This window comes from Mytilus trossulus, chromosome 9, assembly GCF_036588685.1.
Source record: "Mytilus trossulus isolate FHL-02 chromosome 9, PNRI_Mtr1.1.1.hap1, whole genome shotgun sequence".
Classification (NCBI taxonomy): Eukaryota; Metazoa; Mollusca; class Bivalvia; order Mytilida; family Mytilidae; genus Mytilus; species Mytilus trossulus.
In genome coordinates, this window is record NC_086381.1 from 36,816,384 (window position 1) to 36,888,472 (window position 72,089).

The 72,089-nt window shown below is 31.8% G+C and overlaps 4 protein-coding genes across 7 annotated transcripts in view; 2 read left to right on the plus strand and 2 right to left on the minus strand.

Annotated features, from left to right (window-relative positions):
• Positions 1-576: 576 nt before the first annotated feature.
• On the minus strand, positions 577-24,648 carry LOC134685657 (leucine-rich repeat protein SHOC-2-like). The gene is made up of 18 exons (XM_063545611.1): positions 24,299-24,648; positions 23,476-23,776; positions 20,105-20,242; positions 19,668-19,736; positions 19,189-19,218; positions 17,704-17,889; positions 15,894-15,989; positions 13,983-14,103; positions 13,075-13,183; positions 12,398-12,491; positions 10,884-10,988; positions 10,504-10,618; positions 8,310-8,434; positions 7,636-7,723; positions 6,271-6,340; positions 3,306-3,373; positions 2,695-2,864; positions 577-1,004 (listed from the first exon to the last, which is right to left on the minus strand). Exons 2-18 carry the CDS (start codon positions 23,719-23,721, stop codon positions 966-968), a joined length of 1,869 nt encoding a protein of 622 aa, XP_063401681.1. The 5' UTR covers positions 23,722-23,776; positions 24,299-24,648; the 3' UTR covers positions 577-965.
• On the plus strand, positions 21,132-40,675 carry LOC134685658 (large ribosomal subunit protein eL32-like). Of its 3 annotated transcripts, none has more exons than XM_063545612.1 (4): positions 21,132-21,213; positions 36,754-36,854; positions 38,479-38,631; positions 40,494-40,675. In XM_063545612.1, the coding sequence occupies exons 1-4, from the start codon at positions 21,147-21,149 to the stop codon at positions 40,650-40,652; spliced, it is 480 nt and encodes a 159-aa protein (XP_063401682.1). In that variant the 5' UTR covers positions 21,132-21,146; the 3' UTR covers positions 40,653-40,675. The 3 variants fall into 3 exon arrangements, with proteins under 3 accessions (XP_063401682.1, XP_063401684.1, XP_063401683.1); XM_063545614.1 differs by lacking the exon at positions 21,132-21,213 and adding an exon at positions 30,394-30,488; XM_063545613.1 differs by lacking the exon at positions 21,132-21,213 and adding an exon at positions 30,691-30,714.
• Positions 40,676-45,067: 4,392 nt separating this feature from the next.
• LOC134685659 (leucine--tRNA ligase, cytoplasmic-like) lies at positions 45,068-69,640 on the minus strand. The gene is made up of 29 exons (XM_063545615.1): positions 69,515-69,640; positions 66,111-66,254; positions 65,523-65,610; positions 65,018-65,098; positions 64,007-64,135; positions 63,317-63,478; positions 62,615-62,727; positions 62,319-62,382; positions 61,441-61,508; positions 60,592-60,817; positions 60,005-60,092; positions 59,410-59,486; positions 58,694-58,747; positions 57,676-57,816; positions 57,309-57,386; positions 56,399-56,484; positions 55,884-56,032; positions 55,029-55,167; positions 54,525-54,740; positions 53,642-53,699; positions 52,882-52,945; positions 52,174-52,357; positions 51,568-51,658; positions 49,721-50,101; positions 48,879-48,986; positions 48,285-48,389; positions 47,723-47,818; positions 46,446-46,581; positions 45,068-45,351 (listed from the first exon to the last, which is right to left on the minus strand). The coding sequence occupies exons 2-29, from the start codon at positions 66,251-66,253 to the stop codon at positions 45,152-45,154; spliced, it is 3,525 nt and encodes a 1,174-aa protein (XP_063401685.1). The 5' UTR covers position 66,254; positions 69,515-69,640; the 3' UTR covers positions 45,068-45,151.
• Positions 69,641-69,824: 184 nt separating this feature from the next.
• The window catches only part of LOC134685660 (nudC domain-containing protein 2-like), an 11,558-nt gene continuing 9,293 nt past the window's right edge, over positions 69,825-72,089 (plus strand). Inside the window, exons 1-2 of one of the 2 annotated variants that reach the window (XM_063545618.1) lie at positions 69,825-70,063; positions 71,969-72,017. In XM_063545618.1, the coding sequence (XP_063401688.1) occupies positions 69,878-70,063; positions 71,969-72,017 (235 nt within the window). In that variant the 5' untranslated portion in view covers positions 69,825-69,877. Of the gene's footprint in view, positions 70,064-71,968; positions 72,018-72,089 lie in introns of those variants that run through there. The other variant, XM_063545616.1, reaches the window with a different exon arrangement.

The window sequence follows — 72,089 nt, forward strand, 5'->3', positions numbered from 1 at the left end:
AAAAAGTAAAAACAACAAAACAAAATAAACAACAATATGGCAACATTTCATGATAAAAAGCACCAAATAAGTAAAATAAATGAACAAACTTTTAAATCAGGCAACATATTCATCTATAAATATATAAAGGGATTCTGTTCATCAAAGAACTTTTAAGATTTAAGCACATTGTTCTTGCTATGTTCTATGTAAATCAAATTTCTAATAAGCCAGCTTCTCTTCAATATAGTTGTATTATAGCAAACAAAAATCACTGTCACATCCATTTTTGAAATTCTCTATTAAAGCAATATTTATGAACAGCTTTATATGGCATTTTTCCATTTTAAAATGTTTCGCTAGATCTGATCCTTTTAAAAACAAAATGGACAATAAGCTCTCTCATCAGCCATCATGGATCACTGCTAGAATGGAAGCAGGAAAGGCAAACTGTAATAAAACTTAGTGAGTGCCCAAAAAACGAACAAGTCGACACAGGGGTGATTTGCTTTAACCCTTTTTTTTTCAATTTTTGTAAAAATTCAAAGACTTCATCCGAGTTCAAGTCAATGCAAGTGATGTGGATGAAAGCAAAAATATGTCACCTTACAGTCTAACACAATGTGCGTAAAAACAATGTATCATGCTGTAACCTTAATAATTCCAAAAACATCTATTTCATTAGAACAAGCCCTATACATATTATAACTGAAAATCGAAGGTCTTGACACAGATAATACTGTCATTAACATATGTATTTAAAACCCAGAAAACAGGTCTAAACTACCATTCATAAACTTAGTACAATATTATTGTATAGCCACACACCACAAGCCTCTATTTTTCAAAATATCTTTGAAAACTATATAATTTTGCACCATCAAGTTTTGAGATGGTCCCTATTTTCATCACAGTTTTTATATATAAAAACAAAACATGTACGATGTATCCCTCAGAGCACCACATGACCTTGTTGATCACTGACGTTACATCTGACAGCTGTATGGACTCTGAATACGCAAGTACTGAAAAAGATAAAGAGCTAGTTTTTAATATCATTTCAATTTGTTAAAATTTATCACAATATAAAATGATCATTCAGTTATAAAATTGAGAATGAAAATTGGGAATGTGTCAAAGAGACAACAACACGAACCAAGAAAAGACAACAGCAGAAGGTCACCAACAGGTCTTCAATGTAGCGAGAAATTCCTGCACCTGGAGACGTCCTTCAGCTGGCCCTTTAACAAATATATACTAGTTCAGTGATAATGAACGCCTTATTAAACTCCAAATTGTACACAAGAAACTAAAATTTAAAAATAACATTTATAGTTCATTTTCTTCAGACAATACATAGTATTTATTTTTCAGGCTAAAAATTATTATTGCTTCCCCATTTCATTTCATTAAGGTAAAATTCTGATAAATTAACAACAGTCGTTGAAACTGATGGAAGCTATATGATGTAGAACAGTCATTACTATCATCACTGTGATTTCGCTAGTTTTCCTTGGATAGCATGGGCTTGAATGCAAAATTTGACAAAACAATAAAATCAAATATAAACAATTTAAATACAATTTTTCCTCAACCTCAAATTCATATCATTGAAAATAAATTAATTTATAGTATTAATGATTTATATACATGACAAGAGGAAGCATACATGTTATTTGTGAAGAGTAAATCAATTTTTAATTATATTTGTTTTCCTGAGCAATAGTTGCTGCAATTTTTTAGCAATTTCCTAAGGTATTCAAGACAGTTTAGAAAATTAAACCTCAACCTGAAATGATAGTTGTGTAATTACTTTTAAATATTTTGTTCTTTTTTCTAGAAAGTTACAACTATTTAAAACCTTAAGTGGTAAGAATACAGCAAGAATACCAACAATGTCTCACCTGCTTCATTGATTGTAATGGAATTTATCTTGAAGCTCTTTTAACAGATATAACATAAACTGAACATAATCCATCGCTATTTTACTAAATTGTTGTTTGATCTTACTGACTGATTATTTCTTTGCTTAGCACAGTAGAGTGATATGACAAGCTATTGCTAGAAACTAAAGGCACAAGTGTCATTGTCAATGAAAATAACAACATCGCCATAGGTAAAATTGCAATAAACTGATTATCATTGGTCATCTCAACTCAATTGTTGTTCTGACTTTCGCCTCCATCTCAAGTGAGAAAATCAATCTCGTTGAGATGATCAACAATATTCTATAATTATGTGATAGGGTTATCATTGATATATATATGAGAGTGAGGTCATAATCAGATGAACACTGTCAGAAATACATGTAGTCCTTACTTGTGAAATCTTACTTACCTGAATGACCAGTGAGGGACCTTTTGCCACTATTTCTGGTGAAATCTAACTTACCTGTAGGACCAGTGAGGGACCTTTTGTCACTATTTCTGGTGAAATCTGACTTACCTGTAGGACCAGTGAGGGACCTTTTGCCATTATTTCTGGTGAAATCTGACTGACCTGAATGACCGGTGAGGGGCCTTTTGCCACTATTTCTGGTGAAATATGACTTACCTGTAGGACCAGTGAGGGACCTTTTGCCACTATTTCTGGTGAAATCTGACTTACCTAAATGACCAGTGAGGGACCTTTTGCCACTATTTCTGGTGAAATCTGACTTACCTGTAGGACCAGTGAGGGACCTTTTGCCTCTTTTTCTGGTGAAATCTGACTTACCTGTATGACCAGTGAGGGACCTTTTGCCACTATTTCTGGTGGAATCTGACTTAATGGACAATTCTCTATACTCATTATCTGTAGATTTCCACATAACACCAACTCGAATGGTAAACTGTGAAGATCTGGGTTGTCATTAATGTACAGTGATTCTAAGTTCTCTAATGACCCTAGAAATCAAAGATAATAAATATAAGGCTAAAAATAATCATTTCAGGTAATTGATTGAAGTTTGGAAGTTGGAAAAATAATTTGAGAAGTTTGCTTCACTAATAATCACTAGCTTTTTATCAAACATATCGCTTATTTTTAAGTAATACTTATTTTCCAGGTCCTATCTTTCTTCTAATGAATTCAGCAATTGACAAGTTTTAAAATATTGTAATTGATTATCTTGTGACAAAAACTTCTCAATTTTGCACTTGATAAATATACTGAACATTCTTTTTCTTATTTGATAGACTAAGATTAGTTATTTTGATTGTTTTACAAATATGAAAGTATTTTCTCTTTATTGTGATACATTTGGGGGAAATCAAACTTTGTAGAAATGAATCATTATGACAGAAGTTAACTTTAACCAATTCAAGCACCAACAGAATGTTACCTACCTATTTCTGCAGGAAGAGAAGTGAGATTATTTTCTCCAGCACCAAGGTACTCTAACTTGGACAGGCATCTAAAATAGGAAAATTCAAAGTAAGTTATCAATAAACCAGTGATGTTCGTACAGCATTAATCTATCAAAATCCAGCTAAATATGTAATGATTGTGTCCAAAAGACTGGACATGTTTAAAGGTCACCTCTGCTTAATAGATATATCTGGATGCATCTCTTAAAAAAGTATACATCTTTTCGCAATAAGTCTACTTACAAGTAGTAACTTCTTGCATAAAGTTCAAGGTATGGCCTTTCAACAGCATGTAGATAAATGTGCATGTGTAATGCTGTTTAGACAAAAACCTTATCAGACAAACTATTAATTAATAATAATTATAATTAGTTTTTGCTGAAATGACACTGCATCAGATCACATCAACAAAATTTCATAAATGAATTACAGTAAATTCAAAAATTTTACCCATGATGACGTTGTAAGTTCCAATGACAACAACAGGTGCGCCCTTAGATTCTAGCAATAACTTTTCAAATCACTCCAGAAAGGAAACTATCAGTCAGTTAGATCAAAGGAAAATTTTGTAAAATGGCGATAACGACTGATATAGATCACGAGACTACAGGTTTGTAGCCCACAACATTTTTTTTCAGATATCTTTCTTATATTAGGCCACGTTTTTTTAATTTGTTGGTTTACGGATATTCTCAAAGAAAAAGTCGCGTCGGTCGGTCGGGGAAAAAAATCAAAAAAATCAGAAAAGTCTTGAGAGATTTTGCAAAATAAATATATATTTCACCTTTCTAATAATATGTTTGTTATGCTATTTTGTCATAATTTCTTACATTTTAGTTGAAATATTATTGCTCAGCTGTCATAACATCGCACGATATTGTCTAATAATTTTCCGTAAAAAAGGGGGGGTGCACGGACAAAGACGAAATTAAATCGTCATTTCACAACCAAGCATAACAGATTCGTGTAGCTCTTAATCAATTTCTGAAAACTGGTTAAATAATGATCTTCAAACTTAAAGAGAAAAATGTAAAAACGTCGTACGAAAATAGGTTTCAAAACACGTGTCAAAAGCGTAATAGACTCGTCCACTGGAAAAACGAGAATATATCGGATTAATCTGTTGTCATGCATTCCCAGGGTTTTTTTTCCAATTGGGATTTTTTTATTTTATCTATGAAACAAAAAAAAAATCAAAAGATTTGTTAATGTTCAGTACTTTCAAGGATTTGTATAGTTAGATACAAATCATTGGTACTTTTAACTTTATGTCTTGAACTTCCTCCTGTCCACCTTTGGACAAGTATATTTCTACGAAATGATGCACAGTGATTTTGCTAGCGCTCGTCACTTTCATATTTTACGAAAAGGTTTTTGAAATGACGAAAATATTTCATATCAATTTCGTCACTTAAATTTGGAAAGTGTAAAAATATTTACACATCAAATTACTTGAATTCTACCTGTCTTTATGTTTCTGACAAGTTTATGACCCTCAGGTAATTAACGTTTACCAAAGGTGTTAAAAGTTGTGATGACAAGTAATCCGCCTATCGCCAATCAGACGGGTCACTTATCCCTCAAGTATTATTATAAAACCTCATAAAAGAAAATCATAATAATCTATTTAAGTTAAATCAGTCAGTCAGCATTTCATTTTTATCATTTCTCACAATTCTGTCGAATTTTCGTCATTTGAACAAAATTGGTAATCTTCCCGGACATTTCAACTTTATTTTAATTTCAATATTTCCCTTAAGATCATAATTTTCAGTTTGCTTGTCGTAGTTTCGTCATTTTAACGTATTTTCATCATACTTTATATAAATATTCATCAAAAACTTTCGACAACTTTGATTAAAAAGAATGAACTTTATTCAAAACGTAAATATTTTCACTTGCAAACAGGTGCTTCCTGTTCTATGTATTGCCAATGCATAAAAGTTCGTAGATGAATCCGGTTTTATTCTGAAATTATTATTCAATTGTCACTTCCCGTTTTCATTTCATTTTGTTAAAAATCGAAAGTAAATGTGATCTACAATCTACAGTCATTAGAATCGTCACATTAAGTATAGATGCAGATCCTTCTATCCAATATTAAAGAAATTGATTCCAAATAGATATTAAAACGTGTTTTCAAGGATATAAATGATTGTGAAGGGAAAAAGTCGTAACAAGTTCATTTGTGCAGTGGTTTGAAAAATAGAGGCACCCAACTTTTGTTGATCAGGGGTGTGCCATGAAAATAACTGAAGTGAAGTTGTGAACCATATTACCAGATCCCTGTTCTTATCTTCATATCTTAGCATCACATAAGTCAATTCATTCAATATTGACAATAACTGCCTACATAAGCAATCCAAAAGTCTTCAAAGATCCTAGACTAGTCCTTGAAGGACTTGGACATATATGTATAACTAGTTTGATAAACATCCTAGACCCCTCGCTTTTTTTTTTAAAATAAGGCTAATTTTTATCACGCGCAAAAGTGATTAAAGCTCTCAAAATCCTAGCTGAAACCCTGTGATGCATCTTACGAACTGATGACAAATAAGAGAAACGAACTTGTTAGGTTATTGGTTTCAAAGACAGGTTTCCTTCTGCAAAATTATTTGCGCAAACACCATTTCAAGGTCAGTTATTGTCTATTTTTAGAAATGTAAACTGGAAGTTGTATTTTTTTCACATCAGAAAGTATAATCAATTCTGTTGCCGATTAATGCATTTTATTTCATAAAAAAAGTATTTAAATGTTTTTCAGTGGTAATGCATTTGTTAGAGTAGGTGGGAATAAAAAAACATGAAAAGTTAATTTTATTTTTATTCTGGAAATCGGCAAAATGGGGTCGGTGGATCCGTAAACCAACAAATTAAAAAAACCTGGCCTTATACCCTGTTTGGTAGAAATTTTCTAAGAGGGAAACAAGAACAAATTACTTACCCAATAGCTCTGGGTAAGCTTGTCAGTTGATTTGACTGAACAACTAATCTTGTCAATTCTTGTAACTGACCTAAAAAGTTATATCAAGATTCATTAAGTTACATTACAAAACAATAAAATAAAAAAGCATGACATTACAAGTGAAAAATCCTTTTTATCTACAATTAAAAAAAGATAGAGAGTCTTATAACAACAACACTTTAGGGACTGCTGCAGAAATTTATCGTCATTCACCGTCATCAGGATAAAAACAATACATAAAATCATGCTGAAGTACAAAATCGGGTTGTTAAAATTTTAACGTCACAATCTGATGTACAGTAGTCGTTGTTTATTTATGTAATTTATATGTGTTTCTCTTTTTTTATATAGATTAGACCGCTGGTTTTCCCGTTTGAATGGTTTTACACTAGTAATTTTGGGGCCCTTTATAGCTTGTTGTTCGGTGTGAGCCAAGGCTCTGTGTTGAAGGCCGTACATTGACCTATAATGGTTTACTTTTTTAAATTTTTATTTGGATGGAGAGTTGTCTCATTGGTACTCACACCACATCTTCCTATATCTATATGAAGGTTATTTCTATTAGTAAAAACTTTATTGACAAGATTTTTCTCACTATTGCAAAAAATTGAAATTGCATTTTAGTATAAAATGACAAATTGCAAATAATAAAAAATGTAAGAAATGGTTGCTTGCATTTATTATTATTGCAATTTTGTAATTTTAGACTAAAATGCAATTATATTTTTTGCAATATTGAGAAAAATCCTGTTTAATTCATATTAATTATTTCAAAATGAGTTTAAACTATTGCAATTATAATTCTGTCGCATATATCACAGTAATTAAAACATGGCAATAATTGCTGAATTTACAGTATCCTCTTTTTGTCCTGAATAATGTATATTGAACCTTGATTCAAAGATTATCTCTCTCATAAAATTAAAAACACTTTACTGTAGAATTAATTTTCAAGGTAACTCTATTATTCTGGCATTCTGCAGAGCAAAACAGAATATATTGTCTGAGTTTTTTGCAAGATTTATAGAGTTTGAAGGTTTGGAGATTTATTTTTTTGGTCAGCATCAGTCACTTTTCTGAAACATTGTTTATGCACATTTTTGCTCTGCATATTGTAATGTGTGCTGCGTTCATTTCCTTGTTCAAGTAACTTTGCATCATGTTGGTCGCTGGTGTGTGCACGTTTAAACATACCATAAAATTATCATTAAGGAAATCAAGAGAAATTTCTTTCTTTTGGGTCATTTATATATATAGTGTTCTAATTTGTTTTTTTCTCTTTTAAGTAACCCAATTAGAAGTGATTTTCCCACAAATTAATAGTAAAGTTTTGTACATCCTCACCTATTTCTTGAGGTAGTGATTCTAGCTTATTCTCTTCTAAATCAAGAACCCTCAATCTTTTCAAGTTGCCTATACTTGGAGGTAATCTCTGAAAAAAAATAAACAATCAATTTCATATTTTTGTAATTTGTTTTAAATTATGTTGAGTGAGTTATCATTATTTCTGTTCAAAATATTTACCTACTTTCAAAGCCATTTAACTTTTAAAAGAACACATGCAAATTATACTTGTCCACACTTTTTCAATATGCCTGTTATACTTGTCCACACTTTTTCAATATGCCTGTAACTATTGAGCTGAATTTCGGTTACTACATGTTTAATGGTGAGTTACAAATCAAGTGCTGTTCTGTTTCAGATTATCATCTGTGTTGCTGCTAACCTCAACAGCGACACATACACAGCTTATTCTTCCAAGACATCTAAAGACAAAGATTTTTCCTGTATTCAAGATGCTCATTTTTTTTTTTTCTTTGTAGTGCTTTGTAAACAGTACAAAATTGGGATTTTTTTGTCTATGGTGCTGTCTTGTATAAAAAAATGTTTTTTATTGACGCTTCTTAATCACTTGACTGCTCACACACATGAAATGTTTACCCTATGAAATATGTTTATATTTAATTGAAAAATATCATATTTTTCTATAAAATTTACAAAATATCATGAAAACTTACCCTTAATAAATTATTACTAAGAATGAGGACTTCAAGTTTCTCTAGATTCTGAATGTCATCAGGAACTCTTGTCAGCTGATTTGTTCCTAAATTCAGTTCTACCATATTTACCCAAGTACCGATATCTGCAAAATAAAGTTCACATCAATTTTAAAGAGTAACATAAGATCTATTTACAATTATGGTGACTTGAATAACACCGATATCACTCAGATTACAATTCTACCTTGACAGGTAAGTTTGTATTTAGCCTATAAAATGCTTATTTAGCCTTGAGAATTGAAAGGTCAGTTTATCCCATTCATACAATAGAAGTTTACCTGTAGGGGTCAGAATGGGGTTTACAGAATAGAGAATACATGTAATAGCAACAACAAAAAATAGAGAATAGAGAAAATGAACAACAAAATAAAGAATAGAGAATAATGTGGTGCAAAGTATAAAGAATAATTGTGCAAAATAGCTTAAAAAGGTAACTGTAATGCAATACTGATAATATAACCGTCAATGTATAGAATTGATAAATAATCTTGTAACAGAAAGAATAAATAGTAAAATCATTTTCATGAGAATTTTACAGAATGAGAGTTATTTTTAAGGCTATTAAAAGAAAAATGCCCTAAAATTTTAAAAAATATAGATATTAATAAAAACCCATGCAGGTCCTCATGTCATTTACATTGTCAAAATATAGGACACATCATTGTTATTCCAAGACTTAACTAGATACTAGTCAAACTGGTTTGGTATAACTGAGTGCTTCATGCCCTGGATGTCTATTTCACAGTGACCTTATGTGTTTGAGTTAAGAGTACATCATACTGTCATATTTATTGATTTCTGTTGGGACATGACCTTCATTGTAAACATGCAAAACAGTGACTTGAGATTTCAAATTTATAGTATAAATCAATAAAATCTTTAAAAGTTTATTCTAATTTCTATATTATGAACTGATATTAGTATAATAAAAAAATATTTGGAATTTTATATCCTGGTTGATGTTTCTTTTTGGGAATAAGACATTTTCTTCATTCTTGTTCACATTATGATTATTCTAACCTTCAATGCACAAAAAATTCAGCTCTCATTTAAAATAATTTGCAACTAAATAATAATCTGTCAGATTTGGTGTAAGCAAAATACAAGGCATTGTAAAAGATAACCTGCAAGCAAAGTCTATTTCTATAAAGTCGAGCAGTCAGTTTTTTTTTATCTGAAAAAATCCACCATGTAAAGAAATATGCAATTAAAAGCCCTAAAACAACTCTAAATTTCAATTTTAACATATTTTGAACAATAAAATCAAGATGCACAAAGTTTAAGTATTGGTCAGAATATAGGGTTCTTTTGTACTTTAACAATATCACAATAACAATAAAGTGACCTTAATTTTGGACAAGGTAAATGGCAAGTAGCCAAATTTATTGTATGAATGGGAAACTGACCTTTCAATTCTCAAGGCTAAATAAGTATTTTACAAGCTAAATACAAACTTGCCTGTCAAGGTAGAATTGTAATCCGAGTTATATCGGTGTTATTCAAGTCACCATAATTATTTTAATTATTTCCAATATGATATGAAAATATGACAGATGTGGATTAATAGGGTTTTGCATTAGTTGATTTTATAGGGATGACTGGAATGGGCCATCTCATTCTATTATTATCATTATGATGTGCCTGATTTAGGAGATGGGGGAATTATGCTTTCCTGTCTGTCAGTATCAGGTAAAAATTTAGGTTTAAGGTAATTTACCATAAATATGTAAATTGCAGTAATTAAAACTCAACACAAAAAAATATTTTCATAGTGTTGTGGACCTTTTAAAATAAATTCAAAGTTGAGAGATTCACCCATGATGGCTTAGTTCATTCAGCATGGAAACATGATCAAGTTAGTAGGGTATGGTGACCTCGGGACAATTTTTTGGGTTAACAGTACTCAAATTTAATATGATATTTGCATTGTAAATTTGAAAACACTTTTGGGCATTAGAAGCAGTTTCTCCAATACAAATTTAACCACAACTTGTTTTGACAAACATACCAATCAACACATATATATTTTCTGAACAAAAATATAAATTATCATATTTTCTGACTGAAAAAAATCTTTTACAAATCTATTTTCAGTCATACAATATCCTCCACTCAATGTGTAATTTCCCTTTGCTATAAATAGAATACTAACCTAATGGCAAGAATGTAAGCTGGTTATCCTTCATGTTGAGCTTCGTTAAACTGGCTGCTCGTGAAAATATTCCTAGTGGAATTTTATTTATCTGATTGTGTTCCATGTTTATTGACTGTAACAAAAAAGTTCCTATATTTACATTTTGTTATTTATAAAACAGAAAAAATTATAGTCGATTAAAATACTTGAATATTTTTTTGAAACTTCTTATAGTAGAAAAATTCATACTTTTAATTATTATGCAACTTATCCAGTCCCGTTATAATATCAACATTGCACTACTTTCAATTTTCATCTACACATTTTAATCTTCACATTTTTATAATGATGAAACATGCAAAGATATTCATGTTGTTTAAAATCTTTTTTCTACTTACATAAACAGAACAGAACTGAGCTGGCCCTCCTGAAGGATAAGACTGAAATGCATTTCTTGACAATGTAATGGAATTCAGTCGAGTCAAATTTGACAACAGTCCCTCCTGAGGAAAGAATATACATCAATTAATTCTATAATATGTCAATTAAATACTTGTTACAAAGTTAATGCATAATTTTATGTACAGTATCTCTTGTCAACATATTCATATGCCTCTCATGCTGGAATAGCGCAATACACATTAAAAGACCACTTAAAGCAAATCTTTAATGCTTTAGTAGCTACCATGTTATAAATTAGACCTATGGTTTTACAGTTTGAATTGTTGCATGTTTTGTGATGTAAGGGGCCTGATATAGGTGTCAGACTTTATGGTTTGGCTTCTGATCATTGTTGAAGGCCATATGGTGCCCTTAAGGGCATACGATACAGTTACAGTGAAGGTAATGACGTTGCTAACGTACTTTGTTATTTTCGCGACGTCAAACTGTGAGATATCGGGAAAAGATGCATTTTTCGACTGATTTTTATCATTCAAACTGATTTAATTTGAAAACGAGTTCATGGACCCCTATTTTTCAAAACGGCATTTAGTTTCATTTTGCAGGGAGATTATGTGACCCAAATTTTATAAAACTGTAAATAGAGGATTTTTTTTAATAGTGATAAACATGCAGTAAAAAATTACGTTTTTTTCCTCAATTCATGAACATTTGATAAATATGAGTTATTTCTGAATAAAAAATTGCATATTTTTTAAGATATTTATAAAATACAGAAATGATCAATTATTTAACAAAAAACAATTTGTTTTTTTATCTTTTATAACAAAAAAGTTATGTCTTCCTTCGAAAAAGAAATTACTGCCACAAATCTGAATTTCGAGCAAATATACAAAATTTCGACCTCATTTTACTCAAAAAGTAGCACATGAAGGTATATTTTTTATTACATATTTGATTTAATCAGGTAAAAAATAGCTAGATTCAAATTTTCATGAACTGTAAATACAGAATCAAAACTGTATCGTATGCCCTTAAATTGCTTACATTCAAATCAATATGGTGGACAGTTGTTTCATAGGCAATCATACCACATATCCTTATTTGTACCTTATTGCAAACAAAATATCTATCCTATCCAATATGCAGATTTTTTCCCAGTGGCATTCCAAATTTTCCTTCAGTGTCTCTATATGACCAAAGGCTTATTTGCAGAAACTATCTCTTTGATTTTTCGTTTCTTTGTTATCATTCTGAATATGCATGAAAACTTTGTAGAGGGTTGTTTGAATAAGTAACTTTCAATCATTTTTTTAAAATGACCAAGATAATATCAAGCTATTACAATTTTAAAACAGCATAAGGTGTTAGGATTTATCAAAATGTATATGATATGAGTATATGGGACACTAATACAAAAGTCTCAACAAAATATTTATCAGGATACATTTCATGGGGAAAAATGTTATTCAAAAACAAGAAAATACAAAAAAAAAAAGTTTGTACTCACCGGTAACTGCGAAATTTTATTTCCTTCCAAATTGAATTCATCCATCAGAACACAATTAGCTAAGGACTTTGGAATACTACTTAAATTATTATATCTGAAATGTAAATATGCTTAAGATTTTAATTTCTAAGTCTACCATTTACTGCATGTACATGTATATGGTATCAGCATAGTCTGATGGATAGCCAGTAATGTTCACAATAATTTAAAGAAATAATTCTGTTTTTGTTTTTCTTGTTTTTTATAATCAAGTCTTTTTTGTATTGCTTCTCAGAACTGCAAATATGCATTTTGCAGATGACAAGACCTTTGAAGTAAATGATGTATTTTTTCAAAAACAAACCATCAATGCTAAAAAGTACCATGACTAGAAAAGGGATTCATTACGAATAAAAGTATGATACTATAAATAAAAATAATAACAAAACTTGTGTTTAAATTTGATATGGTAAATGGAAACTGGAAATGTCTCAAAGAAACAAAATCCAGCGAAAAAGTGGAAAACAGTCCAAGGCCAGCAGTGCAATAAACATGCTTGGGACAACTAGTTTGGAACAACGCTAATTGTCTTTAATTTCATAACAGTAGATTTCTGAAATGCCTGTCAAGTTAATATGTACATGTACAATGAATATACATGATATAGACAATGTCAATAAAATACAGTGGCGCCTTACCTTAAACCTAATCTGGATAAATTCTTCATATTTCCTATTGTTTCTGGAATATCAACTAATTCATTGTGTTGGAGATCAAGGGAACTTAGATTTACACAATTACCAATTTCTGAAGAAAAGAAAAAACATTGAAAGGGAACACAGCAATAATGGTAATACACCCAAGCTAAAATTTGTAATAATGCAAATACAATAACTTATTTGTCAGTTGTTGATATTTTTGTATGTTTGAAACTTCAATAGGTTTTCAAACACATTGATGGACAACTAGTATCAAAAAAGATTGTCATCAACTTATCCATAATCTTTTTAAAATGGTACCTAACACTACAGGTAGATAACTCTGTAAAGTCAGCTTAACGTTTCAATTACGTTGTGTTGTAAAAGGAATATTAAGCTTCTCAATGATCAAAATTGGTGTTTGTCAAATTGCTATATAACCAGTGTATTTTTTCTAACAAAATGGTTGGTTCTAATTTTAATTTTTTTTATATTTTTGTTAAAGTGTAAAAGTAAATATTTAGAATTTTGTTTATGAAAATTAAACGAGTCAAATTAATTTTAGTGAAAGTGTTGGGTACCACCTTAATAACTTATAAATGAATAAAACAAAATCTTAGTACATGACACCATTTGAAACATTAGTAAACTTTGAAATCTAGATAAAATAATTTCATATTTGGGAGTAAGCAAATATTTTTTTATGTACAATGTATTCGTATGAACTGATTTGGTTTAGCCTGTATTTAAATCAACAGCAACATGATATGTGATACAACTGTACTGAGCAAATCTGTAATCTCAAATTCAGAAGTGTTACCATTGTCAACTAAACAAAATTTTTAAACTGTGTTTCTATTTTTTGGGAACATATTTAAACTTGTTTGAATATATAATAATTAACTCACCTTCTGGTAGATGTTCTAAGTGATTATGTGAAATGTCAAATGTGACTAAATTGACTAATTTTCCTATTCCTTGCGGAAGCTTTGGTATTTTATTTTCTCGTAAACTTAAAATCTGTAAATTCTGAAAATAAAGTAGCAATGAATTACTTCAACATTTATAAATTAGGATACATCATAATCTTAACACTTTAAAGCTGTTAGACCCCTACTGTGTGGTGGCAATAATATAATGACCTCACCAGGAAATAGTTTTTTGGCCATAATGGCTCTTCATGCAGACAGAGGTTAACCGTATAATATTTTTTTCATATTGATGCATGTGTCATCAACATAATTATGGCTTTTTATTGTCAGGTTTCTCAGTTTCAAGTGCAGTTTGGGCCCAAATACATAATTGGATAAAAAAAAATCTGGAGAAAAGGCTTCTTCACTTCATGGCTGTTTTAAGTTTTGTCATCTGGTGAAAAAAGCATCAATTTTGTAGAATTTTGACTCTACTTCAAGACCAGTTATTTCATTTTTTGTTGTTGCAAATACATCACATTTCTTAATTACAGCTCTTTTCATAATGCTAGCAAGACAAAGATGTGTTTGACTTGCTTGCTTTGTTTCTATAAATGTTTGCTTAAGCATTTTAATTAAGATGAACATCTGCAAACAATATAAATAGGCAGAGTTTAAGCTGTGTTTAGATAAATTTGATTATTTGGTTATATCCAATCAAATTTAAATATAAAGAATACAAGTTTAAATCCGCCGTTTTATATTGTTTTCAGATGTCAACTTAACTGCAATGCTCAAGCAAACTTTGATATAAATAAGGCAAGCAAGTTGTACAAACCTTGTCTTGTTAGCATTATGAACAGTAATGTGTCCATAGTACATGGATGTCCCACACCCACTATCAATTTCTATGTTCAGTACACAGTGAACTTGGGGTCAAAAAATCTAATTGGCATTAAAATTAGAAAGATCATAGGAAACATGCTTATTAAGTTTTAAGTTGATTGGACTTCAACTGCATCAAAAATTACCTTGACCAAAAACTATAACCTGAAGCGGGACAGACAGATGGACAGACCAGAAAACATAATGCCCCTATGCTATCGTAGGTGGGGCATTAAAAGCTGTAAGAACTTATTGTTTGAACTGCTTCAAATAGCCTATTGAACTATTTGTATGTAGCTTTCATTATGAACATCAGCAATTTAAAACACTGTTTTCTTGCTTTGAAATTTGCCTTGCTCAAAAGTTTAGGCTGTATAATATATAAGTATACTTTAAAATAACTTTAGTTGGTATCAATTATCTTGGTTTTAAGGCGAAAACATATATTTATGGATACTGGATTTCTTTCCTTTTTGTTTGCAAGCTGTTATGAAATTTGTATTCAGTATTCATTAGCATTCATGGTTCACTATTACCATGAAATCTACAATAACTAGAATCCCAAAACTTATAATGAATCCATACATATCCCTAGTACATTCATTTTCAATCCCTAATTAATTAGTACTATTTTTTTGTATGTTGTCTGTTCCATGAATAACATGAATAAATTTTGTGTTGGAAAACATCAATGTTTTACCCTCAGGTTAAATCTTAAACAAGAATGTGTCCATAGAACACAGATGCCCCATCCACACTGTCATTTTCTAAGTTCAGTGGACCATAAAACGGGAAAAAATTTGGCATTAGAATTTGAAACATTATATTATAGGGAACATGTGTACTAGGTTTCAAGTTGATTGGACTTCAACTTCATCAAAAACTACCTCGACCAAAAACTTGAAGTGGGACAGATGAACAGACAAATGGATGGACGGACAGGCGCACAGACCAGAAAACATAATGCCCATAAATTGGGCATAATGAGTTATTTTTTTTACTTGTAAAAGCTCCACTACTTACTGTTAAATTCCTAATAGCATCATCTACATGTCGGATTCTGTTGAATCGCAAAAATAATGTTGTTAACGATCGTAATTTGTAAACAACTTCTGGAATCTGAAAAACATAATGTTTTGATATGTGAGACTTCTAAAATATAATTAGATGAACAACTTACACAGGCTAAATTGATAACTAGTTTGAAGTATATCATATAGCAAATTATAGAGTTGCATTCATGACATCTTTGAACAATCAGTTCTGACTGTGACGTAATAATATTTTAAGAAAATATATTGGTAAATGCAAGAAATTAAAAGTCATATATATCGCTGCATGTATTTCATATAAGGTTCAAGTATTAATTAAACATACCTTTTGACATGAAGTTTTGCAAGTCACTTCACATTTTCGGAGAATTGAAACATGCATACTATGTACAATAATATACACTTTTCATATCTATATTATTACCCATAGCTTTTCTTGTTTAAAAAATGTACATGTACATGTATTCAGATTTGCATCTGAACTACTTTTTCAAAATGTCTTATTTCTACATATTCTTTGGATAACTGCATTTGATTGAAATTATTTAAATGATATGAAGTAAATAGTAACCAGAACTTATAATTTTTTGAAGGATAAATGGATTAACCATACTTTCTTTACCAAAAAACTAGCTTAGAAACTGATAGAAAGACATAGCTCACCATGGAGGATTTATGTCATGATTGCAAATAAAATATAAAGAGTTAGTATATCTTAAAATTACACCAGTTGCAACCTATTCAGGTCAGGATCAAACCTTTTTTTTTGCAATTTGTTTTGTGATTACTGTGATTACTCTTTGATCAGCATTTGTTGTCTTTATAATAATTTTGAAGGAGGGGGGGGGGGGGGGGGGGGGGGGTTATGAGTCAAGCCATTTACAACTATTTTTTTCATTTCTTCTTATGATGTAATCTACATGTAACTGTCTGTCTGGGGTTCAGACTAAGGATTTTTGAAGGTGAGTCCAACAGCAAGATGAAGATATTTTATTGCAATATAATTTATCATTTTAGTCCTCATGACCTATTAAAGCAATGAAATGACATTAAATTCACATTTCTTTTAAAATTTTGCTCTAAATGATGATATTTGTGTTTAACTGTGTTCAGTTTACACAAAATATTCCATCTTGAATCAAAATTAGAATTATTCTTGATGCATCTTTGGACTCACCAGTTTTGAAAATGGTGAGTCCGGACAGGTTTTCATGAGTCTAGGACTCATGAACTCGTCTTAGTGAGAATCATGAACTGTAACATTCTCATCAAAGGCTAGGGTAATGTAAATCCACAAAAATGCTTAAAACAGCCATATTCTTAAAATGGCTGTCATAAGTCACCATTTCAGAATCTAATGCATTCTGGGTAATATATTGAAAAGCGTACACCATTACATTGTGATTGGTTTAAAACGTTCTAAACAATTGAAATTCAACCAATGACGTAGAGCAATTCTTATTTCAATGTACGAACAATGAGATTACCCACAGTCCTCTGGTTTGTGAAAAAGGAAGTCATCCACCTGTTCTTTATTGGTTCTTTTAGGTTTCCATCAGTCACATTTATTTTTTGTTTATTGTTTTGTACATAATATATGTGTTTGCTTTTTTTCTTGTTTCTTTTACATTTTGGCATGATGCTGACATTTAAAGGAATGGGTTTTGATCACTTCTTTTCCTTAATCCTTTCATTCTGTGAACAATAAAAAAGACAATACATGTTTATCTGATCATTCAATTCAAATTCTATAATGCTTGGTCTAACAAAATAATTCTTACCTCATTCAGCCTATTGTGTCGGAGATCAAGAACACGGATCAGTTTCAGATTTTCAAGAGTGTCCGGTAAATTTGTCAATGAATTTTCACTTAGTCCTAACTTGGATAAATTTGTTAAATATCCTATTTCTGATGGCAATGTTCCTAATTTGTTACCATACAAATAAAACTCTTGGAGTTGTGTTAACTGAAAAGAAAGGATAAATAAAACATTAAAACATTTATTTATCATGCATGTCATGTAATGCATAATTCAATATTTAACCCTAAAAACTAACTTGTTTTACATGCACACCATGACAAGTATAAAAATCGTGGTTTCTATCCAACGCAATCATAGGTTTGAGCATAGTTTCAATTTAGACTTGTTTATCTTTTTTCGTTTGGGCTTATATCATATTTTTCCTCCGATTTATATGATCCGTTCATCCTATATTGACTCTTAAAATTCAAGAGTCTATCTAAAAGTGATGGTAAATTTTATATGGCCTTCCAAATACCGTTTCAATACCTAAAATCACTGAAGAGACATTTATTGTTGAAATCCAGATTTGGTGTACAAAAAAATATTGACACCTTATGTTTGTGGCATAACATCTTTTATACTGCAATCAGCTAGTTTACTGTACAGATAAAGCTATACGTATAAACGTTAGCTTTATACGTCAATGACCCCAACTGACCTATAAGCCCCGCCTCCTTATTGTATTTCATCAACAACATCACGTCACGACCATGACAACGTAAAGTAACAATGGTCAAACTTTTTTCAATTTAAACTTTTATGTCTTCAAATTGGTTATTTATATATCATGTTTATCAAATGTTATTAATTAAGTTCATTTTCCCTTTATAATTCCTTAATACGCCAATGTCTTACCACCTGGACTACGCTCATAGAGAAATACCCCAAAATGGTACCTCAAGAGGGAAATTCTAATCACTTTTTTTAACAATTTTTGTTACATGTTTTTTTTCATTTTCATTTCTTTTTTTCGATTTCAGTATAAAAACAATATACGTATAGTGTCTTGAAATATGAAATTTATTTGTATGAGGCTTAGAAACGGGAAAATGCGAGGTTCTACCGAGCATTTTCCCGTTTCGTGCCGAATACAAATAAATTTCATATTTCAAGACACTATACGTATATTGTCTAAGTATCAAATTTATATTAAGATCCATTTTGTTTCATCTTGTGATCAATTTTATTTGGCAATCACCAATGGCAGTCCGGCTGAGCAGGGTTAAAGAACATCAGTTGTTTGAGCTGTTAGTCAAATTTATGCATTTTGTTTATAAAATATACTTATTCACTTTTTTGGTCTTTTGGAAAATGTTGTTTGTGCTGTATTTAGACCCTTCTTCAACGAAATTTGTTTTACATGCACACATTTAAAATTGTGGTTTTTATCCAATGCAATCATAGGTGTGAACGTAGTTTTCAATTTAGACTTGTTTATATATACTTAATATATATACTCACCTCTTTTACTAAGCTTGGAATTACTGTAATCTGTAAAAACAATACACAGATAAAGTCAATAAAGTTCCAATTTCTTTGTATCATGACCAAAATTGTATTTTTGGTTATACCATTGTATACATGTACTTTGTTGGTAAAAAAGTGTGGAAAACTTATTTGCCTGAATCACGGACCTGTAGACAGATGGACGGACTGTAGAAGTGCAGACCGAAAGTCCCCTTTATCTCTGCCCATAGGGGACTAAAATATTCATTTTGCATCTTTGTCTATGGACAGTGAAATCCATGGATTTAACTCTTGTAAAATCTAATCAAGACTTTTCACAAATTGGTTATTTTATTGTACATGTAGAAAATTCCGTTAAATACAATTTAATGAAATTTCTGATCATGATTATTTATCCAATTTACAATGATTTACAATGAAACATTATGTATATATTTTTACTACAAAAACATGCATACAGTTTTAATGTTTACCTGTGACTTGCTCAAGTCTAATCTCTTTGCCTCCTCTTCTTTACATTTCTTGAACTCCTTTGCAACATCCTACAAAATAGTTACAGTCGTAATATAATTTATAACCAAGAATATTCAGTCACAAATAGGCAGACAACCCTCAACCCTTGCTTCTCATTATCATAAAAAAAAAAACTCAAGGTGATTCATGGACACAGATTTTAACATATATTGACCATGTTGACGGGTTATCTACTAAACATCCCATCTTGTATTTTTTTCTGTGTACAACTTACTTTAAAAAGATAACTTTTAAAATGGGGCTGCATTTCAGACTGAATACAAATATTTAGGACTTGACAAAAATAAAAGGTAATGTACAAATTGTCCTCCCTGTATGTCCTTCCACTAGGACCAAAACTTTCCAAAATTCATAAAACCTAGGGTTGTATACTTACTAAATCAGCTTTAAGTGTAGCTTTCTTAACAGTAGGCTTAGGATTCTTCTGTCCAGGTGTTTTCACTGTAACCTCTTTCTGTCGAATAGGATCTAGTGAACCGATACTTCCAGAACTTGCCTTTTTATCTTGAGGATGCTGTAAATGCATAAATTTAGAATGCAAATTAAAAGTTTGTTGTTTCTGACAGCAATGCATGCTTGAATCTTTCAAAGCAATCTGCCAAGTTTTCAGTCATAGCACTTGATAACATTTTTATGACTAAAATCATGAAAATAACAAGGGGAAATTAAAATGATTTATATTGCTAATTCATGAACTTGTTTATCGGTTGACCTTTTTCCATATAAGTCATACCAGGAAATATTAAATCTATTTCAGTGAAAGTGCATACAACTCATTGGAGTTGATTCATTGGGAACACATCCTCTTTTCCTGGTAAGCTATACTTTCAAAAATTTATAAATTCTAAGCAAATCCTACAAACAGAAAATTTATTTACTCATATTTTTAACATGAACTGTGATATAATCTGATTTTTGTGGACATTTGTTTTAATTCTTCCTTATCTTATTGTTGGTATATCTCATGTATCTAAATGTTTTTAAGTATATATATAATATTTTTTTATGTTATTAGTACATGTAGTATACATGTATGTATATTGTAAATTCAGAATTATTGTGTTCATTTATTATTGTAATTTTTTAAGAATGGACAAATATAGATATATATCTATGCAAGTTTAATTATTATGATCTAGAAAAATCTGTATAAAAGTCTATATTCCAGTTATTAAAATGCAAGTTTTTATTATTGCAATTCCACTCACATTAATCGCAATAAAAAAAAATTCTCAATTTAATTTACAGTTAATCTCGTTACTAATTTCCATCTGCTATTACTCATGTGTTCTCCTTCAAATGATAAGTACATGTAATATGTGTGATTATGCAATAACTTTGAAAATGCACTTTAATCCATTATTATCTTCACCCATAGGGAATATAGACATTTAAACCATGTAGTAAAAAATAAATAAATGGAGAATGTGTACATGGGATGCCTAGCTTTTATACAACGTTATAAAGGGACATCACTGAAGAATGGTAAGAGTGACCCTACCCAAATTAATACTTGATCTGAGTTTTGGGGTAATAAGCTTATTGTGTATAAGTTTCATAACATTTGGTGAAGGCAAACTTAAGTTAGAGAACAGAAACCAATTTTGGGACACACATACATTATACAGGACAGATGGACTAGGATAAAACTTGATATCCACTTTGCTTCAGCGAGGGCATAAAAACGAAAACATATTGAATAGAAAAAAAAACTTGAGTGAACTTCAACAGACAAATGAAACATATGTACCAAATGAAGATTTAAAACTCAGAAGTTAGAGTGACTGGCAATGTAAGGACAAAAGAACGAGGACGTCAAACAGTCTTCAAAGCATTACAAAGAAAACTACTTTAGACATTCCAATATGAACCCCACCAAACCAGGTATCCACTTGATGTGTTCTAAAAGTGTAAGCAGATAGTGCTCTATATGTGGTATCTTTGGAATCTTGGACCTCAAATTCAAGTATCCAACTAGAGGTAATGCAAGCAAAATTATTTCAAATATTGATACTAGCTTCCCTCCTCAAAAGGCAATTACAAACTTTGTAATTTGCTAAGGGAAACCCAAAAAGTAGTTCAGGTCATACAAGCATTCTGTGAGTATTGTATGGCTATACATGTACATACATATGTAGTTAAATAATAAAAAATATTTAATAAGACATGATAAACATGAACATGTATCTTCTAACTCTTTTCGTCATGTCCGTCTGATTACCGCATCAAATTTATATGTGTGCTCAGTAATCTTTTGCTTCACAATATCTAATTAATTCAATTTAATTAGGCATCACATGCCATTGGCGTATACAAGGGGAGGGGGGGGGGGGATTTCCAGGGGTTGGAACCCCCCCTTATTTTTTGCCCATCAATGCATTTGAATGGGGACATATAGTAAGACCCCCCCTTTTTAAAATGGCTGGATCCGCCCCTGCTATTAACAGTAGCAATTCAGTCTATGTAGTAGGTTTTGTAATTCAATTGCTTTATGTTTACAGCTATCTACTTTGTTAAAACATTGCTTCTAGTTTTATAAAAAAAATAATTAAACCATTCATGCCATTTGGTCATCTGAAAAATTAAGATTCTTACAGCTTGTATCACTTCATGAGAAATAATCTAAACTTCGGCTCTTTTTTTTCGTTTGCACTGAAAAGAGGAACAAAGTATGAAGTGGTTGTGGTGCAATACACCTTATCGCTATTGAGAAATTTGTCTTGCTTGAACTTTAGATGTCATACAACATTCATTTTTTCATTGTGGCGTCAAGATATTTTCTATTAAGACTTCAAAATTTTAAGGGAACTTTAGTGATGTCCAGTAAAGGCGGACAAATACAATAAAGGTATTGAGCACCTTTCCATTTATGGCTAATGAATATGATTCAAATCTGGATAATTGCAAAGGGCTGATCTGTTCACTCATGATCAGGGTTCAATATAAAAGCCTAAAGGTTGTCTGATCAGTTGTTATTTTGACAACCCTACATGTTAGCTGCACTGCACATTCAAATTGGACAACCATTTTTTTTCTTCTGACAGTAAGTCGAAGTATGGAGTTGCTCATAAACACTTAGGCTTGAATCAATGATTATAATTTGGTGTTAATGACCACATAAACTAGTTTATCTATTCTTTGTAGATCATGTATTTTTTCTATCTAATAATATGGATCTACATTGTATTTTTAAGATATTTGACAATCAAAATACTTTAGTGTGATTACAAATATTTAAGTCATGTGCCACATGTAGTACTCCAATCAGATCTCTCTATTTTTTATGGGTAATTTATGAATCATGAATTTGAATGTTCACACACGATCGTATTATTTTTTAGCTTCAGTCAAAAGAGGAAGTCAAGATCATTTGTTGAATACTTAAACATTGGAAAGAAAAATTTAAACTGAATAATTTCTACATCTACAATGTACATCAACAAACATGACAAATGAAAAGAAAATAGCTGAAATTAACTCAAGATAATTTAGGCTTATGAGACCAGAGACAGAAACTTATACCGCTAATTATTCAGAAAATGTTATTATTATCATGATTATGATAAATTTCTAAATGGAATAATAAACAAAAATGTAATTAAACTTTACCTTTCTATTTTAACCCTGACCCTGATGACATGCAGTAAGCATATTTTATGCATAAAAACTTTTGTACAAGTTTTAACAATCTAACAAATGCTAAGGGTACAGAACTAAAAATAATATGTACATCTGGCCTTGTTATACCTTTGATATGTCTCGCTGAATATCCATTTCATCCAACGATGAAGACATGTCATCTAAATCATTGGTATCACTAGCAACACTGACCATTGTAGCTCCAGCATGAGCATATTCCTCATGGTCAAACGATCCTGAACCGGAGCCTGAGGACCCCATTCCAGGGCCTGGAAAAGGCATTGCTGTTTCACCAGTATAATCTGCCAATCTCTCAGCAGCAGCAGAATTTCCTGGTTTACTTTTCCGTGACATGTGCTTCAAGTCATCACAATTTAAGCATTAGTTGAATATTGTCCTGTTAAATGTTCTGTAGAAGTGTTTTGGAAATGAGATATATAATGTTATAATGTACGATTGTATCAATTAATGACCTTGATCATGCAAACTATTTGCAGAATCCAGGAAGTTAGAAAGCGACATTTGTGAAATATTTCAATGCACTTAAAAATCACATGTTTCTCACAGGTTTAGAGTTTCATTTGGAGAGTTCAATGTCAAAATAATGAATATAATCTGTACTAGAAGAAAATTGTTTATCCTCGTTTTTTAAATCCCTTCACTCAGAATTTGTAATTGTACTGTCAATTAAAAATTCTGTAAAAATTATCTGTGATGGTACAGTCATCCGATATAAGTGGGCAAAACTTCAAGGAATGATATCACCATGAGATCATCAACTCTATTGTAATGGCATTTTTTTACGTTTTACTATCATAAACAGTACGAGATACTGATTAAAAATGTCGTATATACTTTGACACGTTCAATTTAAACTAGCATGTGTGCATATATGTAATAATATGTTTACAATGTAACATTTATGACTGACTATTATGTGTAAAATAAAATGACATTGTCATAAAAAGTGTTTTTGTCCACATGATGGTTTCTCACGAAGACATCCATAGATACGAAAACGAGGTTGTGCCCTACTTTCTCTGATGCATTTTTACTTGTCGGATCGGTTCGTCTTGGAATGATGTTTTGTTTTTGCACTCAGATTCAACATTTTGCAGTGCCTCACTAGAATGTTGGAAAATGATGTAATGTTATTCTTCTTGCAACAAATCGAAGGCAACACTTATTGTAATAAAATTTGCTGTCAAGTTTACTTTCGGTTGCAGTCGACATAAATATACTGGGTTCCAGATGCGTGACCGAAATGCGCAACGGTTATTTCGAAAGAGGATGTGACGCATTGTCCGCAAATGTTGGGAGATTTTCAAATAGTGAAATATTGTCAAGTCCCAGATTAAATTTTACACAAATAAAACATCTTCGGTTTGCTCAGAATTGTTGACTGCTGTCTAAAAGTATATCGTATAAAGTATAACTGTTATATGTCGGATAGGTCATAATTAACTATGTCACAAAATGGGACATTTGATAACTAAAATATTTGACACAGTCTGTTGTATAATAGTCTCAGTTTTTGCAGTGAGTTTTGTCCGGGACTACTATACACAGTACTAACTTTATTATTCTAATAGTCCCAGGTTTAACTTTTGTCTAATTTCAGTTTTGCAATGAGTTTTGTCAGTGTCAACACGTATTCTTCAGTAAATATAAACACAAATTTCAGTTGGAATATTTCAAATATAAAATCGCAATAAAACAGATCATCAGTGGTGATTCTCAAATGTGAGCCATCTTAAACATGGGACTATTTTACTAACATTATATATGATTTCCCAGCTTAAATCACCTTAAAAAGTGCAACCATTAAACTTCAAGTGGAATTTTTGTCCGCTGAGTCAGATTTTTCCCCGCGCAATTCCCGAATATCTTTTTTGTTTTTTTGTTTTTCGACGCTGTCAGAGACATGTGTAAAGCAATATTCTTTTCGGGAGAAATATTATCCGGCGGAAAATATATTACAGAAGTTGTTGTTATCTTTATCCGGAGGAAAATATTTAAATATTTCACTATGAAATTATATCATCCATTGCCGTGAAATTATATTGTTTAGTATATAAAAAAAAAACACTTAATCTTCGCAAATACTATGGACTAATAACATAATTAATAGTGTACTTGAATATAAGCTAAATACGAAAATAAATAAATAAATGTATTATAATGGAAAAGAATTTCACTGGTTATAATTGAAAATACTGATATCCTGAAATATTAAAGGGACACCATAATAGCTATCAAATTTATGTTCACCGATATATGACTCTAATTCTCATATTTGTTTTATAACAATGTAAAACATTAATCTAAATTATAAAAAGTATAGAATAAACAGTGTGTTTGTGTCATTTTGGTCTTTTGTGGATAGTTGTCTCATTGGCAATCATACCACAGCTTCTTTTTTATATACAGGACATTGACATGATAATATGCATCTTCGTTTTGTGTGTATTTTAGTCTAGACGCCATCTAGTTAAGTGTCGGGTTGACCTAACGAATACCACAAATGCCCATATAAGCGATAATAAATATAGATATAAATAGATAGCGGAACTCGTGGAATTGGATTCTTCTAGGTCTATTTAATTCCATTTGTAGCCTAAACCTATATGTTAATCGTCATTTTTACCTGTAAATGAATGTTTGTTTTAAGAAATTTACTAAATTATATATATATATGTCTCTGACGCTATCAATCATTTTTTTTATCGTTCCCTATAAAACACTGAGTTGCACCGGGAACACTTAGTTTTGAGGGGAGACACTTATACATTGTATTAAACGTGTGTTATGTGGATTAGCCACTGAAATACAGTTTATGTCACATTTGCTGCATTTTTTTGTAAATCATGAATTCTGCTGTGTTCTGATTCTATCTATCTATAATTAACATCTTTCCAAACTGGTGATACAAGCCAATTATCAATACACATGAATATAAATAGTAATAACCCGATTTCATTGACTCGTATAATATTTGAAAATTACAGTTCATCAGTGAATATTTTGCAGCAACCAGTCCCCGAATTTTATTTTTCAACAACATTATGATTAGAAAAACCTACATATGTATTTGAAATAAAGACTTGATGTCTTTGATTGTTTAAAACAAATGGATAATGATTAAAGACATTTGGCAACTGTATATGTGCTTTCTTTGAAGGAAGATATCTATGCCGAGAAATAACATGATCACAAATGTGGACAGTGGTGCACGCTGAATAACACGCAAAATGTCTTAGTATGAGCTGATAGACATAAACGCAGCAGCTAAATAGAAGATGTGTTCCATCCACACTTATTATTATATCATACAGATGTGTTCTATCCACACTTATTATTATATCATACAGATGTGTTCCATCCACACTTATTATTATATCATACAGATGTGTTCCATCCACACTTATTATTATATCATACAGATGTGTTCCTTCCACACTTATTATTATATCATACAGACGTTGACCAGATCACATGATATTTTGAGGAAAAAACATCAGTATTAATATTACAGAAATTTAAAATTCTATTGCTCTGATACTGAAAAAGATCTTTACAATATTCATGATCAAAGTAACTAAGAGCATGCCAACGTTCATAAGAATACCACATCTTCTTTTTTATATGGTCCTAGATTTGCAAAAGGTTGACGTTTTACATGTAAAAAAGCATAAAACGAAACAACATTCAAATCTTTTCAGGGGCCTCGGTGGCAAGTTACATATAAGTTTGAACAGCTATTTGCTTCCAACAATGTAATTGTATTAGAAAAACTATGTAAATTTATTAAGAACGTCCGAGAGAAGGTCGTTTCTCCAGGTTTGAAATTCTTAGTATTACTTTATACATGTATATGTAATTCACACATGCTATATAAGTTGTATATTGTAATATGTATATGTTCTCTGTAACAATTGTTTTAAGAGAATAAAGTATTCATTCATTCAAATCTTTCCATGGGCCTAGGTGGCCGAGTGGTCTAAGTAGTTATTACTGTAATCCGACTTGACAGACCACACTTATATACCTAATGTTTATGCTAAGGGCTGTTATAACGTGCCTTTTAGTACTTAAAACTTAAAACTTTTGTTTTGACTCATTCATGTAATAACATCTCCGTTAAACAACAACACAAATTCAGTGCACAAACAGATCTAGAGCACAAATAAAGCCGGACCGACAAATCACGCTTTTATTAAGAACAGGGTTGGTTTTGTTTAGATGTTGAAAGCAGGCTACATATAACCGCTACGTAGCTACTACGATATTGAAACCAACCCCTGCTCTTACAGGCCCGTAGCCAGGAATTTCCAAAGGGGGGTTCGTTTGACTCACAAACTCGACTTTAACAGTCACAATTCGAACAGAACATCGACTTTAACAGTGCTTATTTGTTTTCAAGGGGGGGTTCGTCCGAACCCCCCGAACCCCCCCTGGCTACGGGTATGTCTTAATGAAAGCGTGATTAGCGGTTATGTAGCTGCTTTCAATATCTATATGTATGTGTGTGTAGCAGCTAGTTTATAGCTACACATTCGATAGTCAAAATGTACGTAGCACTACGTAGCAGCTACGATACTGAGCGCAGCCCAGTAACATGATTGTATTAGACAATAGCTACGATTTTGACAATAGAAGTTGATTTTTTTTTTAAACAATTCCAAACATTTACAAGAAAAGAATATACTGAAACACATATAGAAAAGCACTTAGTAATTGTAAGTATTCTAAACGAAAAAAATATACAATATATTTGTATGTATCCATTATTTCCATATTGTTCAATAAAGAGAGAATTTTATTTCAGAGAGAAGAGTAAATAATAAATAAATAAATAGATAAATAAAAGCAAAACCAAAAGAAAAGAAAAATCAAAAAATCAAAAAAAATCCCTGAATTTTTGATTTTTCGCAGTAATATTTTTGTCTTACGATATACCATTAAATAAATTCGGCAAAGTTGGTTTTCCATTGTAAATAATTAATACAAACACAAAACGGATATTATCAATGCATGTGTATGCTACTTTAGGCACAAAACACTGAAGAACAAAAAACAATAAACGACATATATCAGTTTATTATATGAAATACATATGGCGGTGTGAAGAAGGCTAAAACAATATACATGTACAAACATAGCATAGGGCAATGCTAAGTTGATTAAGTGTGCATTATTTAGTAATGGAAGCTAGGGTCCCAATAGAGGTTGGCAGTTTGAAAAGGCTTTGTTTTTAAAAAAATACATTTTTTTCTAGTTATACCCGTTCTGACTCTGTTAGAGATCGATCATTTTGCATAGGCTGAGAATTGTATGGTCAGTAATGTTATTCGGGATGATTTTATTTTGCTTTATAAAGCATCAAAGATAGTTAGCTATAAAAAAAACCAATAGGATTACAGAAGTTTTCAATAAGAAGCCGCAATTGCTTAACTTGATCACTGGTGATGCTGATAGCATGATATGGTCGGTCGTATTTGGTCTTTTTATCGTTAATAGACGACTGACTAATTTAGGACAGGGGGGTCGAAGAGATCTCCATCAAAACGGTGTCATTGTGGACATTTTTTGTCAATCGAAGACCAATTCGTGTGCAAGTAGCTTGGTATTCCGGTTTATATCGGAAATGTTGGTATGCTGTCTAATGACGATTTATATAGATTAATGATTAATCTATATACCGATATATATCACCGTGTTGAAGTCCTATAATGGTTTACTTTTACAAATTGTGACTTGGGAGTGAGAGCTATCTCATCAACACTTTTGCCACATCTTCTTTTATCTATCTATATATATATATATTGTCTGATTTCAGTTAGATATCTCTATATAAAACATTCCCAAACTTGTCCTTCCCCCAAACGTGTCTGTACCCCCCTTCCCCCGCCCCCGACGTATTCATTTGCCCACACGTGTCCTCAAAAGCCACATATCTCCCATACATGTCCAATATCACTTCCCCAAACGTGTCCGAAAATTTGATATAAAAAGATTAAAGACGCACACAAAAGACGTAAATGCTGGAGTATTTTGGCACAATTACTGGAAATTTACAAAGGAACAGAGTTTAAAGAAGAAAATCCTAAATTTGTTAGAATTAGTTTGTGCAACCACAGGCACTTGTCTCAAATCCCCCCCCCCCTTTTGTACCTTAATATGACATTAAGGTATATAGGATGTTTTTTAGACAAGTGCCTGTGTGTTCAACGTGTTAATTCATATCCAAATAAGTATACGTGAAATAATTAGTTTGACTTGCAATATATAGATGATCTCTTTCACTGTTGATTGCGTAAAGCCCAGACGAGGCACAACTATTTCAGACATATTCAAGACGACAAAATATTAACAATAAAACATAAGGTAGATCTAAATATCTATTCCCACGGCCTGTTGCGGATTTAACACCCCCATTATGCCAGGATATGGCTTTAAACGTTAACATCCAACAGTTCCAAAAGGATGACCAACTTTGGCAAGGATTTAACTGTGGGTTGGAAGAAGACCTGCTTAATCCTTTTTCCTATTCTCCATTCACACTTTGAGGTAGGACAATAGATGCAATTGTAAATTAAAAGGAATAAGGTAGATAAGATAATTTTTATTAACCAATCATGGTGCCCAAAATTTGAGCTATACAATCAAATGAATGAATATAGGCCAATAGAAGAACAATAACAAAAAGTTATTAAACAAAAACTATATTGGTGGACATGTGGTTACATGAAGGTAAAAAAAATAATTTATCAAAATGAGCATTTGAAAATATGGACAATATTATTAAAGCATTATTAAATTTTCAAGTGCTCCAATGTATTCAGGAGCTAGTCGGTCTACCGGAAAGAAGAGAAAGGTACCAAGATTTTAAAAAAAAACATGGCAAATACGTTCATATTCGTGTTACATACAAAACCGTTCAAATAGTAATTGGTAATACGAAAACTAGTCGAGGAAACTATACATTTATGTATAGTAGTTCCGAATAGTACGTGATTTGTCATGTTTTTTTAGTCTCATATACAGGTTATTAGGCGCACCCCATTTCGAAGACAGAGTTGTCTTTCATACATAGCTTCCTTTTCCGGTAATATCTTAAAGTATGTCTGTTATTGAAATTATTTTAAAATCCAAGCAAATCTGTTATTAAAATACAATGTTTTTACAGAACAAATCATACAATCTAACACTTTGTTCATTAAGATGACTTTTAAAATATTCAAAGCCCTATTTCCGCTACATTTTAATCGTATATATGCACTTAACAAGAAACCCATGGTCAACATTGATATCTAGAATTCTTCTTGTAGTGCTAACATTTAATGTGTCAGTTATTATAATGTTATTGTAGATTTAGTTAAGACTTGAACACTACGGTATAGCAGAAAAAAGATGCACACATTTTTAATATCCTTATGCAAGTTCTGAACCGGAGGACGGACCAGAGGATTACATTTTGCAAGATACTGAGAAATGATGTTTTAATGTAGTATAATTTTTATTAAGCTCCACAATCCGGCTTCCTTCATCAATTAAAACTGGCCGCCACGAAATAGTCGAAATGCAGTGTTTAAAAGTGGCGTTAAACGCGAAAACTCGAAACATGTCGGAAAAAAGCTCTACAGAGCTTATGTTGTATTGTTATATGTATAACCGACTTTAAATAAATCTTTTTATGCTAATATTATTTTATACAAATGTATGTGGCAACCTATGGCTATGATAATATCCGAATGGTGCTAGCCTACATATGATTTGTTTTATGTCAGTTGTGTTATTGGAACAAATTTTAAGCCAACAGTGATGATAAAAAAACACTGATGTATTCTGATGTGTATGTTTTAATTTCTGAAATTGGCTTTCTGTTTTGTTTTACATTTATATAATATTCAGTATGACCCTTGATCAGGTTGGGTATTCGAACAACCATTTAAAGTAATGACCCACTCTTAATAGGGTAATTTCAAGTGATAAAAAAAATTCTTTTATAAAACAGCTGTAAATAGATATAGGAAGATGTGGTGTGAGTGCCAATGAGACAACTCTCCATCCAAATAACAATTTAAAAATTAAACCATTAAAGGTTAAAGTACGGCCTTCAACACGGAGCCTTGGCTCACACCGAACAACAAGCTATAAAAGGGCCCCAAAATTACTAGTGTAAAACCATTCAAACGGGAAATAAATCTTTTTATGCTAACATTATTTTATACAAATGTATGTGGCAACCTATGGCTATGATAATATCCGAATGGTGCTAGCCTACATATGATTTGTTTTATGTCAGTTGTGTTATTGGAACATATTTTAAGCCAACAGTGATGATAAAAAACACTGATGTATTCTGATGTTTATGTTTTAATTTCTGAAATTGGCTTTCTGTTTTGTCTTACATTTATATAATATTCAGTATGACCCTTGATCAGGTTGGGTATTCGAAAAACCATTTAAAGTAATGACCCACTTTTAATAGGGTAATTTCAAGTGATAAAAAAAATTCTTTTATAAAACAGCTGTAAATAGATATAGGAAGATGTGGTGTGAGTGCCAATGAGACAACTCTCCATCCATCCAAATAACAATTTAAAAATTAAGCCATTATAGGTTAAAGTACGGCCTTCGACACAGAGCCTTGGCTCACACCGAACAACAAGCTATAAAGGGCCCCAAAATTACTAGTATAAAACCATTCAAACGGGAAATAAATCTTTTTATGCTTACATTATTTTATACAAATGTATGTGGCAACCTATGGCTATGATAATATCCGAATGGTGCTAGCCTACATATGAATTGTTTTATGTCAGTTGTGTTATTGGAACATATTTTAAGCCAATAGTGATGATAAAAAAACACTGATGTATTCTGATGTTTATGTTTTAATTTCTGAAATTGGCTTTCTGTTTTGTCTTACATTTATATAATATTCAGTATGACCCTTGATCAGGTTGGGTATTCGAACAACCATTTAAAGTAATGACCCACTTTTAATAGGGTAATTTCAAGTGATAAAAAAAATTCTTTTATAAAACAGCTGTAAATAGATATAGGAAGATGTGGTGTGAGTGCCAATGAGACAACTCTCCATCCAAATAACAATTTAAAAATTAAACCATTATAGGTTAAAGAACGGCCTTGAACACGTAGCCTTGGCTCACACCGAACAACAAGCTATAAAGGGCCCCAAAATTACTAGTGTAAAACCATTTAAACGGGAAATAAATCTTTTTATGCTTACATTATTTTATACAAATGTATGTGGCAACCTATGGCTATGATAATATCCGAATGGTGCTAGCCTACATGTGATTTGTTTTATGTCAGTTGTGTTATTGGAACATATTTTAAGCCAACAGTGATGATAAAAAAACACTGATGTATTCTGAAGTGTATGTTTTAATTTCTGAAATTGGCTTTCTGTTTTGTCTTACATTTATATAATATTCAGTATGACCTTTGATCAGGTTCGAACAACCATTTAAAGTAATGACCCACTTTTAATAGGGTAATTTCAAGTGATAAAAAAAATTCTTTTATAAAACAGCTGTAAATAGATATAGGAAGATGTGGTGTGAGTGCCAATGAGACAACTCTCCATCCAAATAACAATTTAAAAATTAAACCATTATAGGTTAAAGAACGGCCTTGAACACGTAGCCTTGGCTCACACCGAACAACAAGCTATAAAGGGCCCCAAAATTACTAGTGTAAAACCATTCAAACGGGAAATAAATCTTTTTATGCTAACATTATTTTATACAAATGTATGTGGCAACCTATGGCTATGATAATATCTGAATGGTGCTAGCCTACATATGATTTGTTTTATGTCAGTTGTGTTATTGGAACATATTTTAAGCCAATAGTGATGATAAAAAAACACTGATGTATTCTGATGTTTATGTTTTAATTTCTGAAATTGGCTTTCTGTTTTGTCTTACATTTATATAATATTCAGTATGACCCTTGATCAGGTTGGGTATTCGAACAACCATTTAAAGTAATGACCCACTTTTAATAGGGTAATTTCAAGTGATAAAAAAAATTCTTTTATAAAACAGCTGTAAATAGATATAGGAAGATGTGGTGAGTGCCAATGAGACAACTCTCCATCCAAATAACAATTTAAAAATTAAACCATTGTAGGTTAAAGTACGGCCTTCAACACGTAGCCTTGGCTCACACCGAACAACAAGCTATAAAGGGCCCCAAAATTACTAGTGTAAAACCATTCAAACGGGAAAACCAACGGTCTAATCTATATAAACAAAACGAGAAACGAGAAACACGTATATATTACATAAACAAACGACAACTAAAGTACATAAGTGCACATATTTACAAAATTGAGTTCCCCCTAAATATTCTCTCTAAAATTTCAGGCAGAAAAAATTGCTTCAGCTTTACGATGTCATATAGGAAGGTGTTGAAGATTTTTTAAGAAGCTTTTCAAGACGAGATAAAATAATTTGAACAAGGGAATAATTTAGGGGGATTGTTGCCAACCAGTTAAAGGGTGTAATTGAGTGGACAGTAGCAAATGTAATTCAGGTCGATGTTTATTTTTTCACTAACAGCTGGATTGAAAGAAAAGTACATTTAACTTTTATGTCTAGTGAAGCCAGGTCTTAAACTTATTCCAGCTGCACAGTTTAGTCTGCACAAAAGTTTTTGATGTTTAAATACAGCCATTTTTGTCAATTTGTTAAGATGAACGATAAACAATGTTCTAGCTCCATTTGGCACCTTACGATAATATCTGCTGGAAGGCGTTACATTTGATTAATTTTAAATGACAGTCACATTTGTGTTATCTGCACATATTTTAAGCCAACAATGATGATAAAAAAACTTTCCCTCACACTGATGTATTCTGATGTGTAAGTTTTATTCTGAAATTGGCCGTTTGACTTCTGACACATTATTAGTTTCAGTGTGCAATTGTTCCAAATGTTGGAATTAATAGGGTGAATAAATTTCATATAACCAAGGGCGAGGCAAATTTTGAAACATTATTTGTTATTGAAAATGAGAGGATCCCCTCTTAGGCCACGGTTTTTTAATTTGTTGGTTTACGGATTTTCCCCATAAAAAAGTCGGGTCGGTTGGGAAAAAAAAATATAAAAAATATCTTTCAAGACAGAAAAATATGCAAAATAGATATATATTTCACCTTTCTTACAATATGTTTAATATGCTATTTTGTTATCATTTCTTAACTTAAAGTTCGATGAAATATTATTGCTCAGTTGTCACAAACATTGTTTGACATTGTTTAATAATTTCCCGTTAAAAAGGGGAGTTGCACGGACAAAGACGAAATTGAATCGTCATTTCACAAACAAGAAAAACACATTCGCGTAACTCTTAATCAATTCCAGAAAACTTAATGAATAATGATCTCCAAGCATGAAAACTGAGAAAGAAAAAAATGTAAAAACGTCTTACGAAAATAAGTTTCAACACAAAGTGTCGAAAAACGTAATAGACTCGTCCACTGGAAAAACGAGAGATCGGGTTAATCTGTTGTCATGCATTCCCATTTTTATCCAAATGGTCGATATATTTTTTATTTTCTATGAAACAAGAAAAATCCAAATGATTTGTTAGCATTCAGTACTTTAACTGATGTATTCCACCTGTCCACATTTGGACAAGTCTATTTCTCTGAGATGATGCATCTTACAGAATGATGACAAATAAGGGAAACGAACTTATGGTGTAATTGGTTTTAAACACAGGATTCGTTTCGCAAAACAAGTTGTGCTAACGACATTTCAAGGTCAGTTATAATTGATTTGTCGATTTATAGAAACGTAAACTGGAAGTTTTATTTTTTCACATCACTTGTTTGTGATATATGCATTTGATTTGATAAAAAAAATATTTTAATTATTTTTCAGGGATAATGCATTTGTTAGGGTCAGCGGGAATAAAAAACCACGAAAAGTCAATTTTATTTTTATTCTGAAAATCGGCAATCGGGTCGGCGGATCCGTAAACCAACAAATTAAAAAACCGTGGCCTTAAAGAAGTTAACCAAAATATATTGAAAGTTTCTTTCTACAAGTTAAAAAGATCCAAGTTTTCTATTTTATTTTCTACAAAAGTTATAACCCCCTTTCTTAGGGACAGCCCCTTATTAAAGGTATACATTGTATCCCTCTTTTGGAGGTTGTTCTCTACCTGTTCAGGCTGTTGATCTCAGTATTTGATGACTGGCCATCTTATTAATTACTTTTCATCGCAAGGCATTGGATCTGATTAATTTTACAATGATATTTGTGTTATTGCACAAATTTAAGCCAACAATGATGATAGAAAAACTTTCCCTCACACTGATGTATTCTGATGTGTAAGTTTTTATTCTGAAAGGGCTTTATCTTTTGACCAACATTTATATTTATCCAGTATGACCAACATTTATATTTATACTGTATGACCCTTGATGTCATAATTTGCAGACTGGAAATCTTAATTACCTTTCACCTATAATTTTTTCATAATAATCAGTATATAAGGTGGGCTATATAATGGCACAATAGAACAAATTCCGATTTTTGATTCTTTGGCATTGACACTTAAATTTGTGAACATTTTAGAACCTGATAAAACAGTTCATTTACAGAAATCTATAGTGTCATGTTGTTTTTAAATGCATATACATGTTCACACCAGGCCTAAATTAAAATATTGTTTGTTTCCCCAATCCCTACCCTGCCAAGCCAGATGTAAGTAGGTAGGTAGGGAAATTGTTTTATTTTTCCAAAAAGATTGAACATTATCGGACGATCCGGCAAGCTTGAAAATCCAAAACGAATAAAATAATATTTGACTTAGTTTTGACAATAAAATTTTATGAGTAGAATCAATTTTGCAGGGTTGGTCGGGATTGGGGAAACAAACAATTTTTTTTTTAGGCCCCAGGTATCCAATCAGAAAATATAGGAAACGGGGCTGGTGTCAAAACTTGAGGAACAATTAATGAAAAGTTTGTTTCACTGGGTTTTAAAATCTGCCTCCCATCCCACCAAGTGGAATAAGGCTGCGATAGATAGTGATATGGATCCAGATTCAACCTTAGTACCCATTGTTGAACATTTCTCATAATTTGCACTGCAGTTTCAGATCAAGATACCACGGTGTGATCTTCCCAAAAAATCTTCTGAAGTTTCATTAGTATATTGGAAAAGAGAAAGATGCCACGTAATATTTAAAAGCTCTGGTGTTTAAATTAAGTGTTGATATAAAAATAAAGTAAACATAATTCTTTGGTCAGTGGTAATAGTCCATGTATATATCTATGCAGTTGACTACATTAATCTGTAAAAGAATTAACATTAATATTTTCATTTTTTGTTTTAGTTACCAAAATGGCGATCCGACCCCTTGTGAAAAATAAACAGTTGAAGAAGAGAACAAAAAAGTTCATCAGACATCAATCGGACAGATATGTTAAAGTGAAGGTAAAGTAGTACATATATATGGTGATCTTATAAAAACTACTAATCCACTGTTCACATGCAACCAAGATTTGACAAGTCAGGAATAACAATCTTTTTTATCAAGACAGATAAATCCTTAGCAAATTTACTATAATGAGCCATAAATGATGATAGAAAAACTTTCCCTCAACTGAAATAATTTGATGTGTAAGTTATATTCTGAAGTTGGCTTTTTATCAATATAATATATCTCATATATTCAAGTCACAAAACATTGTTACACATGTCAAAAAATTATATAACTTTTGCAAGGTGCAGGAATCTAACATCTGTTATAAACATGAATTAAAGCTAGAATGACCTTGTTCAAGTCATTTAAAAAAAAAATGAAGTTATCTCCCATTGTCAAGAATTTTAGGTCAATCAACTACAACCAATACTTCATTGACATGATTGACAATGCAATATTTAATTTTACTTCCCACTGATAAACTTTACTCTTCTGTGCTTACAAGTACTTTGCTTTATACAGGTTATCTAAATGCAACTTTTACTTGTTCTTGACAAATGAAGGCTTTATGTTGAACCCTGTTTACCAAAGATAGTTAGTCTTTCATGCTTTCAGTCACTGTTTAAGTACTGTTTGCCCAGGCTTTAAGAATGCAAGTTCGAATAAAAAGCCAAAAATGATGATAGAAAAACTTTCCCTCAACTGAAATTATTTGATGTGTAAGTTATATTCTGAAGTTGGCCATCTTTAAACATGTGTAATCTTCTCAATTTTATGGTCCCCTGAGCCAAGTTAAAGTTTTAGACATCTTAGAATATTGGTACATATTAACATTTTCAGATTTTAGAGAAAATTCAATCTATTTTCCATTCATATCAGTTAAAAGGTGTTAAAATTTGAAGATCAAGTAGAATCTTGTTTTGAAATTAAGACCACCGTTACATAATGATGATTTTAGATACAATGTAGCTTCTTTAACACATGTATAATTTTTCTGATTTCATTTAACAATGTTTAAAGCCAGTTAAATCTTATAAAAGTGAAGGCAGAACTTTTTAACAGGTCTAAATGCAACTTAAGCTTGTCCTGCACAAATGAAGTCTAGTTAGTCTTGCATTCTTTCAGTCACTGTTATAAGTATTGTATGCATATATATATATACATTGTGTTAGCTGTAAGAATGCAAATTTAGAATAAAAAAAAAGCCCAAAATGATGATAGAAAAACTTTCCCTCAACTGAAATAATTTGATGTGTAAGTTATACTCTGAAGTTGGCTATCTTAAACTAGTTTGCCTTGAACTCCACTTATGGGGGTTCACATGTACATCAGAAACAAATTGACTTGGATAAATGGGTTTTTGACATATTTTGTTAAAAGAAAAAGACCAGATTTTACACATAACTTTCTGATTTTTTTTCTTGAAACTGCATGTGGTCATTTATGTATCCCCTTAATAGGTCTTTACAGTTGAATAACCACATTTTAAGGATAAAAGATGTACCCAAAGTATTTTAAAAGCAAAATATCCACATGCATTGAAATTTCCTCATCATTAGTTAATTGCCTCTAGTTATTCAATGTTTGTATTAATAGTATGCAACTAATTAACTAAACAGACTTTATCTTTTTCAGACCAACTGGAGGAAGCCCAAGGGTATTGACAACAGAGTCAGGAGGCGCTTCAAGGGGCAGTTTTTGATGCCAAATATTGGTTATGGATCAAATAAAAAAACCAAACACTTGATGCCTGATGGTTTCCAAAAATTCCTTGTACATAATGTTAAGGTAATCAAATAGGAGAAATTATTCCGTTTTAAATTTTTGTTCATCCCCACTTGACTTGTTATAAGTCCCCTACCAACGAAGTCAAAGGGGACCTAAGGTTTGCGTTGAGTCCATCTCTTTGACACATTCAAGAAGTTGTTTTTCCTCATAGCATAAATATTGAAAAATGCATTTATTATGGTTACAGTAGCAACTTTGGAACTTATTCTAAAAATGTTTAATTCATACCAGTGATATTGTTTGCCTTAAATTAATGGAGAATAAAGGCTTTTTCCCCCAGAGAAAAATCCCAATTTGAAAAAAGATGGCTTAAAATTATTCCCCAAAACACAATTTTTTTCCCAAACAGTGCAGTTTCAGAAGTAATTTTGCATGAATTGAAACTGAAAAATCACTTATTTAAACATTTTTCATGCCTAAAATGACTGTATTTGCAGATTTGAGGGTCTATATATGTATCATCACTGATAATAAGGGGTCTTATTCTAATTGAGGGTTTACCTCTTGAAATGGGGTCTGCACATTGAAGTTCCAGTCAAATTCATGGTTTATTATAAATTTCCCAATTTGATAAAAATGACGCATATTTTCCCAATAAAAAAGGGTAGGGGTAGTTTTGAAAAAAGCCAACAATATCACTGCATACAATAAGGTCTGAATAAGATGGCAAGTTAAAAATTTTAGACACTCGCCAAGCTGGCAAGTGGGATTTCAATTTGGCGAGTTAAAATGAAAATTTCCTCCCCAATTTTGCAAGTTCGAAGAAAAATAAGGTTTCACACACTGAATTGGTATATGATATTATCATGACGAGTTACAGACCAAGTTAGAAATTTGTTTCGCTCTGATGATTTTGTGCAGATTTATCGTCCTTGGGCTTTTAAATTAAAATAGCATAGCAATGGGGAATGTGTCAAAGAGCAAAAAACAGTCCGAGGCCACCAATGGGTCTTCAACACAAAGAGAAAAACCTGCAATCAGCTGGCCTCTATAAACAAATATGTTTTCTAGGTCAGTGAAAATGGACTTCACACTCAACACCTGAAACATGCAAGTTGGTCTATGGTTGAAGGTTGTCTCATTGTCAATCATACCACATTTTTCTAAATAAGCCTGGAAACAAAAATATTAATTCCAAAATTATTCAAATATTTTGTTGTGTAGTTTATACATGGTTAAGAACCTTCAATTCATGTTTCTTTGCAATTTTAATATTTAATATGAATAATTTTAAACTAGATGGGTTTTTTGGTGGAGGGGCAATATATTTTCTCTTGTCTGACCAACACAAAGTTAAGTATGCTTCAACCAAATGTTATGAAACTTATAAGTAATGCTTATTGCCATACAAAACACAGATTAAGTGTGAATTTAAGTGGCGTCACTTTGAGTGTTGTAAAGTTATATCCTTTACTGAATTTTTGTTGCCATTCTCCAACTTGAGCTTACCTGCATTACCACAAAATACAGACCAAGTTTGAATTTTAGTGTCTTCACTTTTACTGTTTAAAGATTTATGCACCTTTACAAATGGATAAATTGCAGAATTTTTCATTTCTGTTCTCTAACTTAAGTTTACCTCAATAAAATATTATGAAACTTATACACAATACCACAAAACTCCGATCAAGTACAAATTTGGTTAGCATCACTTATACCCTACAACAGTTATGTCCCTTTATAATTTATATGAAATGCAAGCTGGGGTTACATCTGTGTCTGGTGAACATGTCCCCCAATTATTTCATTTTATCTTTGTACACATTTTAAAAAATGCCACTTTTCAAAGAGTTTTATTATGATTTGGTAATTTAATGTAGAAAAAATGTTATTTACTTAAAAAAAAAAAATTCTTTTAATAGGAATTGGAAGTCCTTCTGATGCAGAATAGAACATTTGCAGCTGAGATTGCACACAATGTTTCCAGCAGGAAAAGGAAAGAGATCGTTGAGCGTGCTCAGCAGTTGTCTATCAAAGTGACCAATCCAAATGCTAGACTGAGATCAGAGGACGATGAATAGAAAAATAAATGTGGCTAAATACATCTATGTCTTTGTTTATCAAATTCCATAATTTGGAATAAGAAAAATTCTTGCAATCCAGCTGTTCATGTATGAAGGGTTTTCAGTCCATTTAGTTCCTTTATTGTAGTGTCCTACCTGAAAATGATTTTGACAGACAAACTTCCTCATCATCACTACTCCTTACATGTTTTATTGTATTTATCAGATACCTTTGTACATTTTTATACGACCGCAAATTTTGAAAAAATTTTCGTCGTATATTGCTATCACGTTGGCGTCGTCGTCGTTTCCGAATTCTTTTAGTTTTCGCACTCTAACTTTAGTAAAAGTGAATAGAAATCTATGAAATTTTAACACAAGGTTTATGACCATGAAAGGAAGGCTGGTATTTATTTTGGGAGTTTTGGTCCCAACAGTTTAGGAATTAGGGGCCAAAAAGGGCCCATGTAAGCATTTTCTTGGTTTTCGCACTATAACTTTAGTTTAAGTTAATAGAAATCTATGAAATTTTGACACAAGGTTTATGACCACAAAAGAAAGGTTGGGATTGATTTTGGGAGTTTTGGTTTCAACAGTTTAGGAATTAGGGGCCAAAAAAGGGCCCAAATAAGCATTATTCTTGGTTTTCGCACAATAACTTTAGTTAAAGTAAATAGAAATCAATGAAATTTAAACACAATGTTTATGACCACAAAAGGAAGGTTGGTATTGATTTTGGGAGTTTCGGTCCCAACAGTTTAGGAATTAGGGGCCAAAAAGGGACCCAAATAAGCATTTTTCTTGGTTTTCGCACCATAGCGTTAGTATAAGTAAATAGAAATCTATGAAATTTAAATACAAGGTTTATGACTATTAAAGGAAGGTTGGTATTGATTTTGGGAGTTTTGGTCCCAACAGTTCAGGAAAAAGGGGCCCAAAGGGTCCAAAATTAAATTTTGTTTGAATTCATCAAAATTGAATAATTGAGGTTCTTTAATATGCCGAATCTAACTGTGTATGTAGATTCTTAATTTTTGGTCCCGTTTTCAAATTGGTCTACATTAAGGTCCAAAGGGTCCAAATTAAACTTAGTTTGATTTTAACAAAAATTGAAACCTTTGGGTTCTTTGATATGCTGAATCTAAAAATGTAATTAGATTTTTGATTATTGGCCCAGTTTTCAAGTTGGCCCAAATCGAGGTCCAAAATTAAACATTGTTTGATTTCATCAAAAATTGAATAATTGGGGTTCTTTGATATGCCAAATCTAACTGTGTATGAAGATTCTTAATTTTTGGTCCAGTTTTAAAATTGGTCTAAATTAAAGTGCAAAGGGTCCAAAATTAAACTAAGTTTGATTTTAACAAAAATTAAATTATTGGGCCTCTTTGATATGCTGAATCTAAACATGTACTTAGATTTTTGATTATGGGCCCAGTTTTCAAGTTGGTCCAAATTAGGATCTAAAATTATTATATTAAGTATTGTGCAATAGCAAGTCTTTTCAATTGCACAGTATTGTGCAATGGCAAGAAATATCTAATTTCACAATATTGTGAAATAGCAAATTTTTTTTTAATTAAGAGTTATCTTTCTTTGTCCAGTATAGTAAGCAAGAAATATCTGCAAGATTTTTTTTAATTGGAGTTATCTTTCTTTGTCCAGAATCAACTTAAATCTTTGTTATATACAATATACAATGTATATTCACTTTTTACTACCAACTGATAAATTTAAATAATCTTTACCATTCAGTGATAACAAGCAGTTTTTTTACATCTTAATATTTTATGATGTATTTAAATGAGTAGTAATTGTTGCAAACTCCATTAGAATATTTTAATTGAAATTAGTTTTGGAATAAGGGAAAGGGGGATGTGATTAAAAAATTGGATTCAATTTTTCTCATTTGAAATTTCATAAATAAAAAGAAAATTTCTTCAAACATTTTTTTGAGAGGATTAATATTCAACAGCATAGTGAATTGCTCTAAGAGAAAACAAAAATTTTAAGTTCATTTGAATACATTCATTTTGTGTCAGAAACCTATGCTGTGTCAACTATTTAATCACAATCCAAATTTAGAGCGGAATCCAGCTTGAATGTTGTGTCCATACTTGCCCCAACCATTCAGGGTTCAACCTCTGCGGTCGTATAAAGCTACGCCCTGCGGAGCATCTGGTTAAATACCAAAATGCAAAGGGAGTGCTGTTCTATTTAAATTTTATTTCTGTGGGTGGTGGGGGTTGAAAAAAAGTGCCCTCCCTGGGGGGGACAAAGTATTTTCTGGAACAGTCCTTACCGATATCCACCACCTGATCAGTCTTAAGAATCACTTAAACAACTTTTAATTAAATATGTGTCAATTTTTCCCTTGCTCAAATTCTGTAAAAAAAAATGTTTTCTTTAAAAATTTTCAATAGCAGGAGGGTGGTGGAGTGAAATTTTGTAAAGAGAAATAATACCAATAGTAACTATACTTGGTATGTGCATACCTTGCACAGTCCTAGTGCCTATCAGACGGATTTAACTTTACTATACAAACTAGTTTCATGGATTGGAGAACAGCGTTTGTATTCAACTCAAATATTGCATACTATAAGCACAGGTCTATTATATTTGGTGTATGGAATGAAGGTGTGCATACCAAACTCCATTTGTCATCTCACATCGACTCATTTTCATGGCTCAAAGTAAATGTTTTTTTTGTGTTTTGGGACTATTTTTCTAAAACTACAATAAGTTTGCTTTATGGAAATATTTTATGATGTACATGTCAGCCTAGCATGTTTTATTTGAACTTTATCTCATTATGGTTGGTTATTGCTCTTTTGTGTTTTGGTTTGTTTTCGTATATAAGCAATCGGTCAACTATGTCTGGCGCATGGAATGATAGTAATGGGTATGCCTGATAAGAGTTTTTTTCTGACTTTGATCTCATTTTCACGGTTCAGTAGCTAATGATTAGTATTCATGGTTATTACAAAGATGTATTATGATTGCCAATGAGACCAAAGGATACAGAAATTAGCAACTATTGGTCACTGTACGACCTTCAACAATGAGCAAAGCCTCTACTGCATAGTCATTGAATGAGGTCGAGAGTCACAAAATTGAATAAGGACTATGAACACTTCATTTAAACAGTCAAATTCTTATAAAAACTAACAGCCAGACAAATTGAATTTAGTAAAACAAGAGGGACCTATAACAAATTTTAAATTTGTTTCTAATACATGTATATTGTATTTGATCAATTGAATAATTGTATATGTAGATGTCTGTCTGGCAGTGTTCATCTGACCTTGACCTCATATTAATAGTTCTTTGGTCAATATAAAGCTTCTATGGCTTGGTCTGATTCTTGTGTACTTTTAGCAATAGATCAACTCTATTCAATGTATGGAATGATTGTAAGGTGTACATGTATTTCAGGTTGGTTAATCCGTCTTTAACCTTGGATCATAAATTAACGGGATACTTAGATGAAACTTTATATATAGGGCTTTCAACATATAAAAGCCAATGGATGTGAAGCAGGCGAGACATATCACCATGTGCATTCTTTTTATGTCACATGAAATACTGAAAAGTGAATATTTTAAATATGAGATCCTTGCAAGGTCACCTTGACCACATTTCAAAGATCATTGATCAATGTGAAGTTTTATTGATCAAGTCCATATCTCAGATACTATAAGCAATAGGTCTACTAAATTGTATGTAAAGAATGATAGTAAGTTACACATGTCCAACTGGCAGGTGTCATCTGACCTTGATCTGTAATAAAAGTGATTGGGGTATTGGGATGTTTTTCTAAAGGGCTTAAACTGTATTTGGTTTATGGAAATATTTTATGCTGAACATGTCCAAGTGTTGCAGGTTTTATTTGACCTTGACCTCATTTTCACAGTTCATTGGTGTATGAGGTGTATGTCTGTCTGGCAGTTAGCATCAGACCTCATCCTTGACTCATTTTCATTGTTCAACGGTCAATGTTAAGTTTTCCTGGTTAAGATTTTTTAGACACTTTAAGCAATAGGTCAATTATACTTGCTTTTAAGACCTGTTAGTGACCCTCTGCTGTTGTCTGTTCTATGGTTCGGTTATTGTCTCCTTGACTCATTCCCTATTTCCATTCTCAATTTTATTGATGCATGAAATGATTGTAAGGTTCTGACCTTTACCTAATTTTCATGGTTCATAAGCCAACATAAAGATTTCATGGTATTCATTTGATGGTTACATTTGCTTTGGTGATAGATGTAAGAGAAATCTAACATCTAGAAATATTATGATACATGTACTTTCCTGAATTGTTTTTGTTATGAAAATATTAATTCATATTAAATGACAAAACTTTATTCAAAGTCCATGTGTAGTAAACCATTACATTCAAAGCCATATTTTTGTAAATAAATAACTAATGCAAATTAAAATAATAATTAATTCATAACCCTGCTCCAACACATGATTCTCTTTACAATTATAAATAAAATTATCGGTGTTGTCAGAATTTATTTCACAATGTAGATTAATTTTCTTCCAAATTCCTTCTTCTGACCATTTGTCTGCATAACGACTGAATCTGTTGTCAAATTAAATATGACATTTTCTGGCACATCTACAAGTCCTTTCTCTATATCATTGTAATCAGGGATCGTCCTGCTGTTTTTATTAAAATCAGAGTACATCATAAGTTTTATCTGCTTTGTATCTGTAAATACAAAATAGATATTTTTATTTCTATGGATTAAAATTGTGGTATGAACTGGCTTAAACTGAGTGTATCTTGGGCAGAAATTTGACCTAAAATTAAAATGACTAATAACTGTAGCACAGATGTATTACTTTTGTGACCATATCACAAAACTTTATTATAACAACACTTAACAACAGCCATACCAAAATTCAACTGCAATTAATTCAGAAGGATAATTATCAATGGACATTGACAAATATTTTGAAGGGTTAGTTAGATTCAACTTCTTCAAATTTCAAATTAAGAAAGCCACAATTATAATTTCTAATTTTTTGGTATGTAATTTCTAATATAAAAAAAAAAAAAAAAAAAGTAACATTTTGTGGCATAACATTTTTTGGGGGTCAAAATTCAAGCGTAAAAAATGTAGCATTTATGTTTAACATCAGGAGTTTATTGATAACATCACATTGTTTAAATGACAAAGATGATGCAACAGTTTCACATGATTTTTTTCTACATTATACAAAGGTCAAGCTTAAAGTACAATACAGTTTTCTCCTAAATAGCATGCATAGGTCTTGCTGTCTGTGAAAAAGGCTAAACAAATTGAGTGCAGCAGTCATTACTTTTCATTTTGAGCGCAGTGTTCATTACTTTTTTCATTTTGAATGCAGCATTTATTACTTTTTCATTTTGGTTTTCCCATTTATTATTAAGGCATTCAATTAAATAAACAAGTTTCACTTGAGAATCTCTTTTTTTTCATATTTCAAAAACTATGCCAAATGGTAAGAAACATAGTTAAAATATATAAAATAAGAGGCAAAGTGACAACTCAATTTGTAGTATGGACCAATTCACAAATGTTATGGCATATCGAATCTCACTTGTTTTTGATGTTTTGATTAGCCAGATGGCAATTCCATAAATTGTGAAGCTTTTATACAATATAATTCCAAAGGCCCGAAGTGTAATTACTAAATGGTCAAATAAGTAAAGATGTATAAAACAAATACTGACCATCAAACTTTTAAAATTTGGCCAATAGGGTTACAAGATATGTAAATAAAGGGCCCTTGAAAGTTTTCTTTAGAATAATTTTCTACCTTTCATTTTGGATCTGTCTGTTTTCATCAATCTAGTCAGGACTTTGACCTTTGTGTCATCTTCAAATACTGGTAAGGCAACTTCAAATAAACCACTAGAGGCCTGTGGGTTTATACATTGAACTGTGACAGAAGTCTGCAATAAAAAAGAATTACAGCATGATGTCCTTCTTTTGGTATGAGCTATTACAGGAAAAAAATGTATAGGAGGGTTGGACACAATATGGAATATTTTTCTGTTGGTAAAAGGGAGGAGGTCACAAATGAAAATAAACTGCATTGGTTGTATGATATGAATAGTGTTGTCCAAGTTCTAATGCCTCTTCACTCTATAATATTTCATTCAAATCCTAAAAAATAGCAGTGTCTTTTTTTCATTAGTTTTACATACTATAATTTTTAAGGAAAATCCAATTATATGACTAAATCTTCTACTTTAATTTGTTCATTGAATTCTGTTGGTTTCAACATTTAAGTGCTTCATTAAACAGATGTAGCACATTGTCCAGATCTAGCAAGATAAAGTATGAGATGAAGAACAGCTATAATAGCACTGTTCCTTGGTTTTGGGTAATTACTTTTATTCACTAAAGTATTTGATGTTATTTTGTGTCATGAATTTTAGTACATCATATCCCTTTTCCATTTCAAAAACCATACCGTTAAAATTGTTAAATAAGCCGCATGTTTTTTTCTCTGTCTTTGTCCCTGCGTGTTATTCTCAGGTGCGTGTTACAAAAGGAGGGAACATTCATGACACAATAAGGTCAGTAGAATAAATGTATGTTTTCTTCAAGGTGCGCTTTATATGCAGGTGCGTTTTATGTAAGAAAAAAATCAATCCTCCCCCAAAAAAACGTCTGTGCGGCTTATTTAGGGGTGCGTTTTTTAATCCGCAAAATACAGTATTTAATTATTTTTATAGCAACAATGTCTTTTTGTGGAGTTCAATTTATTGCAATATGAGCAAATGAATTTATAAAAGATGTTTGAATTTTATATCACACTTATTTCTTTAAAACCTAAAAATTTATGCTTTATTTTGAAGCAATAAATTTCAAATGGGAATAATCTTAATTGATTTTGGGTGTAAATTTTATGCTACTTGCCAAAAAGTATTATTTAATTTCACAAAGAACTTGCCATTTTCAACACTTTTGGAGTCTGATAAAAGAACATTGTATGTACATTTTATTCTAAATATGCTCCACAGTTACACAGACATTATAAAGGGGAATATAAAAACTAAATTAAGGGGATATTATGAGAGTACTAACCTCAATTCTATAAACAATGTATGGTTTCCCTGGAGTACAATCATCCTTTATCTTACCATCACCATCATCAGAAAACTTTACATCTAAACCTTCAAGCTAAAAACAAATTTGAAATATGAAAATTCAAACTGTTGATGTGTTAATAAGATGAAACAATTTCCTTTAATCTGATGAAAAAGTGCAGTAGCTTTGACCAGGTAACATGATACATTTTAAAATCAAAACAAGGGCGTTCTCATACCAATATACTTCATACATTACAAGTTAAATGAAATTCAATCAAATCAATTACTAGTTATAATGAGAATAGCTAAATACTGACAGAAAGTCTGTAGACTACAATTGTGTGAATTCATTTTTATTAGTTAATAAATTAATTGAGAATTTCAGTATCACTTGGTCTCTTGTGTAGGGTTGTCTCATTGTCAATAATACCACATCTTCTTTATTATATGAAAAGTTGTATGTAGAGATAAACATAGTGAATTTTATGGCACCTCATTCCCCCAATATGACCATGTCACCAAAATCACATTTTTAATGCAAAGTAAATGTCACTTACGTCAAGAGTTGTAACAAGATACTGATGATAAATTGTAATGACTTCTTTTTCATCAAAGTCCATAGCTAGTTGTAAAGCCTTAGAACCAATTTTCTCAAAGTTATCCTAAACAACAAAAAGAAATATAACATAACAATCAGTTTATAAAAGTTAAAGCCAGGCCTTAACACAATAAAATTCAAATCAAGCATGTCCAAATCTCATCCCATCAGGAACTTAAGGTTTGATGAGATTAGACAGTGGTTAAGAATATTATTACATGTCATGATTTATATTTCTAAAACAGGTTTCCCACCAGCATGAATAGTTTTATAATATTTTCATAAATGAATGACTTGAACAGATAGACTAGAGGCACATAACACAGTTACATTCATCATTGAATACCAGAAAAGCTAAGTTGTAAAAACCTCCTTAGAATTATTAATCTGATTAATTTCTTAATTTAAACCTACACCTAACTCTATGCGCAAAGTGAGATAAAAAGGGGACATATATCTATTATAAAATCTTCATTTTAATAAAGCTAGCTCATTTTTCATTTTTTTGTTGCGTTTTTTTTTCTGTTTTTGTTTTGATTTTTTGAAACCTTACCTTTGTAGCTTGTACAAATGGCATGACCTTTTTCTTATATTTGTCTAATTCCTTCTTGTCCTTCAACTCTGCTGCAATTACTTTGTTATCAGGAAATCCATTGTTTTTCTAGAAAAATATATAATACTGTAAGAGTATATGAATGCAGATGTCAACAAGTATTCTTATTCTGTAACCAAGTAGTAAACAATTCCTAAACTCATGGGACTTTATCTCAAACAAAATGGTGATACTGTTTTCCCTCAAAATATTTTTTGTGATATTAGTGTTGTTAAGTATCTGTCTGTTGACATTCCCTTTATTCATAAGGTTGATTCATCTATTTTTAGTGGGTAAGGGCTGATCCAGAAAATACTATGTCCCCCCCAGGGAAGGCAATTTTTTTAAATATTATTTGGGTGGTTGTATTTGAAATACCAAAATGCAAAGGGAGCGCTGTTCTAATTAAATTTTATTTCTGTGGGTGGTGGGGGTTAAAAAAAAGTGCCGTCCCTGGGGGGGACATAGTATTTTCTGGAACAGCCCTAATGATTTTTGTGAATAGAGAAATATTTTTACTTTTCATGGATATTTTGTGATGATGAAGTTTGCTTTATCAGCCTACTTACTACTTCATTTTGAAACTTTTCTTATATATGCAACGTTTTTTTCATAGTTTAGGAAATGAAGTCTTTTATACATTGCTTCCAGGAATAACTAGCAAAAATATCATGTAACATTAAATTCCCCCCCCCCCCCTAATAAATCTACAGAAAATATTTAGACCTATATAACAAATGCAATAGTACCAACGCCAATGAAGTATAATTAATTCAGAGCAATGATAGAAATCAATTAATTACCTCATATAGTGTCTTGAGTGATGTTAATACAGTGACCTGCCATTGTGGAAAAGACTTGGCTATCCATACAGTTGCATGTGTTGGTTTTCCTGGTAGTTTCTTCCCCTTCCCTGGTGCTGTTAACTGCTTCAGTCTGACTCGGAAGTCATGAGCTGAGGAAATTAAGTACTGTGACATCTGTATTAGCTTTTCGTCTACAGGTCCTGATACTGGCCATGACTCATTCATTATACTTCCCTTATTTCCTAGAAGTCCCCAAACATGTTCACAAATATGTGGACAAATTGGTGAAAGCATTAAAGTTTGTGTGCGTATAAACTTAAAGATCAGGTCAGAGTTCATTCCTGTCATCTCATATTCACGGTACTTATCTCTAAGTGCCTGTAATATATTTATAAATATATTTAAAATGTAATTGAATGCTGCAGCTTTTAAATACTTCATTTACTGTATTTTGTCATGAACACATGTTTTAGGCACAGGCACTTGTCTCAAAAAAAAAATAATTCCTATATACCTTAATATAACACAAGGTACTTAACTATTTTTTTTGAAAAATGACACCCAGTCCCGAATTCCCTTTATTTTTTTGTTTCTCGGTTGTCAAATTACTTAAACTTAATATGCCGTAAATCTAAATTGATTTATCTACACAATAGTATATGACACGACTATTATTGTAGTCGGGATCATTAGTAGCAGGACTCAGAAGTCTGTCAATGGATGTTTTTTTGCATTCATCTCAAACTTTGGCAACACCCAGCCCGCAGTGATTGAATTATTATAAAAAAATATTAGAATAAAAACTGTCAGCTTCCCTCTGACTATGAATTATTATCTTTATTGTAAATTCTTTACATATTATGTGAAACAAACCCAAATAAGTTTTTTATGAAACACATGTGTACACAACGACACTAATGTAGAGTTATAAATTGACCAAAATTTCCAACACTTGTTTTTAGCCAGACAATTGACCAATGAAAAACCAGTATAAAAGTACATGCGGACTGGGTGTTGCCAAAGTTTGAGACGAATGCAAAAAAACATCCCGTTGACCGACTTCTGAGGCCTGCTTTTAATGATCACGACAACAATGATAGTCGTGTCATATACCATTGTGTAGATGATCAATTTAGAATTACGGCATATTAAGTGTAAGTAATTTTGACAACCGAGAAATAAAAAAATAACGGGAATTCGGGACTGGGTGTCATTTTTCAAAAAAATGAGTTTAGTACCTTGTGTTATATAAAGGTATATAGGAATATTATTTTTTTTGAGACAAGTGCCTGTGGTTTTAGGTAAAGACACAGATATTTTGGTGAACTACACAAAGACTGCATTCACCTGAAATTGACCCTTCTTTGCATTTCCAAATGCAACAAATGATTCTTATTGGCCAAAAAGATTAAATACCCTTGTTTGAAATTGATCAAATTACTTGCTGAGTGAAACAATCATTTTTAGATCAGATATAAGTGCATTACTGGGATCTGGTTTGTCACCACTTGTCCATTAAGTTGATTTACATGTTTTTTGGGTGTAACACTGATCTAAATAGAGATATAAATGGGGGTTCAGGCTGTTCAGACTTTCATTTTTGTGTAGTTTGATTTTTCAATCGATTTCTTCTGGGCATCAACTTGTCAGTTTTTCTTTGACTTAAATTTATTTTATTGTCGCTATATTGTATCTTCTAACTTTTTTTAATGAAATATTCAAAATCATAAACTATATGTATTTAATTGGTACTGATTTACAAATTAAACAAAATTATAAGAAAATCTTAAATAAGTTATAATTGAGGTGTTTGCTGAATATTTGTCAATACAACAGAATCATACCTGATACTCAAAGAATCCAGTTTTCAGGGCCTCTTTGTACAGCATCTTCTCATAGTGACCCTTAGTTTCATTTATGGCCTTGTTCATCTCACTAAAAAAGATTAATCAAAGTTTTTTTCACTTGAATTAACAGACAAAATATTACTTCTTTGTGGTTTGCAGAATGGTTAATGGGTAGATTAAGACATTCTTAAATATGTGATATTCAAGAGGGTTCACTCGCTTAAAGAAAACAGGTGTATTCTCTTGATATCACTTCTTAGTCACATAAATGATGGTCACATCCAGTGTAAATCCTCCAATGAACCATGTGCCAGCTATGCAAGGTACCCCAGTCTGGTAAGTATACCTTTTAGCAAAAATCAAATAAGTAAAACTTTTTTATATTCATAGATTAGATTAAAATTGATTTATTAATTCAAGCAGGGTTCTACCAAAGTGATATTGTATAAATGTACAAACAATAGATTATAAAACAGTCTTAACTGTTAATAATTGAACTCAGTCAGTATTAGTTAGGTCTTCAAGAAAAAAAATGCGTGTTTATTTTGATCTGATCCAAAATCATTAACTACTAATTATTTATTACAAAATATTTTAACAAACCTGTCAAATATCTTATCACTGATGGTTAAAGTTTTAGAAGTTCTCATTAATTCTGTTGTGGCCAGTATTTCCTTCACCCACTCTAGGTATGTGTACAGACGTAACAGTCCAGCATCGGCCATCTTTTCTACAAAGTTGGCATCTTCCATTGTATCTCCAGCATCAGCCAAGGCAAGACGCATACCTTTAATATTAATGAAAGTTTTTGTTCATGACATTATAAAGGTAAGCTTTAAAACAAATAATAGTACAAACTATGTTTTGGTTCAAGAAAGCTCATTTAGAACAATTTTTAGGTTCAATAGTGTTCTATGGTTTAAAGTTGGTAAACTATTAATGGTTAAATGTAAATTTATTTACTTTTTTTCAATTTTACCCATGTATATTTACTTTTAAAATAGACATTTCTCTATATATATTCAATGAACAACACCTTTTTCAAAGATGTGTTTTGTTTTTTTAAAGATTTTTTTCTGTGCAAAGACGTATAAAATATGCCTTTTTCCAGGAGTAGAATTTTAATGATAGTTTGTATTGGGAGTTCCATTAACTATTCATGGTACTCAAAGATGGCGCTAATTTCAGAATTTACAACTCAATTTCGGTTAACAAATAAGGATTTATCACCCATCCACAGTAGAGATTTCGAAGTGCTTTTCATGAGTTTCATGTTTATAATAATTTACAGCCCTAAGTAAATAATATTACCATCAGCTGAAAATTTATTTATTGCCTCAGATAATGACAGGAAATTTCCAGTTGATTTTGACATCTGAAAAACAAATTTTACTGCAATAATGTTCTAATATTTAATTCTTTTTATCTATTTGATACAATATCTCTATATCAAAATAATGTGAAGACAACTTGAAATCTCATTATAAATCAAGTATTGGCACATACATTTTCATCGCCAGAAGCTAAAATGTCATGTGTAGTAAAATTAATCAATGAATGATTTGATTTTCAATGAGAAATTGAAGTTAACTTTGAATGAATTGCAAGGGAGGATAGCTAGTGTATCTGTCCTCTTGATAATTCCAAGGGAGGATAGCTAGTGTATCTGTCCTCTTGATAATTCCAAGGGAGGATAGCTAGTGTATCTGTCCTCTTGATAATTCCAAGGGAGAATAGCTAGTGTATCTGTCCTCTTGATAATTCCAAGGGACAATAGCTAGTGTATCTGTCCTCTTGATAATTCTTGTGAAAAATTTTGATTTCCTTTGCAATAAATCAGAAAATACAACATATTTACTTACCAATCCATGGAAATATTCATACATGACTAAAATGTTAGTGAAAACTTCACATATATATATACGTAACAAATACTGTATAATTTTAGGAGTTTAATTCATCATTCATATACTACATGTAAATTTTCGTTTATCACTGCATTGGTTATTCAAACATCAATGACCTTTGTAAGCAATAGTACAGAAAAGATCAACTAAGATCCATAACCTACCTTTTCAGAGTTCAGCAATATATGACCATTAGCTCTTATACTCTTTGGCCACTTTGAACTGAAATGAACATAAATATTTTTTTTAAATAATACTGTAAAGTCAACAGTACCATTAAATAGATATTCACCTTTTCAATATTTTTCCAAATCATACAAAATATTAGGACAAAATCAAATATAAGCATTTGTTTTGAGTATGATAATGGGGGTACCTTCATAACAAATAACAGTAAAAATTCTTGCAAAATGACAATAACTGTTATTTTGAGTGCATGACGATAAAATATGCACTTTCTTTTAGACGATATAAAAATAAAATGATTTTGACGAATCACGTTAATTTTTTTCCAATGGTAATGGTAATTTTTTGAGACATCTGACAACTCACAATAAGGATATTTTGACAAATCATGGTAAATAAAGGCAACAGTAGTATACCGCTGTTCAAAACTCATAAATCCATGGACAAAAAACAAAATCGGGGTAACAAACCAAAACCGAGCGAAACGCATTAAATATAAGAGGAGAACAACGACACAACACCGAAACGCAACACACACAGAAACAGACCAATCATCAGACAAAACACCACGAGAATAACAAATGTAACATGAAAATTTTAATCAATTTGAGTTAACAGTAGCTGAAAATGACTGTTTGACACCTGACAGTAAAGGGCATTACTACCCTCATGAAAATAATACTTTTATTGTGTTGAAAGGTACTTTTTTCAAGCTAACTTTTCACTGGAAATTGGTATTGCTGAACTTGTATTTGTCTTGAATATATGACAGTAACTTCGACTTAATGTTAAGTAATCTTAAAATCATTTGCTTTGCATAATAAATAAATATTTTCTCCTCTCATTATACCCAACACATACCTATCATTTGGCCAGATGGCACAATGGTTATAGATGTAGTATGTTAGATGGTTAGGTACCAGATCTTTCCCTGACACTCTGAGGTCAACAGGATACCAGTATTCAAACTCCTTTTTCAGTTTGTCCAGTACATTCCTTGGTATCTTTGTGGATTTTGGAAACTGAACTCCTTTGAAGAAAATATAATCCCATATTTCTGGTGTCATCTGTTCTGGCCTAAAAAAATGTAGAGCAAATTGTGAAGCTTGAATAATTGCATGCAAGTATGTGAAAATGTCTTTAGGTCACAAAAATCATTGAAAATAATCTTTTTTTTAATAACTGAAGTCAATTGCTTAAAGAAGTGCCAGGACTTACAATCTAGTAATTGTAAAGCAAATGCATGCTGTTAATATCTTTTAAACATTTACCTATGAAATCCACCAAACTCAGTATCTTAAGAATAATAAATAATTCAAATTACATGATTTCAAAAAATGTCAAATATTAGTTTTTTCTACTTACTTAATACCAACAGGACTTGGTGACTTTCCATCAAAGACTCCCCCTTGTAACAGATGTGCTATTGTGTAATAGGCCATATATATTGTGGAGTCTGACAGTGATTCAATCAGGTACTGCTCATCCCATGGTAATTTAGTACCTACAATTTATAAAATGTACTAAATTTTGAAGTCGGCATGTTATATTTCAAAGAACCAAACTTATAAAGGCTAGACAACTCATAATTAAATTACGACATCATTGCAATGTTTATGTTACGCGAAATATGCATCTGAATTTGTTTCACAATAAATCAAAACTTCGTAATTTCAGTAGTGATTTTCCTTCACATAGTGTTAGTTATAGCATTTATATGCTCTAGTATTCTTACCAGTCCCAATAATACTTGCATGCATCCTTGGAGCAGGCATATTCAAGTGACTAGTCCAACAACCTAGTCCATAGATCCTACAGTAGGAATGCTCATGTTTACAGTCCACCTATTGTCAATCAGTCCTGGAATAAACATGCTCAAACCTACAAAATGTACCTGGTCCATCGGCCATGGCCAAGTGACCAGTCTGTATGCCTTATAGCCAGGAAATTCATGTTAATGATCCACATACCTAGTCCATAGCTCCTGGAGAAAGCATGCTCATGTTAATGATCCACCTACCTAGTCCATAGGTCCTGGAGCAAGCATACTCATGTAACCAGTCTACCTACCTAGTCCATAGCTCCTGGAGAAATCATGTTCATGTAAATGATCCACCTACCTAGTCCATAGGTCCTGGAGCAAGCATACTCATGAAATCAGTCTACCTACCTAGTCCATAGCTCCTGGAGCAAGCATGCTCATGTAACCAGTCTACCTACCTAGTCCATAGCTCCTGGAGCAAGCATGCTCCTTTAACCAATCTAGAGTTGACAGGAAATTACGTCTACAATCTTCTGAGTATGTGTCAATATTACTCAGAGCCTTGGTAGCTAATTCTCTCCATGTCTTCTCACCATATTCCAAATACCTAAAAACAATTCCTTGTAAATAAGTTAAATGTTTCCCATTGTTCTTACAACAAATCCAGATTCTATTGATGCATCTTGATATTCTAAGTTTGACGTATGACTGTTTATTTAAGGAATGACTAATATTTTTTCTGTCTATGAAGAAATAACATAAAAAAAATTGGTGCACACTGAATAACGCGTGTAGACAGGCATTTCAAAACTTAACTGGTAACACAGATTTTTTTATCTTTGATCTGGATAGGGTGCACAAAAAGAGCTGAAGAACCATTTGTTCCACCTTGAATTTCCAGCTATTAGTCTAACAATGAACACATGCACCTTACCACTGATCACAGAGAGCCACAATACTTTAAAAACCTTACCACTGGTCACAGAGAGCCACAACACACTCATCTGCTGATCTGGACATCACCTTTTTCTCTGGTTCAAAATATATAACTGCTTCTCCCTACAATAGTTACTATTGATTTTAACAAGTTTGGGTTTGAAGTGATACGAAGAATCTATCAGAATTTAATATCAAGAGCAATTGAACTGTATTCAAAAAATCGCAACCATCTAAATATAACTGGATGTGCATAAATGTGTTAACATACTTTATAGCATCAGGAGCCTCTGGTCTTTGTTAGTCTTATATTTTTTTTATTTTTAGTTTCTTGTGTATAATTCGGAGTTAAGTATGGCGTTCATTATTACTAAACTTGTATATATATTTGTTAAGGTGCCAGCTGAAGGACGCCTCCTGGTGCGGGAATTTCTCGCTGCATTGAAGACCTGTCTTTGACCTTCTGCTGTTGTCTGTTCTATGGTCAGGTAGTTGTCTCTTTTTTACACATTCCCCATTCCATTCTCAATCTTCTTACTGATCCAGCCAGTGTAATTTACTATCAATTGCATTCTTTTGAATCTATTTCAATCAAGGCATGATTTTTACAATGTTCAATGCAAGGATTGTAAATATATCAATGGGAAACAAATTTAAAAAATAGATCACAGTGCTTTATTGAGTATTGCTGCATATACATATATGATGTTTTATCAAGTAATCTCCATTGCAAAGCCTTAAAATAAAATATTTCAGCATTCAAAATCCACATCTTTATAAATATCTGTGTTTACTGTTTCTGTATTATTCTTCTATTCCAAAGACTGGCATGTAACATTTTTTAATTAAGGTTTAGAAATAATTCTATAAATTAGAGAAAGTCAACAAAATAAACAACATCAACAGTAAAACAACTTCTTACTGATGGTAGTATCATCCTTACTTACAGCATCAACCATTTTCTTCTGAATTGGTTTCTTTACAGCCTGAACTTGTTGACCTTTATACTCTGGTACTATCATAATCTAAAATAAAGAAGAAAGCGTTTAAATTTGAAGCAATGGTGTTTAGAAGTAGAGAAATTAAATCATTGCAAATACTTGAGATAAATTATTTCATCAGCCTAAATCTCCACGTCAATATATTTGGTTTTTACCCTTTTTTGTCAACACTATAAAATCTAAAGTCTGTTATTTTGAACCAGATTTGATCAGTTTCACACCCCTTAAACCTATAATGTCTTTACATGCATATTTTCATAGCCTCCAATAGTTAGTCTCTTTTATTCCTCATTTCATTTTAACAGTGACTTACCCCTTCATAGAACCCCTTTAGATAGACCTTTTCCTTGGCCTCTTGAAGCTGGTCTTTGTCATTTTGACTCTGAATTTTCATTTGTTCACACACTGTCACAGCACACAAATTACCAAAGTCAGGGACATCAATTATAGGCACCTGTATATAAAATGAAAAAAAAATCTAATAAGTTATAAAGAATCTACCAGACTTGCCATATCAGGGCAATGGCACTTTTTCAAAAACTCCTAGGGGCAACCCAAATCCAGGGTGCTCGCATAACGCATCTTACTGCCTAGAAATCAAGATATATATCTATATAATGTGGCTAAATGGGCATGAAAGCATAACCTGTCCCTCTAAATAAATTCCTCAATTGAATGTTTCTGTATGTTCAAACAAATGATCTATGATGCTCATCTATTGGGCAATGTGATTTAGTTACACATAACAGGAAATATGAATCCAAAATTGTAGCAGTTATATTACAGAAATAATCACTGAATGACAAATATTGAATTGCCAAATTTTGATATATTTGATCAAAGCAGCTTCCTATTATACACTTTAAAAATCTAGACACAAACAAAATATGAATTTGTTAATAATTAATTACTTTACATACTAAGGTATTCAGCAATAAATATTTGTAATAGTTATGATTATTACATAATGATTATCACTTGATAATTCTAGGTTTTATCAATTGAATTTTTACAGGAGTAACTCAACTAGAATCCTTAATTGAACTGAGGACCTTTTTCAAGCTACTGATTTCACGATTGTTCTTTTTGGTGGTTTGTTATGTTCGCTGATATTTTTTTAAGTAAGTGTTTTGTTGACTTTTTTCTATAAGTTGTGATTCTTCTAGTCATATTGTTGATCTCTTTCTTTGATTTAGTAACTATATTTGTTTCTATGAAGTAATAATGATAATGATAGTAAATAATAGTCAACATTAAAGTATTCTATTGAAAATGTGACTGTTCAAAATGTTGTTGGATATATAGTTGAGTACAAATAAATGCCTACTTACAGGATCATAAGGTAAAACCATTTCATCTTTTAATCCATATTTCTCCCTAAATGGCTGAAATCAAAAGAAAAGCAATATAATTACTAGGTATAAAGACCAATTCAATATTGTTTTTGCCTAAAACAGATTTCACAAATAATTTGCAAAACATAATAACCAGTACTGGAACATTTCCCCCAGATTTTGACAGAAAACAAAGTTAGATATGCAGTTTTAACAACTATACCCATAGACACCATGTAGTGAGTAGTTTTGGATGGGTGTAAATTTTAGCGGATAGAACAAAATTGCCAAAATAAATTCTCCCAATTTAATAGTGCACATGCAAAGGTATTGATTAATGTTTTGAATCCGCCAAAATATTTTGTATACCTTATTTGGTGAAAATTGCAAAATTTTACACCCACGAAATAACCCTTTATACGGAATAATTGTAACTCTATTTTCTGAAAAGACTGATGTTATATATCCTCTTCACCACCTTTTTTGTCATATAAGTGTAATAAATTATATATAAAAAAAATAAAGAAAATCATTTGTACTTTTTCTTCCTCAATAACATTTTATTATTAGAATAATAAACTTTGATTTCTAATTTATTAATGTATAAAGCTTTCTCAAATAATTTTTACATAACTGTATTTCAACATACAATCATCAGATAAAAAATATCATTTATACTTCTTTATACATTAGTTTTTTGTTATTTTTAATACCTGTTTATTTTTCAAGTCTCTGAGAGCTGCAAAATCATCCGGGGCATCTGATGGGACACTGGTCACTACACCTGTGCCTTTATAACAAAAACAATTTTTATAATATATATAACATTTTAAACAGCAGATTTCAAAATAAAACAAAATAATAGACCATTTATTATTAACTTTTGCCTTGAACAAGTAAAAGGTAGTATAACATATATCATTTGTTTAATTATTGTCTTGAGATGTGATGTACATGTCAATGAGTTTCATCATTTTTTTTTACAAATAACCCTAATGTGACTGTAAGATGTTAATTAGGGGGACCTTTATCAGGACTCCAGGATCGAGTGTTTTTAAGCTTGGAATTTCGGGATCTGGGAATTCAATTTTCGATTTCTGGATTTAACGATTTCTGGATTTAAATTTCTTTTAATTGGGGACCTCAGGATTCCATGTTTTTAAGTCTGAGATTTCGGGATCAGGACTCCTCTGACTCCCCTCATTAATGATTTTGATTTGATTCCCATGGATATTTAACCCAATTCAAATGTACATTTATTCCTTCAAGCTTATATCTGTGGTTTGACACATGTTATCTTGGTCTTACCTTTATCTTCTTTAATGGTCAGCATAGGCAGAGTATAAATCTTCTTATAGGATGTTAGAGGTCCTGATAGGGCTACTCCCATTATATCCTATCAAATATACAAGAAAAATCGATTGGATGAACAAAAGGTCATACACTACCACACAATTGATTGACACTTAAACATGCAACTATTAAATAAATATATCAAACACTGTTATCATAAAAGAAAAAGTGACAGAAAACCAGTTTCGTACAACTTGAAACCTGACATCTACAAAAGTGAGTTCATGCTTTTAATTGATCAAAAACAATATTCAAGTGTGCATGTATGAAAACCAATGTATTGACATTTAAAAGAAACAATGGTGGATAGTTATCTCATCAGGAAATCATATCACATCTCCTTATTTTAAATAAATATAACCACACTAGTGTTAATCTTAGAAAAAAATATTAAAATTTATAAACTCAATTTTAGTAACTGACAAAAACTTATGATAAATTTATATAATACTTCACTCAATTTTGTCCTTTTTTACTAGATTCACAATTACCTATATACCATATAAAAATAACTTTTTCAGTCTATTTTTCAATATAATTACCTGTCCCACCAGTTCTACCAGAACATTAATCTTCCCATCTTCCTTTGTAAAACCTTGATAGGCCATGTTTAAGGCTGACCTCCTGGTACAAACAAACACATCACCATTCTTCAGTTCATGGGCTATATACTTCATGTCAGGTCTGACCCAGATGTTTGTCTGTCCAAACATGGTTTCTGGTCTTAGAGTAGCTGCTACTAGAAATATGTTCTTTCCTTTCAGTTTGCTGAAAGAAAAATTGTTAAAAGTTGATTATATTTGCTACCAAAATTAAGGTAATTGATTTTTATATGTGTATATAATATCTCTGGTGGATATTTGTTTCATTGGCAATCATACCACATGTCTTTCTTCTTATATTGTGTTGCATACATAAAACTTAGGTACCCAGTATATAGAACCTTGAGACAGCTGAATTAATTCAAACTGTTTACATTGATGTAAGGGCTATTCCAGAAAAAAATGTAGAAGGGGGGGGGGGGGGGGTGTTTCGTAGGCACATTGTATTAATAATACATGGGTGATGGGTATCAGAGCAACTTTTAACACTATAATTCTCAATTACAATTGTCTGGGTGGCGGGTGTTGACAAAAAATGCCTTCCCCCCCCCCCCCCCCCTACATTTTTTTCTGAAATAGCCCTAAGATGAAAGGGAAGCCCTGCATGTTAAGTCTTATTTAAGTTGATTAAACACATCTTCTTCAACAAAAACAGCATGAAAGTGAATTAAAATATTTGCTTACTAGTTCAACAAATATTATGCATATTTCCATATTTTATTTTACTCTCTTAAAAGAAATGTACATAACAAACATGTTTTTTTCTGATAATGGGAAGGACATGCTTACCTGAATTTAGATGGGTATGGTTCTAATACTTTAAGTTTTATCAGTGTATATTCTTGAGGACCAACACCCTGGAAAATAAAGATAAAATAAAATACATACAATAATTTTCTGTCACTGTTTAGCTTGAATGATGTAAAATTGTGCCTTCAACTTCCATTTAACAACTTTTAGCTAGTACCACCTAGCACCATGAATCATCACACTTCAAGTTGAACAATTTAAACAAAGATGCCCTATTCTCAGCTTCAATAGAAAAACAAGTGAAACTGCGAGCTACTGCTCAATGATGATACACCCGCCGCAAGTGGATAATATTAATAGTGTAAAAATATGCAAGTGTTCGGTAAACAGGAATTTGTCGAGTGATGAATCTGAAAACCCATCACACAGTATAGATGACTTAGATAAACCCTGAAACCAAATTTCAGAAATCCTTGTATTGTAGTTCCTGAGAAAAATGTGACGAAAATTTTCAACTTGGCTATCATGTGTAAAATCATACAAGTGTTCGGTAAACAGGAAGTTGTTAAGTGATCAATCTGAAAACGCATCACACGGTATAGCTGACTTAGATAAACCCTGAAACCAAATTTCAGAAATCTTTGTATTGTAGTTCCTGAGAAAAATGTGACAAAAGTTTAATGGGACGGTACGACTGACGGACGGATGGATGGACGGACAGACAGACTGAGGTAAAACAGTATACCCCCCTTTTTTAAAGCGGGGGTATAATAAATTGATAATTGTGTTTGGCCTTTTATTTTTCAAATCAACTTATCTATATCAAAACACTTAAAACCATGTTTAACTTTTCAATAATATTCCATAAAATTAAAAACCTTATAAAGGGTTAACAGATTTTCTTTGATACAACTTACCTCCCCTGTGCTTCTGTCATGGTCCATACAAGGTTGTCCATCCTTAGGTGAAAAAATGGTGTGCCTAGAAATATAGAGAGAATTTCAAATGGCTATTTCAAATTACACATGTATCAACCCAAGACCTCCGTAATACTATATTATGCTTCTGATCACTTAAAAAAACATATTCAATATGATGTATTGTTCTTTGTCTATTATATGTAGAATAAATCATTATTACCTTCAATATTCATATAGCCCATTATCTAATTAAAATTACTCTAAGCACTTAGAGGAACTATAATTACTCTTACCTTTTTCCAAACTTGATTTTGTTTCTTTCCTTCAGTCTAATAAACTGCCAGCGGACAAATGAGTCATAGAAGGGATTGACATCAGTGGTTATAAATGTTCTTCTCCAATCAGCCTGTAAAAACAACAATAAACATTTATACAGAGAGTATTGTCTGATGACAGAATTTGTTTATTACATTTCGAACATATTCGCCAAAAGTTTTGATTTCATCAAATACTTGTGTTTGAGCATGTCTGAAAAATAATTGGTATTTGGTAAATTTGGAAAAATACATTTTCTATGAAATGTCATTTGTGATGTCACAGTAATCATATTAACATACTTGTAAAACCCTCACTGCATTTGCCCTAGTCCATCTGTATGTAAGATGGTCAATTAGTACCTATTTGATATTATATATATTTCATCAAGTCTTACAACAATGTGAAGGTTTATTTTATATCACATTCATGACATTGTGTGCAATCCCTTTGATATTGTACCCGTCTGCAGACCTACAAACAATTAAAACTACAAAATTGATTTTCCTTTAATGCACACTCTTAAATCTTGAATCTTAATGTTTTAAAATAATGCTACTTTCATATACAACATTGTATGCTTGCCTATTTTATATTCCCATATGAAAAAACTATTCAAGTTGTGTGAGGCAAATCTTTAACACATGAGATTATGCTTTAAAAAAGGTTGGATGATATACCTTCAATCCCATTTTAATCAGATCACTTTTTGCTTTAGGTGGGAAATATTCCAGCCAATGCTGAACATCACAGAATGGTTTAATTTCTTCATCTTTAAATCCCATGGCGGCCATGATCTGCCATTGGTATTTTAATCCTCCAGTTTTGGCCTTTACCTTGCTCTATAAAAATGCAGAATTTTACATTAATATCAAAATAACAATTTAATCAATGTAAGATCTAGTTTTAGACACACAAATTTTTCTCAGAAATTTGAACGATCGATATCAAATTATTGCTTTTTTCCCTAATACTATATTAAGAATGCTAAATTTTCACATGTTCAAGTGTTCCTGAATAATTTGTTAACTCTCTGACTTTTTCCTCGATAATGCATAAAACATTTAGTCCAGCAATCTAAACATTTCAAATACACTTCAGATATGTAAATATTGATTGACTGTTGTTTACTCACATTGGCAAATATTTTATGCACATTCAGGACAGAAACAAATAAACAACAAGAATAAAGATAGGTTTCCTATAGTCGCTGTCAACCAATTTTATGTGACGGGGACTATAGGTAGAGATCAACAGAGCCAAAAGGCAGAAAATTGAACTGCCACATGAAAATAAACATGATAAGGGTAGTCACTATTTTTTTTACCACCTACAGATCACTTGTAGAGTTAAGAGCCGACATCACTCACCTTTTTACCCTTTGACTTGTCCTTTATTATAACTTCTGAGACCTCCTCTTTTTCTTCTTCCTCTTCTGGTGGAAACTGTGGTGGATATCCAAAATCAGCAATTTCTCTTGTCAGCTTATCTGCACAAGCCTGTAAAGATTTGTTAGTATCCATTATTGATTTTTTTGTTTAACCTCTTGGTGTTTTTTTTCAGATAATAGCTTTGATGTTCATGTAGTAGCATGCCACTATATGTCTTTATTTAGAACAACTTCCAGATGTGCCTTGGAGATGTTTATCTAAGAGCTCTTTCAATTCAAACAATGAAAAAAACAAGAATGTGTCCAAAGTACACGGATGGTCCACTCGCACTGTCATTTTCTATGTTCAATGGACTGTGAAATTGGATAAAAAATATAATTAGGCATTAAAATTAGAAAGATAATATCATAGGGAACATGTGTACTAAGTTTCAAGTTGATTGGACTTCAACTTCATCAAAAACTACCTTGACCAAAAACTTTAACCTGAAACATGCACTTTCATTTTTTATGTTCAATGGACCGTGAAATTGGGGTCAAAAGTTTAATTTGGCTTTAAAATTAGAAAGATCATATCATAAGGTACATGTCTACTAAGTTCCAAGTTGATTGGACTTCAACTTCATCAAAAACTACCTTGACCAAAAACTTTAACCTGAAGCGGGACAGACGGATGAACAGACGGACGCACAGACCAGAAAACTATCGTAGGTGGGGCATAACAAATGTTTCTAATAAGTTCTTTACAGTTTCATATTTCTGTCAATGTCATGAACATGTGAGGTAAAATTTCAAACAAACAAAAAAAATATTTACCAAATTTTTTAAAATATATTTGTTATTTTGAAACTGTTATCATGGTTATGTAAATGATGAAATGGCTAGCTGACATAATCACTTGTTTAAAGGTTTTCACCATTACAGATCAGTTATTGCATGTCTGAAAAGCATGACTTAATTTTGGTATAACTGATTTCTGTCAACATCATACCTTGATGGGCATTCCAGTACAATGTAATCCAAATGGGAATAGACATTTCTTCCCTTGCATCCTCTGATATCCAACAGCAAACTGCAAAACATTCAAAATAATTAAATGTAGGATGAAACAACATGGCATATTTGTACAAATGTTATTTTTTTCTATAGCTATCAAAAAATTGGGTATTCTATTAATCTAAAAAAAAATTGGGTATTCTATTAATCTATGTACACATTTATTGTGTTTAACCTGAAGCGGGACAGACAGATGAATGAACGGACGAACAAACAAACGGATGCAGACCAGAAAACATAATGCCCATAAATGGGGTATAAAAAGAAACTACTAAAATTTAGTTAATATAAAAATAAGAAGATGTGGTATGATTGCCAATGAGACAACTCTCCACAGACATGACAGGTGACCAAATCCCACAGAAATTAACGACTGTTGGGTCTTCTACGATGAGAATAAAACCTACTGCATAGTCACCTGTAAAAGTTTATTACTTTACCTCACATTTCGATAAAGAAAAAGTGTGTCCTAAATGTAGTGTTCCATTCATGTAAGGATAAGGAAATGTAACCATATACTTGGGCTGTCTGAAAAGATATCAATATATTGTTATTAATGTTAATATAAGAAGCAATCTACAACAAGTTTCATATTTTACAGTTATAAATGTATAAAGATATTTATCACTATTTTATGTAATTTTCCTTTGATCTTACTGACTGATAATTTTCTTTCTCAGCGCAGTCGAATGATATGAAAATCATCGCTAGAAACTAAGGACACACTGGTCAGTTATCGTCATGAAATTAACAGCGTCTTCATAGGTATAAAAGCTATAAATAGATTATCATTGGTCATCTCAACTCCATTGCTTTCGCTGTATCGGTTGAGATGAATATATAAAGACTTATATGAGACATAATTGATGTTTCTGTAGAGTTTTGTCTATAACATTCAGAAAGGATGCAGTAACAAGTCATTTAATATTTTAAGAAAATGTTATTCATTATGCTTTGTGATAACCAAAACTGACTACAAAACACATCATTCAATTTTAATGTACATCAACTGTATATAAAATATTTACTTAGGATCTGAGGGTGCATCTTCCTCAAATACATGCTGTTGATTCCATTTCTCCTGAACTTGCTTTTCTATACTCAGTATTTCATCTAGCTTAGCTGTACTCTTTCTTTCAACCTGTTGTTGACCTAGACTAGCACTCTCCATGCTGAAATAAAAAATATATTTTCTATAAAATATGCTACAATTATGTACATACTTCTTCATTTCTTAGCCTAACCTGACCTGGCTGCCAATATCTAAGGGATATTTGAAATTAACTTTTCCAATTTTATTTATTTGTTTAAATAAATCAATTTTTCAAGACGTTTCTTTAAACAATTATATAAAGTATGTTCCCTATTGGAATTTTGAAAACAAGGAATTTTATTTACAATAAATTGATGACCATGTGATGACATTATGTTCTTTTCAAATTTAATAATTGTGCTCGTAAGGTGCACAAGAGTGTTAGCAGTACTAGTTCATCAAGGGACCAAATTCACATAATTATCTGTCAGTCCTAATATTTTTGCTGGTAAAACTGGCAAGTGGCAATACAGCCTTTGGATGTCATAGTAAAATAGGACTAGGGTACTAGCTAGTCCAAATAATAATGACATCTTGAAATGCTATTATATTTGTTTTTCTTTGACGCCTAACATCGACGCAGGAAGGCATCACAGCAAAAATTTAAAATAGCCTTCCAAGGCTTTCGAGACGAGACGGCCATAAGTTTTGTTGGCCATACCGCCACATCGTCCATGGGACATATCGGCCACACCTTGTGAGACGTATCGTCCACTTTATTTTATTTTTCTTGAGGTTATAACATGTATAAACATAAATTATAAAATAAGTATTTGTTCATAGCGAGTTACCCACTTTCCCCTACGGAAGGCAACTCCAGTTATATTTGTCATATTCATCATATAGTTTTATAATTCTGTATTTTTCTTCTTTATTATAGTTTAATTTAGAGTCATTCCTTTTGCAGAACATCTTTCCAGACAGAGACTACTGTAAAATTTTCCAACTGCATAACAAGGACAACAAAACAAACTGGCCCTAATAATATTGTTATATATATATGTCTTTACTTTTCTACATTGGCTAGAGGTATAGGGGGAGGGAAGAGAGATCATAAACATGTTTAACCCCCGCTGCAATTTTGCGCCTGTCCCAAGTCAGGAGCCTATTGCCTTTGTTAGTCTTGTATGATTTTTAATTTGATTTTCTTGTGTATAGTTTGGAGTTTAGTATGACGTCCATTATCACTGTACTAGAATACATATTTTTTAATGGGCCAGCTGAAGGACGCTACTATATAAGACATAAGTTTCTCCCTATATTCAATACCCATTGATGGCCTTTGGCTGTTGTCTGCTCTATGGTCGGCTTGTTGTGATATTTATGATATATATAATGCGTAAACAAAGGATATATCATAAAAATAAAAAAAACATCGACGAGACGTCCATTATCACTGTACTAGAATACATATTTTTTAATGGGCCAGCTGAAGGACGCTACTATATAAGACATAAGTTTCTCCCTATATTCAATACCCATTGATGGCCTTTGGCTGTTGTCTGCTCTATGGTCGGCTTGTTGTGATATTTATGATATATATAATGCGTAAACAAAGGATATATCATAAAAATAAAAAAAAACATCGACGATACATCTTTACAAAGTATGGCTGTTTCATCTTTTCAGGGTATGGCTGTTTCATCCTATGGACATCATGGCAGTATGGCCCTCATGTCCAGCATCGCTTTTAAGATGTCATAATTATTTGGACTAGGGTCATGAGGGTACTAGCCAAATGTTTTTAAGGTTCATGTGGACCCTATGGCTAAAATGGCCGTATTTTCACTTCAAAATTTACTCTGAGTACAGACAAACCTGCGCATCTGTAAAAAAATTCAGGCATAGCATGCCCTAGATAAATGAATTTTAAGTATGTTTTATGTTTTAGAAAAATAAAACCTTACCAGGATTTTGCCGTGCACTTTTTTTCATTCCTCCAGAAGGTGCCAAAATAAACTAAGTTGGGAAACAGGTTTGAGAACTTCCCCACAGGTAAAAATTAAAGTGAGCATTTTTTATTGACATGGACATTAGATGGACAATAGATACCTGACAATAATTGGTTATTTCAACTGTGTACCTGAGTGGACCATATCAAGGTAAACTCAACTGTTTGTTAATTTTATCATCTTCTGCAGGGTATAAACGGTATCAGGTTCGTTCGCGCCCAATACACTTTCGCACCCTACACGTTCGCACCTCGCACGTTCGCACCCAAGGTCCGTTCGCACTGTACACATTCGCGCCCAATTTGCATTCAAATTCCAGTTGAATAATTGGAAAATCATAATTGTTATTATAAATTGCTTTGGTGTAAGTAAAATATTCAAGATTTTAAATGAAAAACATAAAAGATAATTGTTTTTAACAGCTTAATTTTGGTCCCTTTGATCTGAAGCAATAAAATATAGCAATACACTATTATAACCAAAACTAATAAAAAAAAATATTCAACACAAAAAAGAAAACATAGTCAGAATCTCACTTTATTTTGACACAAGTCAATGAAACAAAGTTATAGCAATACGCTAACCAAAACATGATTAAGAGTTATTCAACACAAAATAGAACGTTGACAGAATCCCACTTTTAAGATTAAGGATTAAAAAAAAAATAACAATACACTATCCAAAACATGATTAAGATTTATTCAACACAAAAAAAAAATGCTGTCTCACTTTATTTTGAGACAATGACAACAAATATATAAGAATACAGTTTCCAAAACTTGATTACAAAGTACACAAAACCAATTAAAATTGGGCGCGAACATGTAGGGTGCGAACAGACTTTGGGTGCGAACATGCAGGGTGCGAAAGTGAAAGGGGTGAACATGAGTGGGTGCGAATGTGAATGGGCACGAACGGACCCGGATTCCTTCTGCAGAGCCGAAAAAAAGTGTACGGCAAAATCCAATTAAGTTATGAATTTTCTAAATCATACAATGCATTTGAATTTTATTTATCTAGGGCATGCTATGCCTTAAAACATTTCCAGAGGTACAGGTTTGCATGTACTCAGAGAAAATTTTGAGGTGAAAATACGGCCATTTTAGCCATGGCATAGGTTCCACATGAACCTTAAGCAAGACTCTGGGAGAGTCAAGTAATGGACCTGTGAGCAGCTCAGATGAACAATTCACAGTACAGAAAAAAAGGGAAGAGAATGGTATAATTTAAACCTCATAATAAAATGATAATTTGAGATATATATATAAGGAAATGATAGTTAAAGAAATTTTAACCGGCATGAAATCCCCATCTGCTAACAAAATATTTTTATTTAGCACGGTTTGGAGATGAACATTGATAGTTTCCCCAATGAAGTAACCTTTACCTTAAGCAGCTGAACAAACCCTGTTTGAAACCAAGGATTGCAAATCCCTTAAATCAGTACTAAATATATTATTTTGATGATGAAATCAAGAGACACATGTTCAGTTATCCAAATTTGGTTGGAAAGACCACGATTGAAATTCCGGAAAATACTAAAACCGTGAAATCAATTTTTCATATTTACATCTGTTTTGTTTATATTTCTAATACTTTTTTGTGAATACCATCCTATTCTTATAAAAATTAGACATATTTTTTATTCTTTTCCTTGCACAATAGGCTTTTTCAAAGCTTCGGTATAATAATGACAACAAAAAGCTAAAAATAAGTAAATGAACACTTTACTACAGAGTTATGGCAAGAAATGGCAAATTTTGATGAGAAAAGTGGAATTATTCCTTGTAATACGCCTTGGGGAAAGTGGTTACAAACTGTAGAAGACGTATTTGTAGAAGTTTTAGTGCCAGAAGGCACTAAATGTAAAGAAATATCAATAAACATACAAACCAAAACAATTAAAGTGGTTGTCTCAGGAAAAGAAGTGTTCAGTGTAATTATTTTATGTTATTGTTAGAACCAGAGACATATAATACAAATTAGAACCAAGTGAATATTAATATTCTGATTGTTTTTAGATTTTTCATTAACACATTATTCAATCTAACTTTTAAAAGAGGGTCCCAAATGAATAAAATTGTGGCAAATGACATGACGACAAATCCACGACATAAAATTTGGTCAAATCGTGAGTCATCTGTGATTGTCGTACAACAGTCGCATGATATTTTCAACAATGTGGCGCTAGTGTGTGTCATGGTACGAAAATTAGACATGCACCTTTTTTGTGTCACTGTCTTGTGGCTGTTGTGAGAGTGCTGTCTTGTGGCAATTGTGAGAGTGCCTTAATCACCACAGTTGTGTGACTGTCTTGCGTTAAACACATTTTCGTGCCAACATAAACCATTTTAATAAAACAGTGGTATGACTTTCGCACAACTGTCGTATGACAATCTCACGACTGTCACAAGACGCTCTTGATACAGTTGTATAATTATCTTAGGAATACCAAATTTCGTTCAATGCTCGCACAATATTGATTGTCTGTCATGACAGTGGTTTATTTGTACGTTTGTCATGCAACAAATTTTTGTTTTATTGAGAAGAATACAATTTGGCGGGAATAAATGTTTGGAAAAACATACCATCTGCCATTTAAAGAGGATGGCTATTCCACCAGAACGATCATGCTTGTCCCTTCCTGAAAAAGTCCTGTTAACCCGCGTTGATTTAATACTGTGAACAATATAAGAACCAGCAATATGCCAGACGTTGGTGGGTTAGGCAATGGACCAAACGGTGCATGATGTTTGGGCAGTATACATGTAGTACACTAATGCAAGAGTTTGAGTGGGAATCTGTTGGTGATATTATTGGAATCATGGAATGGATCCTGGCATGTTTCAAGAGCTTTTTCTGAGAGTTGCTGAGTTCAGAGTCTAAGGCATGAGTGCATAGAGTGACCCACAGCTGTTGTGCTCAGTTGTATGATAGTGACCTGACAGTAACATGTGCATACTGTAACATGAAAACCTGAATAATAGCCCCAAATAACTCACTATTGCCGTACGACTTGCACGACTGTTGCACGACGGTCGCATGAACAACTTGCAACAAACCCAGGACCGTACAATTACAATTCTTTTTTTTTCTGTCTTGTACCCATCATGAAACCATTGTGAACATGTCGTAGCTAATGTGACTTTTTGCATGACAGTGTTACAACAACTATTTTATAGATCTTCCACAACAAAAAATTTGTGATTCTGGTGACCGGGGATTTAACTGTAAAATTTGGTGCATGACGATAAAATGTCCATTTTCTTGTAGACAATAAATATATGTAATAATATCCAATGAGACTACTATCTACCTTAATCAAAGGGATATGGAAGTGATGAATGTAAGCAACTATAGGTCACTGCATGACATTCATCAATGAGTGTATTGAACTGAAACTATATCATAGACATAAATGTATAGTCAGCTATAAAAGTCCAAAACATGACAAAAACTGAAACAATTCAAACAAGCAAACCAACAGCCTGATTTACATGTAAACATGAATTTAAGCAAAACTTGAATAATCACATGTTATTAAACCTCTAGCTCCCATAATCAAACTAAACAATACTTAAACTAGTACCCAGATTCAGTCCTACATTTAAGTTATATACATAAATACAAGGCCAGCCATACAGGTTCCTCAATGCCTCTAATTAATCATACAAACTTTGATATATATCAGTTGCACCAGTTTTTGCCAAGATATTCACTGCTGCTGTTCCTTATAAGATTTTATTAGATCCACTCCTTAATGTTTGAATATTTTGTTTGAAATAATTTATTTACTACATGTACCTTTGGTTGACTCAATTTATCTTTTCTATATTTCCAGGGAGATTTGTATAAAGCTGTGCATGCTGATGAAGCTGTGTGGACATTAGGTATAAGTTTGTTTAATAATTTGAGTATTGGCAAGGCCTGGCCAAAATGATTTACAAAGTCCCTTGCCGCAA

Excerpts from the sequence above, each read along its gene's own strand:
- LOC134685658 (XM_063545612.1), top strand. The coding sequence starts at position 21,147 with ATGGAGAATGTGTACATGGGATGCCTAGCTTTTATACAACGTTATAAA. Across the intron at positions 21,214-36,753 it reads AGGGACATCACTGAAGAATG|TTACCAAAATGGCGATCCGA; the intron begins GTAAGAGTGACC and ends TTTTTGTTTTAG. Across the intron at positions 36,855-38,478 it reads ACAGATATGTTAAAGTGAAG|ACCAACTGGAGGAAGCCCAA; the intron begins GTAAAGTAGTAC and ends TATCTTTTTCAG.
- LOC134685657 (XM_063545611.1), bottom strand. The coding sequence starts at position 23,721 with ATGTCACGGAAAAGTAAACCAGGAAATTCTGCTGCTGCTGAGAGATTG. Across the intron at positions 13,184-13,982 it reads CTTAGAACATCTACCAGAAG|AAATTGGTAATTGTGTAAAT; the intron begins GTGAGTTAATTA and ends TCTTTTCTTCAG. Across the intron at positions 2,865-3,305 it reads TTCTCTTCCTGCAGAAATAG|GGTCATTAGAGAACTTAGAA; the intron begins GTAGGTAACATT and ends TTTGATTTCTAG.
- LOC134685659 (XM_063545615.1), bottom strand. The coding sequence starts at position 66,253 with ATGGAGAGTGCTAGTCTAGGTCAACAACAGGTTGAAAGAAAGAGTACA. Across the intron at positions 65,611-66,110 it reads GATGCACCCTCAGATCCTAA|ACAGCCCAAGTATATGGTTA; the intron begins GTAAATATTTTA and ends ATATCTTTTCAG. Across the intron at positions 59,487-60,004 it reads GACCATTAAAGAAGATAAAG|GCACAGGTGTAGTGACCAGT; the intron begins GTAAGACCAAGA and ends TTTGTTATAAAG.